This window comes from Lactuca virosa, chromosome 5, assembly GCF_052849685.1.
Source record: "Lactuca virosa cultivar CGN04683 chromosome 5, Lactuca_virosa_CGN04683_v6, whole genome shotgun sequence".
NCBI classification, from domain to species: domain Eukaryota; kingdom Viridiplantae; phylum Streptophyta; class Magnoliopsida; order Asterales; family Asteraceae; genus Lactuca; species Lactuca virosa.
The window spans coordinates 262189564-262261652 of NC_136430.1; the positions used below are offsets into that span (position 1 = coordinate 262189564).

A 72089-nucleotide genomic window follows, 5' to 3' on the forward strand; every position below is an offset into this window, starting at 1 on the left:
AGGGTTTTCAACCCATAGTTGACTATATGCACTGTATTGTATTAGGTTATGGGCTTCTTGAGTGAGGTTTGATTCAAATGGATGATTTTGATTAAGCATAGAGTATGATTTTCACTTAGAGTACATGCCTTACAATAGATGATGTTTACATGAGAATAGAATTTACTAGCTAAAAATGCTAGTTGTGACAAACTACGACTCCCTTTTTCATGTATAATAATATAATTGCTCTTTTAGAGAACTTATGATATGAGTTTCATGACACACAAACTATGCTACCAATAATTTGACTTGTGTGTTTTTGTGTAAACTATTTATATAAACTTATTATATAAATATCGAGTTGAAATCTTGTCTAGTAGCAATATATGATGTTAAACATAATATTCTCGGGTTTTAACCAATCAAAAGAGATGACTAAAAATATGACTATTTTTACTAGAAAACCTATTTTTAGCAAAGAGGGTTACCAAAGCTTGTAGTTTTGCAACTCATATGTTCTTGTTGCTACTTGTATCACATAAAGAGTTTTACTTTCGTACATAAACTTATATATATACACGATTTTCATGTAGATAAAATAGTGTTAACCATATCTTTCACATTCAAATGGTAAAGATGAAACCAACACATTTTCATAAGATAAACATGTTTGGACTTGTATTCCCCCCCTAAATGCATGAAAACTCGAAAATAAATGGGGGTATGAAGCTCACCTTGGTTGTTTTTGTGGAAGATTTGAAGTGTTGTGAAGAGTTTATGAGCCTAAACACTAAGATGCTCTTGATGAACTCCTTGAAGCTTCTAACACCCTAAGAAAGTTAACACACGAATCTTGTGTGTAAAGAGGATGAAATTTACATATTAAGGTGTAAAAACACTTGGAGTTGTTGAAACTACTTACCAAAAATATAAGGACCACTTAGATGTTGAAGCACCTAACTTGTTCTTGAGGAAATGTTGAAACTTGAAGCTGGAAGTGTAAAATGAATTTAGAAGAAGGAAAGAGTGAAGTTTGCTGGTGAACAAAATGGGGAGTGCTCTCTGGATGTGGTTTAAATGGGATGAATGGTCATGCATATATATTAGGTAATTGAGTGTGGTGCATGGTAGTTTGTTGGGTATATTGGTGTAAAGATGAATCCGTTTCCCCAAGCAAATCCTTATCGTAGCAAAATCTAATAGAAAACTCCCCTGGAACTACTTTTTGTGAATTACTTTATGAGTTTGCTGTCATAGGAAGGGGTTTGCGGTCAAGGCAAGACCGTGAACCCTTGGTACACCTCACATAATGAGGATTTCGGTCATATAGGGTCTAGAATGGAGTTTGCGGCCAAATTATAGCCCATTTATGGTGTTTACGGCCAAAGGTAACCCAATTAAAAGTGTTTTCGGGCAAGGGTGGCCCAAATGAAAGTGTTTTCGGCCAAGGGTGGCCCAAATGAAAGTGCTTTCGGTCTTGGATGGTTCTTATGGATATGTTTACGTTTCTAGTTAATAGGAAACTCAAATATGGTGGCCTTAGAATTTGAGTGTTCAAGGTTGTGAAAAAATTACAAATTCTTGTGTTAACACCATTTGATTCTTGTTTGATTGCATTTGATTACTTAAGGCTTATTGCAACTTGAGTTCCAAATGTATATTACAAAACCTCATTGTATCAAAGTTAAACATTGCATATACACTTATATACAAGACCTCTTTAGACTTGGTTTGACCCAAAATTGTCTAGTTGTGACACTTATCAACCTCTCTTGTCCAGAAACCCTAAAATCGACCCCTTTTATCATCTTGGTGTGTTTTTAACCTTGTGGAGTGCATTTTTGGTAGTTTGGTGCCTTGGAAAGAAGAAAACGAAGTTGGTGAAGGAGAGCTTTTCGAGTTGGGCTTGTAGATCCGAACTATCTCCATCATTTGGCACTCATTTGAGGTATAAAGCTCAGAACTTGCCTTATTAATGCTTAGATTTTCTTTGGTTGAGTTTTGGGTCTTTTTGGTCCCATAGATGAGATCTTGTGAGTCATTGTCATTTTTGGAGCTTAGAGTTGCTACTCTTGGTATTATTTCATTCCTAGAGTCATAAAGTTGCTATCTTTGAGGCTTTAAATCATCCATGCATGAGTATTGGTCATTTTTATGGAAGTAGATTGTCATATTTCGAGTTTGGGTTCATTTGGGGGCATACAAGCCAGCAAGTTGTCGGCTTTATGGTTTAAGACACTTCATATGACTTAGATCTGTTATTAGAACCTTTAGTCTTAAGGATTTAAGATCTTTTTAGAAGATTGGCTTAATGAGCGAGTACAACGGGCGTACAAGCTCGTACGCGCAGCGTACAAGCCATGCAGCCTGTACAAGCCTCGCGTACTCAATAGATTTGGGCTTGCGTCGTTTGGGCTACTTCCATGGACTTTGTGTCTTGGGCCTTAGTGGGCCATCTGAAATTGAACCTTTGGGTTAGAGAAGCGTTATTGGGCCTTAGGCTAGGGCCCATGTGAAGGGATTGGGCCCAATTGGAAATTAGGCCATGTGTTGGGCCTTGTTGGATTGTTTAACTTTTGGGCCATTGGAATGTGATTTAGGGCTTTATTCTTGGAACAAGTTATGTTTGGGGTAAAATAGTCTTTTTACCCCAAGTAGGGATTTTTGGTTATGGTGTAGGTCCATAATGTTAATTAGCTTTTATTTGGTAAATAATAGCTCGAAGAGCCGTGAGATTAGCAGTCAGGGATCACTTACTTCATTCAACTTTTCGAGGTGAGTCTTCCTCACTGGGTTTAGCGGGTCTAAGGCACCAAGGCCGAGCCTTGATGATTATTTTGATATACTTATTGTTAGTATGATACTTTTATGTACTTGTATATGTATGCTTATTAGGCGGGGCGCGTATTATGAGTATTGGCGGGGCCCGTTATGCGAGTGTGGGCTGGGCCCGTATCTCATTGGGCGGGGCCCGTATCTCTTTGGGCGGGGCCCGTTATATGATATGTTTGGTATGTGGTATCTTGGGGAACTCACTAATCTTTGTGCTTACTGATTTAGTTTGTGTTTCAGGTACTTCCGGTTTTAATGGGAAGGGCTCGAGTTGACTGCACCGCACACACCATGGAGATTCCGCATTTGATCTTTACTCTGATTTTGATATATTTGATACATTGATTTGTTGAGATATATGTATGACAATTGAAAATACTATTTTATCTAATATGAAACGAAAATTTTTGGGACCATATTTTTGGATGTTACATGGAAGAGACAGTTCTAATACTTAAGTAGATGCAAGTGAAGTCCCAATTTATCATGTACATGATCTGACATAGGAAGGATACTATTGATCCCTTCCACCGCCTTTGCTTTCAATAACTTCATACATGATGTCAGACTTCTTGAATTGAAAATGGGTGGTCGGAGATACACTTACCTTTGTGATGAAGGGTTTAAACTCAACAAACTAGATAGAATGCTCGTTTGCCCCAACTTTATGACCCACGTCCCTATTGCCTTTGTCACTGCTTTACCCCGTGAGTATTCTAATCACTCACCAATTATTCTACAAACCAATTTCGTTGATTTTGGACCCCCTCCTTTTCATTTCTATAACTCATGGCTGCTCCGGGATGGTATTGATCATGTGGTCTTCAATGCATGGTCTTCTTATGTTGGTAATGGACCAGCTGATAAACACCTTTTTGCAAAACTAAAGGATGACAAACTTGAATTAATTGAATGGAGAAGAATCGAGTTTGAAAAGAGCACAAAAACCTTCTTGATATCAAAACCCCGGTCAAATTTCTCGATGAAGAGGCTGAATCTAGAATCTTAACGAAGTCTGAAATAATCACGTTAAAAGATGGCAAGCAGAAATTATTGAACTCGAGAACCTCAACATGCTTGACCTGAAACAAAAATCCAAGGTGAAGTGACTAACTGATGGAGATGAGAACACCAGTTTCTATCATAAGTTTCTTAAGATAAAAAACAGGAAGAATACTATCCACGGCTTAATGGTGAATGGAGTTTGGGTCACGGATTGTGACACCATAAAATCTGAGGCTATTCGCTTCTTTGGTGACAAATTCAAGGAGCCACATGTTGTAATACCTCATTTTCACAACCAGAACGTCAGACGCCTATCCATTGATGACAACACCTTCTTAGAGAATGACTTTTCTCTCGAGAAGATTAAAGATGCTATTTGGGATTGTGGTGGAGAAAAATCCCCTGGCCCAGATGGATTTACTTTAAAGTTCATCAGAAGTTACTGGAGTCTAATGTAGGACGACATTATACATTGTGTGAAGTACTTTGAAACTAGCGGTCGCATTGCTCGTGGTTGTAGCTCTTCATTCATCATTCTAATTCCCAAGTTTTGGACCCTCTCACCCTCAATGACTACCTTCCTATCAGTATCATCCTGTCCCTCTATAAAATCATAGCCAAGGACCTTGCAAATCGTATTAAAAATGTTATTGGCACAGTGATTGACGAATCTCAAACTAGTTTCGTCGAAGGACGCAATATCCTTAATGGTCCCCTCATTGTCAACGAGATTTACACCTGGGCGAAAAAATCTAGGAAAAAAGCTTTTCTCTTCAAAGTTAAGTTTGATAAGTCATTCAATTCTGTTAACTGAAATTATGTGGATGGTGTGTTGGCTCAAATAGGGTTTGGAAATCGTTGGCGTTTCTGGATCAGAGGTTGCGTTGCTTCCTCTAGAGCCTCCGTCCTGATCAATGGTGCACCGACTAAGGAATTACCTACTTCTAAATGGGTCCGACAAGGAAACCCATTATCCCCCTTCCTTTTCATCCTTGTTTTGGAAGGTCTAAATGATGCTATGAATTCTGCATGTCAAGCCTCTCTCTTTTGCGGGTTACAACTTCCCAACAACGCCCCTCCTATTTTACATCTTTTCTACGCAGATGATGCAATCTTTATCAATGACTGGTCCATCACCAACTTTGAGAATTTGTGTAGAATTCTCTGATGCTTTCATGTTGCATCGGGTTTAAAGGTGATTTTTAACAAGTCTAGAGTTTTTGGAATTGGTGTGCCTGAGTCGGAAGTCTCCAACTGTGCTCATGTTTTAGACTGTATCAATGCCTCCTTACCCTTCACTTATTTAGGTGTTCCCGTTGGCACGAATATGGCCCTTAAACGTAACTGGAAACCTATCATCGATCGGTTCAAGGGTATACTTTCAAATTGGAAATCAAAATCTCTATCTTTCGGAGGCTGATTAACCCTTACCAAATCTGTCTTGGGAAGTATACCCTTATATTGGTTTTCCCTCTTTAAGGGTCCTGCTTCTATCCTTAATGAGTTGGAGAAAATTAGAAAAAGGTTTTTGTGGGGCGGTTGTGATGAGAAGAATAAAATAAGGTGGGTGAAATGGGAGGTGATTCTTGTTAATAAAGGTAATGAAGGCTTAGGTGTGGGATCCTAGAAAGCATAAATCTCGCCCTTCTTTTTAAATGGATATGGCGTCTTAAACTGAGAGTAACACCCTCTGGAAACATGTTATTTCTGGAATCTATAACCTTTTGAGGAAATCTGTTTCCCTTCTTGCTAAAAAGTCGATTCCGGGTGTTTGGGGTAATATTGTCAGATCCATCCCGGACCTTGAAAGTTTAGGTGTTAGCTTTGATCAAATTCTCTCATGTATTATTGGTACTGGGAATAATTGTCTCTTTTGGCTCGATGATTGGATGGGTGGGGGTACCCTCGCCACTCTATTCCCTCATTTGGCAAGTCTTGATTCCTTTAAATCTTGCCTTGTTACAGAGTGTATCTCCAGTGATGGTGTTAAATGGAGTTGGAAACGCCGCCCCAGGCTGTCGGAAGACCTCCAGGAGCTTGCCCAACTCCATGCTATTCTCGATAACTTTTCATTCACTAGCGCTGCAGACTCATGGAGATCTAATCTGGACGCCGACGATTTGTTTAATATTAACAATCTCAGGAGCATTATTGATTCTAAAATCAATTGTAGTGTGAGCAACCCGACTGTATGGTTTAAGTTGATCCACATCAAAGTTTCTAGTTTTATTTGGAGAGCTTGTATGGACCGCATCCCCACTGCCTTAACTCTTAATCATAGAGGAATTAACCTCGGTACCACTACCAGTCACTTTTGTCCCACTGGTACTGAGTCCAACGATCACCTCCTTGTGGGTTGTGGTTGTGTTTGTGAAGTTCTATTCTAAGTTTTCAAATGGCGTAATATCCCTTATCAAAACTTCGATTCGGTTTCTGAAGTTATCGAGTTTGCTACCAAATGGGGGCGGTGTCCAAATAAGAGAAAGATTTTGATTGCGATCATCTACGAGTCTCTTTGGTGTGTGTGGTTAGTAAGAAACGATAAACTTTTCAACAAAAAGTCACTTCTCCCACAATGACGACGGATTGTATAATCACATCGGTTTTCAATTGGGTTAGTAATAGGAGTATTTTTGGCGCTTGTAATTGGTCTAATTGAGTTTGTTGCCCGTTTAAAATCTTGTAAACCTTTTAATCTGTTTTCTTTTCCCGCTTTCTACTTTTAGGAAGGGCCTTTTGTGTTTATAGTAAAATCGTTGTTTCCAAAAAAAATTTAAACTTTTTGTTTTGTATTACAAATACTAAAATTGGAATAATAAATATGTTTTTATTGTTATTTTATACACTATTAGTTTCAAAGAAAACTTGAAGTTGAAGGGGATGCACTTCAGGAACAAGATACAATTATACGAAGTTAAAGCATATAAGGACGAAGGATCACAAAACTGAAGTCGAAATAAATTCTTTTTGAAAACTCATTGTGATAGATATATACACAAAAACACAACTAATTATATATATATATATATATATATATATATATATATATATATATATATATATATATATATATATATATATATATATATATATATATATATAAAAGACCACTATATTTTGTGAGACGGAGAAACGCAATCATAGCTACTCATTTTGTAGATAAAAAACCATTTTTAAAATGCAAAATAATTGAAAATTTTAGAAATTTTTTTAAATATTATTTTCGTCATTTTTTTTATCCAAAAAAAAAAATTAAAAAAATTACCGTTTTTTAAAAATATTTGTGAAATATTCTAGTACAATATTAGTATATTCTAGAAGAATATTAGAATATTTTACATATCTAACAAATCTAATAAAATCCTAAAATATTCTAACATTCTAAAAATCACATTAGAATATTTATAGTATAATATTCTATTAGAATATTTTACGTATTTTAAAGAAAACGATAAATTTTATTTATTATTTTATTTTATTTTTTTTAGGTAAATAAAATGACGAACATAATAATTAAAAAAAGAATTTTCGGATTTTTCCTTTTATTTTGCATTTTAAAATTATTTTTAGATTGCGTCTCACTCTTATATTATTTTTATGTTCACAAAAATCTTTATATTAATAGTTATCATTCAAAAAAGACCAAAATACGGGTTTTTAAGAGAAGCCGATGACTACAAATCCAATGTTGCTTACATTTTTTTAATACGACATTGATGTTAATCTTGATAAAAACGATTAGTTAAGGAGGAAAAAGCCAATCATATAATTTCATATGGAGAACATAATCGAACAAAAATAATCGAAATAAATATAGGTTTTGACATGTTTTACCATACAATCAAGAAAATGTAAGAAATATGTATTTCATATCATATTTTTAGCCGATCATTTCTCTTAAAAATTTACAAATTAATTTTATTTGAAATGTAAATAATAATGTAAATGTTTTTTGAACATAAAAATAATATAAGGGTTTTTCTATATATACATGTATAATTGGTTATTCTTTTCTGCATATATCCCCATTGAGAGGAAAATAATTTGACGTGCAAAAGATATTATTCTTGAAATTAAGTATAATATTAACATTTTCTTTCATAGAAAGAAAAAAATTAACCTTGTCTTGTCGTATAATGTCTTTTTAGAAATAAATATATTTTTTATAAATAAAATCTATTACCAATTACTATTTTTATTTTTGTAAATCATATTTCTAGGAGTATAGAGAAATTTTCAAAACTAACCAAAATACTAACCATAATTCCAAAAGATAGCCAAAATATTGAGAACTTAAAAAAACTAACCATCTAATTCGTAGACGCACTTTTACGGACTTGCCAGTCCCTCGGCGGGCTCATTCTCTATAAAAACCTAAAAAAAATCAAAGTTCAGATTGTAAGGTTCGAAATATGTTGTGAGATGTCGAAGTGCAGTTGTGCCTGATTAGTTTTAAAGTCTGTATTTTGTATTCGAATATATGTATTACATAAGAAACTGTTTAGAGTTTGAAGCTTATGTGTCTAGTCCTTATGTATTTTTTGTACGCTTCTGTTAGTCCCTATAAATAGGGGTAGGTATAGGAGTAAGGGTAACTTTGTGAACTCTTGTGAACTTTACTCTTTCATACTCTTGTACTCATTCAGAAGCAATAAAAGAGCCAAACACATTATATTTACATTTTGTGTTCGTAATTCATTTTGTACTCTGATTTAGTTGGTACAACAATGGCGAACTTTAACATGATTACTATGTCTGGTTTCTCTCATCTTTTCGGTTCTTCTACCAAAATACCGATGCTGATTCTGGAATATTACGAGTAATGGGCGGATAGGATGGAAGATTACCTCAATGATATTGACGATGATCTTTGGCATTGCATCACGAGTGGAAACTACAGTCCAGGAAGGCTTGAATAGATTGGAACGGCTCGTTCATCTGCTAAAGTTGCACTGCAAGCTAGCAAACAAAAGGCAAATGACAAAAGATGTATGCGTGAACTTCGCGGTGCTCTTCCACCGGTGGTTTACAATTATGTTCGAGGTTGCAAAACAACTAAAGAATTTTGGGATACCTTGAAAGAGAAGTATCAGGGAAGCGAGAAGAGGAAAAAGAGCTTGGTGAAGCAATGTCTACTTGAACTTAGGGAATTCAAGCAAAAAGACGGTGAAAATATCAAACATTATTATGATCGCTTGAATGAACTAATATTCAAGTGTAGTCGTTATGGAGTTAATCGTTCTACTCTCGAATTAAATTTGACATTTATGATGGGACTTCGAAAGAAATGGCGAAACATCAGCTTGATGATAAAGACCCAGCAGAGCTTTGATAACTACTCATTGGGAGATCTTTACAATGTTCTCAAAGCACATGAGAACTGATGGGTTTTGAGCATTACAACATTCCTATGGTGCACATGCAACCCTAATTGCTTTGGATCTAGATTTTTCTCAAGTTAGGTATGCATATCAATTATCCAAAGCAAGAACCCTAATCTAGCATAAAATTTTCGAATTTGATAAGCAAACTAGGGTTAGAAGAATACCTTTCTTGTTAGCTAGTAGTAACAAGTAATCCTTTCCTTGATCTTGACCTTCAAGAGCTTAGTGCCTCAACTGTTACACCTCTAATGGAGTCACAAACACCACAAGCAATGGATGAACAAGAGAGAGATAGAGAGGATGGAGGCTTCTTAAAATCGGCCAGGGCTTCTTCTAAGGAATAGGTGCCGATTTTAGGAGCCTTGGGGTTCCTTATATAGTTGAGCTGCTACTAGGGTTTCAACTGGAAACCCTAATTCTCTTGCTTAGGCCCTAAGCAGCATATGGACCTCCTTATGGCAATCCTTGGACGAAAACTCTATGGGCTTCCTATAGATTTTCGTCCATCCTATATACCAGTAGGATCCATTAGCCCAAACTACAACTATTACCGATTTATATAATCAGTCCCCATTCTTTTAATCAGTCCCTTTTGATCACCAAATTAATTCCAAATTAATCTCTGATCAATACTAGTTAAATAATATGATTTCTCAATTAATATATTATTCTTATAATATATTAATAAATCATTTATCAACCTCTTTCTCATAATTCATCATGTCAAGTTGCTATGGTGAATGCAACCCAAAAGGACCATGCTACTATCGGGTCTAGTACATACCAATTATAGTTATGGGCTTAGACACCTAATCCAATAGTCTCCCACTTGGATAAGTCTAATAACTATAACTGCAAGTATGAATTCAAAATCCGATTAGCAATCGTAACTCTCAAAAGTCGTAGTCGAACTCTGACCTAGTCAATGACGCGTCTTTTAGATAAGGGATCATATAATCCTCTGTTCTGCAAGATATCGTGTGGACAAAGACATGGAACATAATCATTCTCTATGTCCAAAAGTTTGTTTCCCGACTTCCGATTTGTATGGCATAGAACTTAATTGAAAACATCAATTCAGTCCTGACCGGGCCCGACACATAAGTTAATTTAGGCATACTTCCTAAATATAGAAGTAATTTAGGCATCTTCCCTAAAATAAGCTAGTGCTCGTGTCTATTTAGGCATACTTTCTAAATATTAAAGACACTCATCTCACAATCATCGCTTAACATTTATAAGTTGAAGTATAGAAATAAATCATTATTCCTAGTTCACTTAAACTAATGCTTTGATACCAACTGTGACATCCCCAAATTCACGATCCTTTTAAAAATTTTATTTATGCTTATTTGAAAATCATAGTATTCATTTTAAAGGATAATATTGCAGAATTTGTTCCCAGAAAACATGATAAATATATTATCAAAGCATTTCCAAAGAAATGTATTTTATTTATATTAAAACATTGGGATGTCATCATCAATACAAAAACATAAGCATAAACAGACCTTACATTCATTTACACTAATGGTTTATATCTCCTTTAATCTCTCAGTATAATATATCTTCATATCGATACCTATGATACAAATAAACTTAGTGGGTCAGGTTGGGACACCTGGTGAGTACATAGGGTCTTCAACCCACAATAATAAAGTTATTATGTTTCATCATCAAACAATTAACCCAATTACCCATCCCCATTATCTTCTTTATTCTTAAGTATATTCCCTAATAATCATATCTCCCTCAATATTTATACCTAAAGATTGTCCTAAGGAATAAGCACGAAGTCCATCGCTGCCAGGGTTTATATAACAGGCACTAAGTCCATAGCTGCCGATGTTATTTGTTAGGCACTAAGTCCATAGCTGCCAGGATTTATCTCTTTTTTTGACAGTATTATTTTAGGGAGTCCAACCACAATACATGTCAATAGGTTTTAAGAGTACATATGATGAACATATCGTTCACAACACCTACAGGTTACGAGCCTGCTAGTGTTCCACTGGACTGTCTAGAATAGTCTGTGGTTGTCATCTATACTCTGCTAGATGACTGGGCCATCGCTTGGTCATCGCTTCTCATCATCTTTCACCTCTCATCATCTATATCATCTTTCATCTCTCATCATTCATCTCATCTTTCATCTATCATCTCATCTCATCTTTCATCTACCCATCTTTACCCATCATAATTATAAGTATAAAATACGTATACAAAATAAAACATGTATAATTTGTTCATCCAACATAGCTATCAAGAACATATATAATATTCACACATAGCACGTAATTTATATTAAATACTTCATATCTATATGTAAGATGAAATTAACTGTGCACTCACTTGTTAAAGTGATGATTCCAAACTCGGACACCGCTTCGCTTCTAACAATTTTATTTTCCTTTGACGAAACCTAGTATCATTACCACTAGATTTTATTCTAATATTTATTGCGACTATTTACGAGCGCTATTGTTTTATAAGTGTTAAACAATACTTTTCAACCACGATGTACAGACAGGGGCCAGACATGAAACACCAGAGGGCAGGACCATTTTGACATTATAGTACTTCTGAAATCCAACAACCCCATGCGGCCCTTTCAAACTAGATTCCCCGTACCGCGAGTAGTTAAAATATATTATAATAACACTTTGTATATTATATTTTATAATATACATATTTTTTATAAGTTCATAATAACGATATTGAACTTCAACATAAGTTATACTTAAAGTAGGCTAATCATAACTTACTTACTCAGAGGTTTGGCTAGGAACCGGGCTCTGCGGGGGCAGAACTTCCGAGCTGAAAGCTCTTCTTCTCAGAGCCTTCTGGCGCTCCGGGACTCGCCTCTTAGCACTTGGGAAGTACTAGGGATTGGGAGGGGTTTAGAGAGAAGTTTGAGAGAGAAAGAATGGGAAAGGTGTGAGTTTTTGGGGTGATTTGCGACTCTATTTATAGGCTGGGTTCGGTTCAAACGCGGGGTGTTCCCTTGCTGAACGTTGAGCGTTCGTCGCCAGGTGTCATCATCTGGTGCCAAGTCGTGGTGAGGAAGCAGTGGCTCGAATCGTGCCACGTGTTACTCGCTGGTTACTCCAAAACTAATTATCTTCTAAAATACTTAACTTTTGCATACGAGCTCCGTTTTTGAAGTTCTTTATATCCATGTGTAGGTATCGAAGGGATCTACAACTTTTGTTTAGACTACGTTGGCTAATTTTGACTTTATTTTTAATGTTATATTTTAACTAGCTTAGACAGTTAAAGTCCGTTAAAAAATCATAAGTTTGTCATCCGACGTCCGTTTTTGACTGTATTTATATCGTTGAGCTCCTATTAATGAGATCTTCCATTCTCATTTAGGTTGTGTCGGCTAAAAATCAATCGATCTAAAATTCAATTTCCGGGCTGTGCATTGTTATGCCAAATCTTAAAAAAATCATAACTTCCTCTTACGAAGTCAGATTTGGATGTTCTTTTTATGCACGCTATTGGTTTAATGTATAATATGGCTTTCATATCATTAAGGCTAAAAATTAATTTATCAGAAATTCACTTTTTATGTTACGCGGTGCTGTGTCGGTTTTGTCGTAAAACTTCGACGGGTCATAACTTCTTCGTTATAACTTGGATTTCAGCGCTCTTTATATGTACAGAACCCTTGTGACATATAATATAACTTAGTTAAGATTATTTATTCTAAATAATCTTCTATCAAAAATTCATTTTTGACGCTCATTGTCTCTAAATTGACTAGCCCGAATCTGCGGGCGTTACATCAACATCAATAGACCAAACATATTGAGATTGATCTTCATTTTGTCCTTGACATGGTTGCTTCAGGTCAGGTTCGGCTGCTTCATGTTCCCTACAAGTCTCAATATGTGGATATATTTACGAAAAGTCTTACTTTGGTTTTTTTTCTTGAAATCCGGTCCAGCTTGAACGTTCGTGATTCTACCCCTGTTCAAACTACGGGGGTTTATTTTGTATACTCTTTGTATACAGATTGTTAGTCCATATGTGGCCCTTGGCCCATTGATGTATATTTGTATAAATACGTCTATTGAAGTAATAGAATGCATGAGATATTATCACAATAAAAAACATCGGGTGTCACACCCCCAAACCAGAACGACGGAAACGTCTGGGGGCGGATGGAGTGACTTCATGTATAGTATCATAACAATTGAATATAAATGAAACATAGCAACCCAAACATTCATACATTTAAATTTCAAGTTTACACTGTTTACAACACTTGTCCTGTTCAAAAGTTAAACACGAATAACAAAAGTAGAAATAACATGATGCAGCGACGCCAGGCCTCGATCGTGGTGAATACTTGTCTACTAGATCCCTGAGAATACAAGTCGTTTTGAAAAGCGTCAGCTAAAAAATTTGTGAGTTCATAAGCATATTTGTAGGTAAAACGTTGTAAAATCTTTGTTCATAGTACGTTGTGAAATCTTTGCTCATAATACGTTGTAAAACCTTTGTTCATAATACGTTGTAAAACTTTAGAAAATTTGATATTTTCTATAACAAGTAGTTTGTGAGTCTCGTTTCAAAACTGTGTATAGTTACATGCATGTTGTTCGTTATCCTTGGTTTGTATTAGCAAGAATGTGTTCCCAGAAAATCCTATATTTTCTGTTATGTGAAAAGTTGTGGTCTTAAAAACCCTAAGACCGAAGTTGTGAAATCAGTTTACAAAATAATCGAAACATAGTTCGAAATTTTATAAAGCTAGACGGGTATATATATTGTCCTTGTAAGGTAAGAATATATATATCGTTACAGAAAAATGCAGTATTTTTCTTAAAGTTGAACTGTAGTCTTAAACTCTAAGACCCTGATGGAAATGAATATCATTCAGAAAATAGTTTATAGTTTCATTTATTTCAATAAAACTAATGAAGTATAAGCTTCTCGTAAACCAAAAATCGTTTTGTTTATCCCTATGTGAGTCGTTATAACCATACTAATATGATTGATATGCCTGGCTTGCCGTTTTACGGGCGTCAGTTTTGTCGAAAGATATTTGTCACCCTAGACTGGCCTAGTCTAACTGTAGCGAACAGCTCAAGTGTGGGGTGTCAACCCCGTATAGATCTATACACAAACTCCCGCTCTCCCTCCAGGAGACTCTAATTATAACTAACAGGACTTACCACGTACGCTAGGTAGGTATGACTAAACGCGTCTCACAAGAGCCTCAACGGATTTACGTGAACTATGACTCCTTTTCTTGTAAAAACAGGATAGTTGTACTTTTAAATGATTAAAAATGTATTTGAGAACGTAGTTCGTGGTTTCCAAACTATATCGATTCTAGTTTAACTTGTTGGTTTGAAATGATTTATATACTCTTTTATATAAATGTATAGGTGTGTTTCCAGCATCAAAAATATGAAATCAAAATATATTACTTGGGTATTAAACCCACTAGTTTTGTAAATGACTATACTGTGTCAAAGCTTACTAGTAAAATTATCTTTCAATAAAGTTTACCAAAAGCCATGTAGTTTACAGATCTTAGCTTATCTTATGATTTTATAACATTGATCATGTTAGTTTTGCTGATAAATATATTCATATTACCATATTTATATCAAAACTAGAAAATACCATAACTTGTAGAAATAATAGTTTATCTTTAACATAAGGGTGAAAACTTATAGTTATTTGTGGAGTAAACAAAGTTTGACTTGTATCCCCCCCCTAAAACATATAAAAACTTGAAAATATGGGTGTATGAAGCTCACCTTGGTTTGATTTGGTGGATGATTTGAATAAACGTTGAGAAGTTTCCAAGTTCTAACACCTGAAGAGTTTGATAAACTCTTTGAACCTTAGAATATCCTAGGATTATTAACACATAATTTTATGTGTAAATATGATGAAATAAACAAAATCATATGTAGAATCACTAGCCAAAACGTGAAATACTTACAAGGATCTAGGGATAATACTTGAAGAATATTGAACTTGAAGATTCTAAGCTTGTTCTTGTGGAGGTATGAAATGTTTGTTAAGTGAAGTGAAGGAGTATGAAATAATCAGAGAGTAAAATGGGGGATTGGGGAGATCTAGTGAGGATGTTCTCGTTTAAATAAGGGAAGTAAGGTTGATGTGAAGTTGCCTTGAGGACTGCCACACCCCCAAACCGGAACATCGGAAACGTTCGGGGGCGGAGGAAGTCATGTACAGTATCACAACAATTGTATAATAGTAATCAAAGCAACAACAACCATTGTCTTAAAAGAATATTTTTACATTGTTTTCGAATCATATATATAACTAACTCCAAAAGTAAATGGCAAAATAAAGACTCGAAGGTACTATGCTCCATCTTCCTGAACCCGGTGTCTCTACCTGTCTACTAGTGTCCTGAGAATACAAGTAGGTTTGAAAGAGTATCAACATTAAGCTGGTGAGTTCATGAGCATTTTGTTTTAGAAAACGGTTCTATGTTCTTGAAAAAGTGCATTATGTTTCTCCAGAAAACCTTATAATTTCTGATGTAATGAATGTTAAGTCAAAAGATTCATACAAGTTCCTTCTGCGAGTATTTAGTGTATACAAATCATATACCATATAGATCGAATAATCAATCGATTGTGTGATTCTGCCCCAAGCCCACAACTAAACAAGGAACAGGAAATGAGGCGGAGGCCACACATTCCACTGGTTGTCGGATCCTCATGTATATAACCCTGAAGTATTCACTAGGTACTTACAAAGTTAATTGTATTGGTCCTTTGAAATCTATTGAGAGTGATCCTCAAGAAAATCCAATATTTTCTTAGTAAAAGTATGATAGTACCAATTCCTTCTATAACTACTTAGCTCATACTAGCTATGTATAAACCAATATCGAACAGACAGTTAATTGTGTGGATCTGCCCTAAGCCCACAACCAAACAAGGAACAGAGAATGAGGCGGAAACCATACATTCCATAGTCTGTCAGATATTCTTCATACATAACCCGAATGCATAAACTAAGGAATTATAGAATTAATAATGAATATTCGTTAGTTGAATGATAAACCGATCGTTTGTAAAGTACTGATGTTTATCTTGGAAAATCCTATATTTTCCCTAAGTGTAAGTTTGTTGTCTTAACTGTTTCAAAACTGAAAAGTACAAGTATTTTCCATACTTATGTTGTTTAAGCATTGTTCTGTTTGAAAACCCTCGCTACCACCAGTAATGTATAGTAGTTTTATTACTTAAAATAAGACTAGCCGAAAATGTATTGTTCTGTATACTGAAAGTGTTGTTAATACCCTCCTGTGATCACTTAGTACATACGAGTTATAGAAATCTAAATCGAACAGACAGTTGATTGGGTGATTCTTCCCTAAGCCCACAACCAAACAAGGAACAGGAAATGAGGCGGAAGTCACACATCCCACTGCATGTCGGATGTTAATTTCATATAACCCTGATGTATATACTAAGTAATCCCCTAGTTATTAACACTGCTGACTGATTGATAAGCATATTATTACGTGAATGAGTCGTTGTTTCCCCTGTGAGTTCTTATAACCATGCTAATGGACGATAAAAACTACGACATACTTCGGACTTCGTAAACTGAAATGACGTTTTTCACCCTCGGTTGACTGTACCTAATAGCCAGGGTGTGGGATTGTCAGTCCCGTATAGATCTATACACAAACTCACGCTCTCCCTCCAGGAGACTCTGGTTCCTAAGGAGTAGACTTCCCGGAAGTCGTGTCTCACAATGTAGTTCTCTCAACGAATCAACGAATAATATTATGAAAACCCTTTTCTGTTATTAACATGTATCTTTATGAAAATAGTACCTCTGTTCATGGTTCATATTTAGTAAGTTTTGTGTTCAAAGGTGTGTTAACGATAAGGAAGTATAATAACTAAATTATATTTTTAAACACCGATTACTTGTGCTTTTACTTGCATTCCCCCCCCCCCTCCTTAAAACATTAAGAAGCTTGGAAAAATATGGGGGGTATGAACTCACATTATTTTGGAGATTCGATTGAAGATATGATATAGGATGATAAGTTTCACGGGTGAAGTCCCGAAGCACAAACGAGTCCTAATTAACATATAATGATACATATAGTCATGAAATTAGTGAATCTAACCACCAAGGTGTTTAGAAAGCAACCTAGGATGAAAGAATAACTCATCAAAGGAGTGTTAGAAGCAATTTAGGAGGCTGAAAGGGAGTTCACGGCTGGGCTTGATGTGTTTACGGCCCTTGAAGGTTTGAAGGGTTCACGGCCCTTATGAAGGGTTTGAAGGGTTCACGGCCCTTATGAAGGGTTCACGGCCCAAAAGATGTGAAGAACACTTGGAGATCTTATTGATTGGTGAGTTTTTGAAGGCCTTTCGTGGTATACCAAAGAGATGTAAAAGAAAAGGAGTGTTTAAGGGAAGAAAAAGGGTGTTCTTGAGTATGATACTTGAGAGAGAATGGGGTGGTTCACGGGCAAGAAAGAAGAAATGAAGGATAAATGACCCAAATATATATATATATATATATATATATATATATATATATATATATATATATATATAGGGTAAGTTCACGGCCGTGAACCTCACTTGATGAGGTTTATGGCCTGAATGCAATACTCCTAACTCGTTTCCTTAGTGGTTCACTTCCTAACATACAACCCTGACTTATACTAGGCTTAGAAACCTATAAATTTGACCTTTGTTGCTGTGTTTGACTTTACAGGACAAAAATTTCGGGTTGTCACATCATCCCCTCGATAGAGGGAATTTCGTTCTGAAATTCGGATTTCCGAGTGGTTGGTTAAGGATAAGGAAAAGAGGTGGGTACTTTGGTTATATTTAATCCTTGCATTCTTTCAGTGAATCCAGATCCTCGCTGGGAGTTTCAGCGGATTTTCACTGTTGGATTCTGCTGTTCTGATCCGTGGAGAGTGTGTGGGTTTGACTTGCTTGCCTATGTTCATCCAACTGGTAGGATGTCCATTCGTAGTCCTGAGCAGCTTTTTTCCTGAATTTCATGGTAGGACTCATACCTGGTTCATCTATCATCGCCTTGCCTACACAAGTCGTATATAATTAAGATTGATAAGACGGTCGGATGGGTGGCTCTGCCCCAGGTCCACAACCAAACAAGGAACAGGAGATAGGGCGGAAACACACATCCTAAGTCCGTAGAATCTTAATTATATACCACCCTCGCGTATACACTAAACATTGATAGGCTAACCGTATCCGTCCCTAGCCTCTGTTCTTGAACTTGACTTGCTGCGCGAGTGGTTTTTCCAAAATGGTCTGCTGGGAAAACTTAGGGAAGGTTACGGAAGGATATCATACTCCTTGCATGAGTACTTCGGAGGTTTGAAGCGAGAGACAATTTCCGAGGTTCGTATCTAGTTTGTCGTTATGAATGACGAGAGTTTTGTTATTCGATCGGTTTAAGTCGAAGGGTCTCCTCGGTGACACATAGGTTTGGTATAGCGTGGACTCAGTTAGACTAGGCGGGATGACGTCGTCGAACCACGTGTTAAGTTAGTTCGGAAGGATTGTTTTGTTAGAACATTAGTGCATCTGTGTGTACGTTTCTAGTGCTTTCTGTGTTGACCTTGTTATTACTACTGCGAATGTTTTGTACTGCATTAAGTGTGTACTAACTGAAGGATTGTTCTGATGAATGATACTTGATATTATCACGAGTGATCATGAGACGATAATATCTTATATTCTTCAAACCTAGAGATATGAGTTGTTACTATGAGTTGGTTATACATTGATTGCATGAAAACGCATTGCTAACTCGATGTTATAAAGCGTGCCTTTGTGTATGATTCAACAAGTAGTAGAACAAGCCATATGAGTCGAAGTTTATCCATTCCTTTTACCTTCGGGATAAAAGCGATATCTGTGGGCCCCTCGATGATTTAGCGATGACACATGTGAGTGCTTGGCCAAGCCAGGACTGATTTGATTTGTTCAATCAGTCAGTCATCATAAATCGAAAATCGGCAAACAACAAATGGACAGAGAGAATGATTATAATCCATGTCTCAGTCCATATGATATCTAGAATGGAGGAATATATGATCCCTTATCTAATGGACAAGTCATTGACAAGGTCAGAGTTCGACAGCGGCTTTAAGAGCTACGATTGCCAGTTAGGTTTTGAAGTCATACTCAATAATAGTTTTAGACTTATCCAAGTGGGAGACTGTTGGATTAATGTCTAAGTCCATAACTATATTTGATATGTACTTGACCCGACCCGGCATGGTCCATTTGGGTTGCACTTCACCGGCACAATTTATATGGATAGTCTTTTGAGAATAGTATATTTATGATTTATATTAATATATTATAAGTTCTAATATATTAATATGGAATCATATTATTTAATTTTGATCAAGAATTAATTTAGAATTAATTAAGTGATAAAAAAGAACTAATTAAATATGGACTCTTATATATATGGAATGGGCCAAGTTCATTTAGGTTGGGCTAAGCTTTCATGGATGGTCCATGGAGCTTTTAACCCATGGATCCTATGTAAATGAAAGGTCATGGGTATTAGGGTTTACATGGATGTAACCCTAATCCTCCATAATATATAAAGGGGTCCTTGGCTCACAAAATTGGCACAAATGTGTGAAAATAAGAGTGGGCCGATTTTAGTGTGCATACATATTCTCTCAAGTTCTTCCAAGGTGTTTTGGTGATTTGTGATTCCATTTGAGGCTTCCACACTATTGGGGCTAAGCTCTTAAAGCTTGAAGACATCAAGCTACATCAAAAGGTATGTCATCTAACTAGAACTTTGTAGTATAGGTGCTTCATAATATGCTAGTTAGGATGAAACCTTGGAATAGTTAATATTTGCATGTATAATAGAGAAAACATAGATCCAAGGTTTATAGGGTTGCATGTACACCATAGGAGTGTTAGAATGCTCAAAACCCAATAGTTCCAGGGTGGACTCTCCTGCAGTGATCATCAGCACTCTTCCCTCTTCACCGGGCTTTCTGGCCAATGGACAATCTCTCCTATAGTGCCCCGTTTCGCCACATTCGTAGCAGGTCTGACTTACTTCCTCAAATGGGACATGAGATATTGGTCGTGTCGGCGCCTTACAGAAACGGATGGTGTGTCCCCTTCTAAAGCAGTTCTTGCAATACATCTTCCGACACCTTCCGGTATGATGAAAGTTCCACTTATTACATTTAGGGAGGGTTCCAGCATAACGACTGTCTGGTGCTAGAGTGGCTGGTGTCGTGGCAGCATAGGTCGCACACGTCTGTTGTCCATCGGAGGGCTCTTGTGTTGATTGTCTTTTCTTCCCGCCCTCGGATTTTTGTTTATCATCACCTCCTTTGGTTGACTCTGGAACAGGGTCCATTATGCCTTGGCGGATTCCATAGTCCACTAGTGTTCGAGCCAGACGTTTGGCACTGTCAAACGTAAGGGGTTTCGATGCTAACACATTTCCCTGGATTGGAGAAGGTAGTCGCCAAATGTATCTATCTACCTTCTTGCTCTCCGGAGCAACCATCCCAGGGCATAGTGCAGCTAAATCGTTGCATCTATCGGTGTAGGCTACAATGTATGAGCGTGCCATGGTAAGATTCCACAGCTCTTGCTCTAGTTTCTGTATTTCGCCCCTCGGGCAGTACTCTTCCAACATCATCTCTTTTAGATTGTCCCAGCCCATTGCGTTTGCCACTGGAAGAGTCAGTGACTTGACATGGCTATTCCACCAGGTAAGGGCTCTGTCGGAGAAGGTGCAGGCAGCAAACTTCACTTTGCTCCCTTCTGGGCACGCTTATAATTCAAAAATCGACTCTGCCTTCTCGAACCATCACATTAGGGCTATGACTCCCCCACTTCCATCGAAGGATTTGGGTCCACAAGTCATGAAGTCTTTGTACGAGCACTCCCTTGTGTGTCCGTGGTTAGAGCTGTTGGTACCACTACCCGACCCACCGGTACCACTTGCGTTGATGTGAGTCATGACAGTCGTCACTACGGCTGTTACTGCCTCCTGAAAGACAACCGGGTCATACTGAGGAGGTGGTGGCGGTGGTGCGTTGTTTTTGTTTTTGTTCGACTTCTTCGGTGGCATCTTTCTGCTATAAGGTTTAAAAGACGAAACGAGGGTAAGTCCTTAGTGGTTACAAGTCGAGTGTTATCTAATTCGAAGTTATATTAGTTCTGAGTGTTTCATGTTTCTGACTCTTGAAGCAATTCATAACAGAGGTCTATGCAAAAATAGACTTATGAATATTTGATAGTGACTACCCTCTTTGTGAAGTTCTGCGACTTGGTTTACTGTTACTAGTTGATATGATAAAGACAATAAGCCTGACACATAGTGTGAGCAGTGTAATCACTAACTCGCTAGATTTTATTAGTTAGTTAATTATTAGTGTGACGTATACGGTGCTCTACCACCTTGTGCGCCTCGTGAGGGGTATCCTATCCTAGTTATGATGGTCCTGAATTCAGCTGTGGGAATTTGTTGTCTCTGGACTTTCTTATGGTTTTCCTATTCTCAATAGACCATGCTTCGGGTTCTACCACTGATCTCCATCACTTCCAGATGGAAGATTTGACTCCTCGTATGATTCCTTCTCGGAATCCACTTTATGAATCCTCTCTTATTCCTCATTGACTCCTTTGTCGGTGGTTTGTGGTGGAGTGGCTATCTTTATCTAGGTTTTTCGTGCGAGAATGGGAATGTCTAAAGAATCTTTTGAGATTAAATAAAACATTTATTTTGAAGTTTTTGATGATCCAAACTGGGTCATCCTATAGTTAAGCAGTGCATGCAAGCTGTATATAACCAATATCAAATAGACCTTTGAATAGGTGATCCTACTCTAAAACCACAACCAAACAAGGAACAGGTAGTAGAGCGAAGATCACCAATTCTAAGTCTATAAGATCCCAATTATATATAACCCTGGAAGCATGCACTTCGCAACTATAGACCTGCCAGTAAAGGTCTTTTAGCTTTCATATAAGTCTGTTATAGTGCCTAAAATACTCCTATAGTATTTTATCTTTATGTTTTGTTCTAGGGATCTTTTGTATATAGAATTAGGTAAGTTTTAGACTCGTTGCAACACCACTATCACTCCCAAACACATGTTGGTCGTATCTCAAATAAATATAGTTGATCAGGTTATATTTATACCAGATATGATTACATAACTGCTTAGGTTTGACTGTAGTGTTCAACATCTAAATACTTTTGTTTGTTTTGTTCTTATTTGTTCTTATTGTGATACTTGTTCTTAGTATGTGTGCTTATTAGTATACTTCTCGTAAAATACTTATATTTTAAAAGTATACTTTTAGTCAGAGCACTTCGGCCCTATTGCATTTATAGTTGTATATCTTTTACTGGTTGATATACTGAGTTCACTATAAACAATGCTCTGATACCAATCTGTCACACCCCCAAACCGGAATGACGCAAACGTTCGGAGGTGGAGGACGTCATGTACAGTATCACAACAATTGTATAATAGTAATCAAAGTAACAACAACCATTGTATTAATAGAATATTGTTTACATTGTTTTCGAATCATATATATAACTGACTCTAAAAGTAAATGGCAAAATAAAGACTCGAAGCTACTATGCTCCATCTTCCTGAACCCGGTGTGTGTACCTGTCTACTAGTGTCCTGAGAATACAAGTAGGTTTGAAAGAGTATCAGAATTAAGCTGGTGATTTCATAAGCGTTTTGTTTTAGAAAACGGTTCTATGTTCTTGAAAAAGTGCATTATGTTTCTCCAGAAAACCTTATAACTTCTTATGTAATCAATGTTAAGTAAAAAGATTCATACCAGTTCCTTCTGCGAGTATTTAGTGTATACAAATCATATACCATACAGATCGAATAATCAATCGATTGTGTGGTTCTGCCCCAAGCCCACAACCAAACAAGGAACAAGAAATGAGGCGGAGGCCACACATTCCACTGGTTGCCGGATCCTCGTGTATATAACCCTGAAGCATTCACTAGGTACTTACAAAGTTAACTATATTGGTCCTTTGAAATCTATTGAGAGTGATCCTCAAGAAAATCTAATATTTTCTTAGTAAAAGTATGATAGTACCAATTCCGTCTATAACTACTTAGCTCATACTAGCTATGTATAAATCAATATCGAACAGACAGTTAATTGTGTGGATCTGCCCTAAGCCCACAACCAAACAAGGAACAGAGAATGAGGCGGAAACCATACATTCCATAGTCTATCACATATTCTTCATACATAACCCGAATGCATAAACTAAGGAATTATAGAATTAATAATGAATATTCGTTAGCTGAATGATAAACCGATCGTTTGTAAAGTACTGATGTTTATCTTGGAAAATCCTATATTTTCCCTAAGTGTAAGTTTGTTGTCTTAACTGTTTCAAAACTGAAAAGCACAAGTATCTTCCATACTTATGTTGTTTAAGCATTGTTCTGTTTGAAAACCCTCGCTACCACCAGTAATGTATAGTAGTTTTATTACTTAAAATAAGACTAGCCGAAAATGTATTGTTCTGTATACTGAAAGTGTTGTTAATACCCTCCCGTGATCACTTAGTACATACGAGTTATAGAAATCTAAATCGAACAGACAGTTGATTGGGTGATTCTTCCCTAAGCCCACAACCAAACAAGGAATAGGAAATGAGGCGGAAGTCACACATCCCACTGCATGTCGGATGTTAATTTCATATAACCCTGATGTATATACTAAGTAATCCCCTAGTTATTAACACTGCTGACTGATTGATAAGCATATTATTACGTGAATGAGTCGTTGTTTCCCCTGTGAGTTCTTATAACCATGCTAATGGACGATAAAAACTACAACGTACTTCGGACTTCGTAAACTGAAATGACGTTTGTCACCCTCGGTTGACTGTACCTAATAGCCAGGGTGTGGGATTGTCAGTCCCGTATAGATCTATACACAAACTCACGCTCTCCCTCCAGGAGACTCTGGTTCCTAAGGAGTAGACTTCCCGGAAGTCGTGTCTCACAATGTAGTTCTCTCAACGAATCAACGAATAATATTATGAAAACCCTTTTTTGTTATTAACATGTATCTTTATGAAAATAGTACCTCTGTTCATGGTTCATATTTAGTAAGTTTTGTGTTCAAAGGTGTGTTAACGATAAGGAAGTATAATAACTAAATTATATTTTTAAACACCGATTACTTGTGCTTTTACTTGCATTCCCCCCCCCCCCTAAAACATTAAGAAGCTTGGAAAAATATGGGGGGGGGGGGGTATGAACTCACATTATCTTGGAGATTCGATTGAAGATATGATATAGGATGATAAGTTTCACGGGTGAAGTCCCGAAGCACAAACGAGTCCTAATTAACATATAATGATACATATAGTCATGAAATTAGTGAATCTAACCACCAAGGTGTTTAGAAAGCAACCTAGGATGAAAGAATAACTCATCAAAGGAGTGTTAAAAGCAAGTTAGGAGGCTGAAAGGGAGTTCACGGCTGGGCTTGATGTGTTTACGGCCGTGAAGGGTTCACGGCCCTTTAAGGTTTGAAGGGTTCACGACCCTTATGAAGGGTTTGAAGGGTTCACGACCCTTATGAAGGGTTCACGACCCAAAAGATGTGAAGAACACTTGGAGATCTTGTTGATTGGTGAGTGTTTGAAGGCCTTTCGTGGTATACCAAAGAGATGTAAAAGAAAAGGAGTGTTTAAGGGAAGAAAAAGGGTGTTCTTGAGTATGATACTTGAGAGAGAATGGGGTGGTTCACGGCAAAGAAAGAAGAAATGAAGGATAAATGACCCATATATATATATATATATATATATATATATATATATATATATATATATATATATATATATATATATATATATATATATAGGGTGAGTTCACGACCTAAGGAGGGTTCACGACCGTGAACCTCACTTGATGAGGTTTATGGCCAGAATGCAATTCTCCTAACTTGTTTCCTTAGTGGTTCACTTCCTAACACACAACCCTGACTTATACTAGGCTTAGAAACCTATAAATTTGACATTTGGTTGCTGTGTTTGAATTTACAGGACAAAAATTTCGGGTTGTCACAAGGTCTGTTGGATAATTCATAAGGATCCGTGATTGCATGGGAAAATGGCAAAATACAGCTCATAAATCCGTAAACACTTTAAAATATCTAAGTGTTTACGCCCAAGATGCTCTTTGAAAGGTGTTTACGCCCCAAGATGCCCCCTAGGAAAGTGTTTACGCCCAACCATCACATCCCTAAGTAGTTTACGCCTCTAATGTGGTCCACCAAGGTGTTTACGCCCTAAGATACTTCCTAGCATGGTGTTTATGCCCAAGATGCTTCCATTTGATGTGTTTACGCCCAAGGAGGTCCATTAAGGGGTGTTTACGCCCTAGGATCCTTCCTAGGGTGGTGTTCATGGCCATTCATGGCCCAAATGAAGGGGTTCACGGCCAAACATGGCCCAATGAAAAGGGTTTATGGTCTTAGATGGTATCCTTAAGTGTATTTATGTTTTGGATGATTTTTATAAATGTGTATATGTTTCTAATGCTTAGAAAGCTCAAAATGATGGCCTTAAAGTTCAAGCATTCAAGGTTGCAACATAACACAAGCTCTTATATCTATATCATGTGATTCTTAATCAAAACCATTTGTCTAGTTTTTACCTTGATAAACTTGTTTACCTTCAGGAGATTACATTGTATGTGGCTTCCAAAGTGTACACTTTCATATACATGCACTTGTGCTCTAATGGTTTTCATTTGCATAGGGTTGCAATTTAGACATTGCTTGATCAAAATATTTCTGGTTGTCAAATCGGACTTCGCCCCAGGTCGTTTTTTTTTTTAATTTTTATTTACAATAGGAGGCGACAAGGACTAAACTTGTCATACAGTGGAAAATATTGTGGCTAAATTTTGAAGACCACAAACTTTTATAATAAGAGACCAAAAATATAAGAATAAAAAAGTTTAGTGGCAAATGTCTAAAACACAGAACTTTACTATTCCCTAAAGTGTGCACATGTCAATTTCCAGGTTTTGACATTTATCATTTTGTGGTATTTTTGAAATAAATAATATCCATATGTCAATTTTTAGGTTTTTTTTTTTAATTTTTATAATTAAAAAGCCATATAATACATATTGTTATATAAGTAAGTATTAAATGTAATAAATATGATCTTAAGTTGCAATAAATATGTTTTTTCCTTCCTTATTTTAAAATTTAATTTTAAAAAATACTTAATGTTTACATTTTGATATTTAATTTTTTTTATTAACCAATACGCTACAGGTCTCACACCTAGTAAGATAATAAACAAAAAAGAGTTTGGAAAATGATGGAAGCAAAAAAAGAAGAACAAAAATGATATTTGAGACTGAGTTAAAGATGTTTTAAAACCGAACCGTATACTCCACATGCCAAAAATCGTAAAGAGCTTCTAGATCAGTAACCGACACCACCACTAGGGTCCTTGGTGTACTCCCGAAAAGAGAAAAATATTGAGCACCACTGTAAGCCACCACACGAAAAATACCATTGGTTGTAACTATAAACTATTTTCAAATTGTTCAAGTATTTTTGTCAACGGTCTTGGTAAAAAAGAACAATATAAACTTCCATCCAATATTTGTGAGTTCAAGAATTTAATATTAATAATAGTATGTTTATATCATTTTGTCATTTATTTGTTTATTCTTTCTTATTTTTGCAGTTAAAGTATTCAGTCCTTGTTAGACTTTTCTGAATTGATACCCTCTGCTCCTTTGCCCCTTTATTTATTTTATCTGAGAAAGTCAAACAAATCTCCACCGTCCGATTAACTTCCCATCTCTTTGACTTCACTTTCCCAAACCCCTCTTTTATAACCCCCGTCCCCATCCCCAATTTCTTCAATCTCTCTCTCTCTCTCGGAAGCATTTCTTCTACAACAATGGCGGTGGATTTAGTTGGAATTCAGACCGTTGAACACCTCAATCGCATCTTCCAGCTGCAGAATCACGACTACGCTGCCTCTTCTAGTTTCAAACAAGCTGTCTCCGCCTTGAAACGCAGCGGACACGCTCGCTTCCGCCGCGGACCTTCATCTTCTGATCCGCAGGCGCCTTCAATTTCTTCGCAACCTGAAGAAAAGCTGCCGATAGAGCCTCCGACGCGGGATTCAACGGCGTCTGAGAAGTTTGATCTGAAAAGATCTGGTACGGATACCACGTCGTCGTTTCTGTCGATAACTTCTTCTTTTGCTGGGGGAAGTCTGGAAGGAAGCGTTTCCGATGGTAAACAGCTGTCTTCTTTAGGGATAGTAGCACCGACACTGTCGTTCTCATCGAGGAAACCGCCGCTTCCATCATCTCACCGGAAAAGACCCAGCACCGACAGGCCATCGGGTTCCTTACAAGGATCTGGAAGAGAGAACAACTCGGTTTCTCGCTCCGGTTGCCATTGTTGCAAGAGAAGGTATGAACAAACTACACGATTCACCTTCGCAAAAAAACACATTTCACTTATTTTTTTCATCGATTAACGTTTTTCCCTTTCTGATTGTGCAGGAAAACCGGATCAAAACGAGAAGTCAGAAGGATTCCAATAATTGGATCAAAGGTAGAAAGTATACCAGCTGATGATTACTCTTGGAAGAAATACGGTGAGAAGAAGATCGAGGGATTACCCTTTCCAAGGTAATAAATCGGAAAAATATCTCCATTTAATGCAATCTTCCACAAATATCGTAGATATTGATCTCGATTTTGATGAATTTCCAGAGTTTATTACAAGTGCAACACAGTAAAAGGATGTCCAGCAAGGAAACGAATAGAGTTATCTCTCACCGATTCAAAGATGCTTCTCGTAACATACGACAGAGAACACCGTCACCATCACACTCCGACGCCGGTACCGGCGAGTTTTTCCGGCTTAAAGATTCAGTGAAGATTTGCGAGCTCAATTGGCACCTTATCACTTCGCACAATTCCTAAGCGTTTCCCCATCAATTCATTGAATGAATTCCAGCTGCATAAAAAAATCTCCGGTGAAACACCATGGAAATGTTCATCATCGTTGATGCAAGGTAATTTTGATTTCAATGGGGGAAGCTGCTGCTACCTGTATTTCGTATGAGGATGTTAAATATGGAGGGTGTGATTTGTAAATTACGTAAAGTAGAAGGCACTGAAGTGTAAAGAAAAAGGGTAAAGAGGCCTTGATCTTAAATGCGATTTTGTTGAAATTATTTTGATTCTTCTTTTGTCTTTTATTCAATTATTCCCCCAAAAACAAATTAAAAAGTCAAATGAATTTGAGGTATTTGAGTACGTACACTCTCTTTATTTGAAAATAAATTATTATTAGATAAATTATGTCAAAATATTTAATAATTCGATGGCATTTTAAAGAATAAAAATAGTAATAAACGACTATTAATTTGTAAAAGTCTTAGGGTTTAATAAAAAGAATATCATGTAAGTCTTTGATTTTATATTAAACTCAAAAAACATTTATACACAATTTTGTCGGACTTCTGATCAATAAACAGGTTAAGTGATATACCATCTTGTTAATCGATGATGTTACGTTATTCGAATTTTATATATAAATAATTGAAATTTATATAGTTTTGAGTAAAATTACAGTTTTTGTCCTTGTGGTTTACACCTTTTTATAGGTTTAAGACTAGTTTAGAAAAATTGCTGACAATAGTCTTCTTGGTTGTAAAATGCTACATGGTTGGTCCATTTCAATGGATCTCCATTAAATGTAACCAAAGTACCCTCAAACCAATTTTCTTTAAAAAAAAAAAAAAACTATAAATTAAAGAGGCTAAATTTGTAATTTACTCATTCATATCCAAATTAAGAATACCGATAAACTAAAGGAGCTAAATTTGTAATTTACTCATTCATATCCAAATTTTTTGTAATTTATTCATTACGACTCCTCTTTCCTCCATTTCGACAACCATTTATTAGATGTAAAACAAAATCTTTAGAAAGGTATAAAACTATAGGGACTAAAACTTTAATTTACTCTATAATTTTGAAAGAAAGAAAGAAGGAAGGAAATTGATTAGGTTAGGTTATTCTTTTGATGTGACTTTTGCAACCACTTGTGACGTATTCATCATGTGCAAATTAAAGGGGATGCCTTTGACTTTCAGAAGCAAGTGGATGTTAAAGTGGTTGCCAGGTACCTCCTTTATAATCCATCCATACTCTGCTTTCAAGTTTCAATCTTTAAATACCTTTAAGTTTTAACTCATTTTTTTCCTTTTCCTTTTCCCTTTACTTATATCATATATTATTATTTGTTAGAAACTATGTGTGGTATTTAATTGAGCAAGAAATTGAGATTCAGATGTTCGAAAGGGTTATCGTGTATCAACAAGAAGAAAACGTGCTCTCTTCTACAGAACTGCTAGAAAACAAATAACCTATAGCTAAATAGGACAAAATAATGAAATAACCTCTAACTATCGATAAATACAAAGTGAACCTGAAGATACAAAAGTAGCCTAAATATATACTCCCCCCGCCCCCCTAAAACTCAAGTAGGGAAAGTATTATCCAACTTGAGTTTGGAAACTAAGAACTAAAGACAACTAGGCAAATGTACATTGGTGAAAATGTTGATAGTCAATCTCAATATGTTTTTCATATTTGCGAAAACCACCATTGTGGGCAATTTGAATAGCATTATCGTTGTCACACCTGTTTTTGATAAACCATATTAAAGGTGTTAGAAGGGTATTTGATCATTTTTATGAATGTTATGAGTTTTCAATGTTTTGGGCTTGAGAATTTGGTTGATAAATGTTGTTACAATCTCTTAGAGTTGAGTTAAACTTTTAAAAGTTGAGTTATTTGTGACCACAGGTAAAATTGAAAAGTTAATGAAGAGTTGGATCTCTACAATTACACGACGCGTTTAAGCCGACCATACAAGTAGAGTACTTAAAGACTTAAGTCAATGTTCTTATTTCATCTCCCACACATACGTTCCAGAGAGTAGAGGAGGAAGGTTTCAGCCGATCTTGGGCTCAAGTTGGAGCTAGCTACAAGGAGAAATCAAGAAAGTACAACATATCTATTAAATTAAAGGTATCCTCATCTCTCTTGCTAGCTTAAATATAGATTCTCTTTGCTGATGGATTTTTAATACTAAGTTTGAATTATTTGTAAAAAGGTGATATAAATTTTGGGTAACTCAAAACCATGATGCATAATATAAATCCATGTAAAGCAAGTGCATCCATTATTATATATAACAAAGTACCCAACACCCTGCATAAAAGGATGGGGTGCATGAAACATCCATGGTATGGGCTAAAATATGTAATACATTTGATATATTTTTTCCTAAATATTAGACTTCATTGTGGATAAAATGTTCCATAATACCAACTTAAATGTTTTAGAGTGTTAAGTTTTAGTTATAGGATTGTGTACAATCATTATCAAAACATAAGTCAACATGTGAAACCATTACATAAACATAGCCTTCTAACTCTTTGCTCTCATCTATCACTCTTTCATGAACATCTAATCTGAATACTTGTAAAAATATATAAGTTAGAATTGAGAAGCCTAATGAGTATTACCAACATTCAAGATTTATATATCCAAGTGATTTGACACATCTCTTGGAAAATATGAACCACCAAAATATTTTAAAAACACCATCATAAAGTTTAAGAAAACTAACATGTGGGGATGGGAAGTATTTAAGATTAACATTGCCATACATCATTTAAGACTTTCCCGTGGCAATATAAAGTCTAAACCTCACCATTTTCATTGTTAAATGGGAAATTGTCCATGAATTGAAAGCATGGATCTAAACAATACACATGTGATGTAGACCATTGTAACTAGGATAACGTGCCTATTACACGAGATCCACATATGAGGTACCTAGCCTCATATGCAAGTGAGGCATGTCTAGAATACCATCACATCACCATAGATTTTTCATTGTTGTTTTGGTACCTAAGGTCACCACTTGTCATACAAGTCATTATCCCATCCTAAGAAGAAAAAAAAAGAATGTATCAAATGACAATCAACAATCTATTGCATATTTCCAACTCAAGCATTCCACGAAGGCCTCTAAATGCAAACAATAGATCATATAGAAACAATTTCACATTTGGTTCTCAATGTAAGTTTCAAGGACATACAACTGATACGTGTTACAAGCTACATGATTATTATCCTAGTGACAAACCAGTGACAAAATCAAATATGATAGTTGATGTTGCAATAGACAAAGGAATCAAGAACTATAACACAAGTAAGGATTTGACTGGATAGCATTTTTTAAGGCTTTTTGCAAGCTCAATGTCAAATAGTAATGCCCTTTCTTTCAGATCATATGATGTTTGTCAATCCAAATACGAAAACAATTTCAAGTAAATGCTACTCCATATCGGTTAACAATGACATATGCTCATAGCTTTTGGATTATTGATTCATGTGATACACAACACATATGCCATGATATTAAAAAAATTCTTTAATGAGAAACATGTTAAAAAAATATACAATAAAGTTGCCCAATAAGATGGCCTTACATGTTCATATGATTGGAGATGTTAAAATGATCATTATTAACTCTTAGAAACATGTTATATGTTCCCAAATTTGATATGCATCTTATTTTAGTAAGTGATATAAAAAAGAAACAACTTGTGATTCATTTTACTTGTAATCTTCATTTGATTATTGACACCCAACACACGAAGACGATTGGCAATGCTAACAAAAATCAAAATCTATATGTTCTAAGTTGTATGACAACTTCGAAATTTCCCATAAAAAGAGTGAATGTTTTTTCTTTGGATTTATGGCACAAGACATTAGGACATCCTTCAAATAAGATATTGATCTCCATAAAGGAACAATTAGACTTTAAAGTTTCTAGTTGTTGTTCTTCTTTTCCATTTTTTGTTTGTCCTTTAACAAAAAAAGCAATTACCATTTCATCTTATGAAAAATTTCCATGATCAGATTTGTACATTAATACATTGTGACATTTGGGGTCCTTACCATGTTTTAACAATTGATGGTTTCATTCTTTTGTTACCATTATTGATAGAGGTGGCAAATACGTGTGGATATTTTTACTTAAGAACAAGTTATACCATAGTTTGACAACATGGTTTTAAATCAGTTCAACAAGAAGATAAAAAAAATTATGATATGATAATGCAAAAGAGCTTGAATATAAGGATTTCTTTGCTCATAAGGGAGTTTTGCATCAAAAATATTATATTCAGCGACCACAACAAAACGACGGTATTGAAAGGAAGCATCAACATCTTCTTAACGTGGCTATATCTATTCTTTTTCCAATCAAGACCTTATATATCATTTTTGGATTATTGTGTTCTTACAACCACATATCTCATCAATCGTATTCCTTTCAAGATCATTCAAAATCAATCGTCATATGAAAAGCTCTTCGGTAAGGCTCAAAATTATTCCATCTCACTTACTTTTGGTTGTTTGGTAAATTTTTCTACATGGAAATCACACTTACCAAAGTATTTTCCTTAATCTAAGGCATGCATTTTTCTTAGTGTGACATCCCCATTTTCAAGGCCATAAAAGACCGATTTATTTATGCTTATTAAATCAGAGTATCCTTTTTTTAAAATGTTTACTTTGCGGAATTTGTCCCAAAAGTATGATAATAATATTATCAATACATTTCCAAGAAATGTATTTTCTTTATAAAATTCGGTATGTCATCATCAATACAAGAAATATGAGCATAAACGGAGACTTACAACATCTATTTACACTAATACTCTATATCTCCTTTGAATCTTGTAACACCAAGAATCTAGAAGATCAATTGTGGAATAAATCCCCTTTTCTAAGGACCAACTCGTCGAGTTGATGGTGGGCAACTCGACGTGTTGGAGGCTTTTGGGTCACACATTTTTCTGGACCAACTCGACAAGTTGGTGAAGGAAACTCGACGAGTTGGTTAAGGAAACTCGACGAGTTGGACACTGATTGAGAAACCCTAATTTTAGGGTTTTGTACCCTATTTAAACACCTTAAGTCCCAGGTGTTGGCCTCATTCCCAGCCTCTATAGCCCCTAATCCTAATCTCGAAGCCCTAGAGCCTCCTTGAGTGTTGTGAGCTTATTTTGGGTGTTTTTTGGTGTCTTTGAAGCTCATTGAAGGAAGAGAAGCTTGGTTCAAGGTGGTGGTTCAAGTAAGAGCTTTCAGATATTGATTCTCTGCTCCATTTCCAGCACATTTCGGGTATAAAGTTCTAACCTTGCTTAATATTTGCTTAGATCTCTTCTTGGGTTAGATTGTATGCTTTTAGCCATGGATGGGTGGTTGATGGGGAACTAGAAGTCCCAAGTGTTTATTCTTTCAGATCTATGATCTTCATGAGCTCTTTGGCATAAAGGTGCCAACTTTATGGGTTAAGGGCTTCATGCTTACATTAATTCTTTCATTTAGCCCTTTTTGAGCTTTGAGCTCCTTTTAGTCATGCTTAAGCATAAAAATGGAAACTTTACGTGGCCATCTAGCCTTATAGAGTCAGATCTGCATTTTTGGGGTATTGTCTTTGATGATTAAGTGCGTAATGGTTAAGCCCTTACTCTTTCAAGTCTAGGGTTTGGGTTTGGACCCTTTTAAGTGGTTCCTAGGGGTAAATTTGGAAACTTTACCCTTCTTGATCTCATATTGGTTGAGATCTGAGTTGTGGAGTCATTGGAGTCGATAATGTTGACTTAATGTATTAAGATGTGGGTTTCTGGCAAACTCGACGAGTTTATGGATAAACTCGGCGAGTTGGCTCGGCTTTTCCCGACTTCACAGATTGTTAGATGAACTCGACGATTTGAAGGATAAACTCGGCGAGTTTGGTCAACTCAGGCTGTTGACTTTGACTTTTGAGCTTAGCCTTAGACCAAGTTATTCTAAGGGGGTATTTGAAGTAATCAGTTTTGTAATCAAGAAAATTATGGGCTTAGGATAAGATCCATATGGGATTGGGCCAATTTGGGAAATTGGGACATTAGTGGGCCTTTGTGGATCTTTTTGGTTTTGGGCCTCAGTTTTGGTTCATGTTGGGGTTAGGGGTAAAATGGTAATTTTACCCCAAGTATGGTTAGTGGGCCTTAGGATGGATTCCAATTGCTAATTGGGTGTTATTTTGATCTGATAGTTCGGAGGTGTCGTCAGGGCAGCAACTAGGGAATTCTTTCAGTGAGTTTCTGCATTCGAGGTGAGTCTCCTCACTGTTCTATGGGTCGAAGGCACCAATGCCGGCCCATTTGGTTTGTGTATTGTAGGAAGACCAGGGGTGGCCCTTGGCAATCTGTATGCAAGACCAGAGTCTGAACTCTGGCAGTTAATTGATTGGTAATGGTAGAATTGTATGCTATTTGTCTTTGTGATGCTTGCATGGAAGACCAGGAGGTGGCCCATGGCGCTTGTCTGTAAGACCCGGGGTTGTGGCCCCTGGCCTGGCAAGGAAGACCACGAGGCGGCTCGTGGCCTAATGGCAAGACAATAATTGGCATATAACACTCCTATTGATTATGTTATGTGTGATATGTATGGCTCATGATTTTGTATGTTATGTAAGGCTCGTTTGATATGTATGGTATGTGGTATTTGGGGAACTCCCTAGGATTTGTGCTCACAGTTTGTGGTTTATGGTTTCAGGTACTTCCGTTTCGAAAGGAAAGGGCCCGGCTTGATCCCAACGCATACACCCGTGTTTTCCGCAATGTGTGATCTTTGGGAATGAACTATGATAATTGTCTTATTTGAAATACTTTTAAATGTTTGGATAAAGTTACAATGGTGTTTTGATTATAATAAAAACGAAATTTTTATCCTTGATTTTGGGGTGTTTCAAGTTGGTGTCAGAGCCTTGGTTTGAGGGATTCGGGCAGACTCTTGGGTGTGCCTGAACTCAAACTGAGGGTTTGGTGAAATTTTTGTAAAATAAACATTTAACTAAAAAGGAATTTATAATCTAGAAAGGGGTGTGATGCGTGCAATCGGCCGAGCTCAAGTAAGTGGTTCCCAGAATACCCATACATGATTATTATGATATATGATATGATTATGAGAATTGCATGCTAGAGTATGGCTAAGGATCTGCTCAGTAATATATAATAGGAGAGATTCCTTTTTATGCCTGATTGTATGAGCTTTAGAATTACATGCTAGTATAGATTCCTAATAAGAGGATAGAATGGCTTGATTAGAGTATGTTGGTTAGTTTTTACGTTATCCGAATGCTTCTTGCTTTGTGCTTTGTGGGACTCTTAGTGTTGTGAATTGAATGCTAAGTGAATATGCTAAGTCACATGTAGCACAAGTTAAATAATCTGATAGTGATGGATCTGACCCTATTGCGTAGCTCTTGTCTGAGTTCAACCGTTCTAGGGTTGAGTCTCTTACTCGAAGGATATCTGATCTCTGTTGCATGTGACTATATTCATGAGGGAGCTAGTTGACATTTATGAGAGTCCTTCAGCAGCTAAGGACGGGGTGAGGTCAGGAACCTAGGAAAGCCTAGGATATGCATTAGTGGGTTTAGTGGTGTGGTTTAGTGGGTTTTAGTGCATTGGTTGAGGAAGTGACTTAGAGGATTCGGGAGGATTGCTAAAGAAAGTATGGATAGGTGTGGAAGGTAGTATTGGGCCCATACTACTGAAAGCATAGGATCCATACTCGAATCAGTGAGAGTCTTGGAGAATCTAAGAAGCTGATGGGAGAAGAATTCTTGGGTATGTTTTGATTGTTGGCTTGTTGTATTTCAGTTTGGAGATGAGCACTCCGGGAGGTGGTTCAGGTTCTGGTTCTGGTTTGGGTTTCGGCTCAGGTGCGGGTATTGAGCCGATTAGCGAGCAGTTGCGGGAGTTCATCTTGTCGGATATTTCTTGCAGTATTTCAGAGATATTGGATGAGCGCTTGGGCACGTTCCGTGCGGAGTTTATGGCTATCATTAGAGCTCGCGCTCTTTCTTTCCAGGAGTTCCGTTCCTGTGGAGCTCCTGCATTCCATGGGGAAAGGGACCCCATTGTCAGTAGGATGTGGTTAGCGGATATGGCTAACGCGTTCAGGACGAGTTTCTACCCCGATGAGGTGAAGGTCAGATATGCTTCCTGCCTGTTGAAGGACAGGGCACGGGATTGGTGGGAAGAGGTCGGTAGTGAGTTGGGTGATGATGTTGTTGATGCTATGACATGGGATGATTTCTTGACTAGGTTTGAGCTGAGTTTGCTCCGACGATTGAGGTGCAGCAGCTGACGCAAGAGTTTCTTGATCTCCGCCACACTACTGAGACTGTGGCAGTCGTCGAGTCACATAGATGCACTCGACGAGTCAACATGGACTGTTGACTTCTGTTGACTTTAGGGTTTGGTCAAGGCAGGGATTATGGGGACCATGGAGGGGTAAAATGGTCTTTTACCCATTCCAAGAGTTGAGAGAGAAAATAACTTAGCTTATTTAGAGTCATGATTTAAGTGTTAATTAGAGATAATTATCCTATATGTTATGTGGAGGCTAGTTCGAGATTCGTGTACGAGGTTATTTGCTTGCTTGCTTGCTTACGAGGTGAGTCTTCTCATTATACTTACCTAGAGAGGTAACTTTTGTGTGACCGGAGGGTCTTATGTGCTTATATTGTGTATTGTGATATCCTGCATTATGTCTTTGTGATTTATGTTGTGTATTATTCTGAGCTTACTGAGTTAGGACCAGAGGGTCCACCCGAGTTGTGGGACCAGAGGGTCTCACTAAGCTTCGTGCTTACCGTGTTATGTGTTATGTGTTTCAGGTACTTCTCAGGATCACGGGAAGGTACCGGCTTGATTGTACACACACGAGTTGGAGATATGTTTTGGAGGATCCTGGATTGTGTTTTAAACAATTTATAAACATGTGTTTTGATAACTTGATATTTTGGGGGGTTTTTGTGATTGTGTTAACGAGATCAATTTGATTTTAAAAATGAAAATTTTGTTTGGAAATTTTACGGTGTTACACAGACTGTTCTTAGCCTTGTGGTGTCTCGCAAATGGCACATTCATCAGTTAGATGTCAAAAATGTTGTTTTGCACGGTTAACTACATGAAATAGTTTACATGCATCAGCCTCCGGGATTTCGGGATCCGACTCATCTGGATTATGTCTGTCATCTGCAGAAGTCACTTTACAGACTCAAACAAGCTCCTAGAGCTTGGTTTCAATGTTTTGCAACTTATGTCACTCACATTGGTTTCACTCACAATCGTTGCGACTCATATTTGTTTATTTTTCGCAGGGGTTTAGAGGCAACTTATTTACTTTTATATGTTGATGATATCATTCTAACAGCATCTTCTGCAGAGCTTCTTCAGCGTACCATTTCCTTTCTAGCCGTAGAGTTTGCCATGAAGGACTTAGGTGATCTTTCTTATTTCTTGGGTATTGCAGCAACACTGGACAAAAAAGGCATTTTTCTATCCCAACGCAAATATCCATTGGAACTTCTTGATCAGGCAAATATGTCTAATTGCAAACCTGGCAGAACACTGGCAGACACGTAGTCAAAGCTTGACAGTGACGAGTTTAGCAGGCGGCTTACAGTACCTTTACTTTCACTTGCCTGAATCTATCTTTTGCGGTTCAGCAGATATGCCTCTTCATGCATGACCCATGGGAACCACATATGAATGCTTTAAAGCGTGTGCTACGTTATGTTAGCGGTACCCTAGATTACGGGCTTCAGATTCATCCATCCCATACTATCGGCCTCATCGCATACTCTGATGCTGATTGGAGAGGGGGGGGGGATGTCCCTCCACACGTCGTTCCACGAGTGGATATTGTGTTTTCCTGGGTGACGACCTCCTATCCTGTTCATCCAAACGCCAACAAACTGCCTCATGCTCTAGCGCCGAAGCAGAATACCAAGGAGTTGCCAATGCCGTAGCCGAAACATGTTGGCTTCGCAACCTTCTATGTGAGCTTCACTCCCAAGTCACCAAAGCAACCATTGTCTATTGTGATAACATAAGTGCGGTTTACATGTCCTCAAATCCTATTCGACATCAACACACAAAACATATTGAAATTGAATATCACTTTGTACGAGACAAGGTTGCCACTGGTTCTGTTCGTGTCCTCCATGTTCCCTCCGTACTTCAGTATGCCGACATCTTCACCAAGGGACTTCCGACCACATTATTTAATGATTTCAGATCCAGTTTGATTGTCTGCTTAAGACCTCCCACTCAAATTGCGAGGGCGTATTAGCGTACCATGTACGAATGTATGTATTTGTTATGTAATTCATATGTTTGTATTTTAGTATATGCCCAAAACTCTAGTTTGTATTATTTATCCCATATTGTACTCATATTCTATATTAATGAATTCCAAGGCCAAAAGGCAATCCATGGGAAAGTAACGCGCTTTCATATGCTTGTACCTTTTAAACCATGTAAAACATTATGGAGTTAAAACGGATTAATCAAGTTAGGGTTTTAGATTGGGAAAGATCTAGCCATCAAAATGAATAAAATTGGAAACTTTATCCATTAAGTTAATGGAAAGATTCAGATCAGAAGATCTAAGCCTTGGTTTGAAGAGATTAGGTGCTTAATAAGAAAATGGACTCTACTGCAAGAATCACGACGCGGCCAAGGGAAGGTTCTTGCTACACGTTTTATCTGATGTCACAACTATTTTGTCTTTTAGTGACCGTGACACGGCCTGGGTAAGGGTCGCGACACGTAGTCTTTGACCATTAACTTTTTTAACCAGTTTGACATGTGGTCAAACTTGGTGAGTTTAAGCTATAGGCCGAGGTTTGAACTTTGTTTTGTTATCTAGGTGGTTTGTGAGACTAATTCTTGTGTGTTTTAGTGTCTAGCTGTGTTTCATCAGTATTCAGTTCAGGTGAGTTATCTCACTATACTATGTGTTCCAGTATATATCCTTTGTATGATAGGATGTAGATGTCATGTGATATGATGATTAGGCAATTGGGCTAGTATAGTATTTTTCCTGTTGATTATTTGATTGATTGATCGTATGGTATGTCGACATATTATGTTTTAGGAGTTGATAATGGATCAACACTAGAGCCGAGAGCCTAGAATACTCGTGTATTTGGTTAGACGTGCACTAAAGTCGTTAACCAATGTTGATGACTATACATGTGTTAGATTTGTAGTTGTCGTTGAAGGCTAGATGAGCACTACAACCGTTAGTCGCCGTTGATCAGGTTGATTGGCACTAGAGTCGAGAGCCTTTGTCTGTATGTATTGTATGTGTATTGTGGTATGTGGTATTTTGGGAAACTCACTAAGCTTTGTGTTTATAGTTGTGGATTAAATATTTTCACATACTTTTGTTGTTAGATTGAAGATCCCAGCTTGACTGTACATCACACGCATCGCTGTTAATTTCATGGTTTAGACTTCCGTTGTTTTATAATGATTCTGATACTTTTTATAATATAGATTGATGATGTCAAAATAATTCGTTACCTTGTTCTTTTATGATAAATGGTTTTAAAAATTCTCATGACGTCTTTTTGAAAATGAAATTTTTTGTTTGAATTTGACGTTACAATAATTCCTAGTCCAACCTTGAAAATGTATCTCATAATGACAATGTTCTAGTTTGCGATCCTAATATCAATCCTTCAAGTGAAGTTAATCCTCTTCATTCATCGGTCGTCACAAGCCCATCAGCCTCCTTACATAAGAGATTATCAATTTAACATGGTTACATATATATACACAATGTGAATATCCCTAGAATCAATGCATTTCATATGATATTTTTTTCTAATCAACACAAAGCTATTATGATTGCTATTTAAGTTAATTTTGAACCTCAACACTACAATCATGCTTCTCAATTCAAAGAATGGTGTGAAGCCTTGATTTTAAGCTTAATGTCATCATTGCTAATAAGGCATGGTCTACTATTTAATTGACTGGAAATAAGAACCAACTATATGTTGTTGGGTTTATAAAATCTAGTACATAAGCAATGACATAGTTGAACGCCATAAAGCCCGTTGGTTTCCATAGGATTCAGTCAACAAGAGGACATTGGTTTTTTTATACCTACTCGTTGATAGAAAGTTGGTCATCGTTAAAATGTTACTTTTGATATCCACTACAAAATCTTGGAATTTCATTTAATCAGACATTAACAACACCTTTTTAAGTGGTGATCTACATTAAGAAGTACCTATGGACATTCCATAAGGCTATATTGTTCAGGGGAAACCTAAATGTTCTAAAACCACAACATTTTTTTTCCACAAATCCATTTATGGATAATAACAAGCATCCCGACAATGGTTTGAAAAGTTTTCAAGTTTCATGCTATAATGTGGTTTTCATCTATCTAAACTTGATTATTCACCTTTCATAAAGGGCAAGGTGATAGGATTTATTAGCATATGTTGATAAAATCATCATCACAAGGTCTTCATTTGTTTAAATACAAGATCTTAAAGCAAATCTTAGTCAACAATTTAAGCTTAAAGATCTTGGTTCGTTGGATACTTCTTGGGTCTTGAAGACTTGAAATTGATAAGTCCAGCAAGGCATTTTTGTCTCACAATGCAACTATGCTTTACAGTTAGTAAAGATGATGGATTATTAGCCGCAAAGCCAACCAACACTCCAATGGATCCTCGACAAACTCTAAGCACCAACCATGGTGAAATACTTGACTCAATATAGGCATATTGTTGAACGATTGTTACGCCTTAAAGTTACACGACATGATATGTCTTTTATTGTAGAACGGTTATCGCAATTCATGTCTTATCCACATGATCTACACTTGAATGTTGCTTGTTATTTTCTTTGATATCTCAAGCAATGTCCATGCCAAGGATTTTTGTTTTCAACTAATTCTTCTTTTCAACCGAAGGCGTTTTTGGATTTTGATTAAACTCGTTGATCAATTACATGTTTTTGTATCTTCTTGGGTGAATCGTTAGTTTCATGGCGTTCTAAAAAGCAACCTAAGGTATCAAGGTCATCAGCCTTTCAATATCGTGATATAGTAGCTACGACATGTGAATTAATTTGGCTTAACAACTACTCAAGGACTTTGATATTCATCAAAATGATGCAACTTTGCAAATTGCTTCCATTTCCTCGTTTCATGAGCATACAAAATACATAGAGATCGATTGCCAGTTTATAAGAGAGAAGGTCTTTGATTAAATTGTGATAAGATTTGCATTACAACTAGGTGACATGTTCACGAAACCGATACCATCATCCAAGTTTACACCTTTTGTGTCTAGGATGACATTGAAGAACATCTATTCTTCAACACCATCTTGAGGGAGAATATTAGAGAATAATGGCATTTTTGTCATTTCATCTATGTTTGTTTAGTTAGTTAATTTGTTAGTCTTAGTAAGTTGCAAAACTTTCGTGAGCCTTGTTGCACATATTGTAATTATAGCTTTCATGTCAATGTAAGAACTAAGAAGCTCATTCCATTCCATTTTTATTAATTTCATGCTTACTCCTTAAAAACTACCAATGCAAAAATCAAATTACTCATAGTGAACCTTAAGAAAAGTTATTAAGCGGTGAAGATAGATTAACAAAACTCTATTAAAGAACCTATTGCCATCACCTAACTCTCCACTCTCCATATATAAACACAAGATTAATAATCAATGAGAATGCAAGCATTAATCTCCATAACCTATTAGTATCCAATATGTCTCTTCTCTATATAAGTTTGCATATAACACAACTAAATACTCATTGCAACAATAACTCAACCCCTCAATATTTTTCATGTATAAAACATACGTCAATTGCAACCGAGCAATCTTAGGCTCCATCCACTATATCAGATTTGCATCTCACATGATACTTTTGGAAGAATAACTTAAAAAATTGTTACATTTGAATACAAACAACACTTGTTCATTAAATAGTTAACTTGTTCGAGCAACTAGTGTAGCATAAATGAGTTCATTCCAAGCATCAGGGACACCAGGAAGACACCAATGGCTACAATCTTCCTTTTTAGTCGACACTTTTTTCAAACCACTTACATTCTTTCCATAAACCGAAGGATGCCCATCCTTCCGGAAGTTTGTCAACCTTGTAACATTCAAAAGTACAACTGGAAATCGCATTCCTTGAATCACTTCCTCAATTATTTCCATTTTTGGTGGATATGTTTCGATAATTCTTCCATTTTTTATCGGTTGGGTTTCTCCATGGCATGTTCCACCTGAATCCCATTCTCCACCTCTGTTTTCATCAAGAAAAGATGGTGATTTTTTTGTGGATAAGATACAAGATTAATTACACAAGGATTAAATTATAATAAACAAATAAATAAAAGTATGTTGCTCTAACAAGAAAAATCTAGGAAAACAAAACAATACCTGAAATGTGCAGATGAGTAGCCTCGATAAAACACCAATTTTTCTTTATTCATATTCTTATCAATCCATTTTCCCCATGTCTTCATTGATCTCCTAAAAGCTTCCACAGCATCAAACTTTGGATAAAGATACTCCCCCTCTTTAAAATAATTTTTCCTACATCATCAACAACCGTTTTACTAATTAACATACCTTCATATACAATCTTTTTTACATAAAGATCCAAGATTTCATCAAAGAAATAGATGCTTTAGAGTTTAGATGCAAGAAATAGTTCTTCCTATATTTAAAATAAAAAATATCTACTCATTGACATACATACCCTCTACTAGTTTTTCCATGAACCCACCAATGTCCAGTATTGAATACTAAAATGTCAGCACGTTTCCATCTTGCAGATGATTTATCAATTACATCCATTGACAATGTGGGATTTGAGTTTCCTTGTCCATTTTTACGAATTCCTTCCCTTACAAGAAAATGAGAGCGCACAAACTCCACTGTACAGTTATAATCCTGTTACGAGGGTAAAACGGTCATTTACTCACTTCATTTCATTTAGTCCAAATAGAATGGATCTTTGGTGATATTTCTTTTTGAGTTAATGGGGAGAGACAGAGTAAGGTCCCGTTTGATAGTTTCTTTCTGGGAAAGTGCTGTATGGTAAAGTGTTGTCTGGGAAAACTTTCTGACTGGGAAAGAAACCATGTTGTTTGATTGTACATCTGATTGACTGTGTTGAATGATGAAAAATGACCCGGTTTATATCCGATACCGGTGTGATGGATGAGATTTTTTAAAATAAATTATGATGGTTGTGGTGTTGTCCAAAAAAAAAGAATTAATCCAATAAAAATGAATTAAAAAAATTAACTAAAAGAAATCAATAATCCAATAAGGTAGTATTTATTAATATATAAATATTATATATTATAAATAATATTTATGAATATATAATAATCCAATAAAAAGAATTAATCCAAAAAAGAATTATTTAAAAGAAATTAATAATCCAATAAAATAATATTTATTAATACATAAATATTATATATTAAAATAATATTTCTTAATATAAAATAATACATTAAAAAGGTAATAATTCAATAAAAAAATAAATTTAAAAAAAGTTATTTAAAAAAATTAATAATCCAAAAAAGAAAGAAAGATGCGGGGTTTGGTGCATAATTGTCTTTCCAGCCCATTCAGCCAGAAATATATGATTTGGGGGCTTTCTGGGAAAGACATATCTTACCGGGAAAGACCCATTTTTTGTGCAAATCAAACAGTCTTTCCGGTCCATTCAGCCAGAAAGATCTGTCTGGACCTGGAAAGATTCGTATCAAACGGGGCCTAAGAGTTCATTGGGTCCAAAAAATTAAGGACCTTAGACAAAAGGGTAAAATGGTCATTTGCTCATGTTCAGTTAAGTCCAAACAAAAGGGATGTCTTTAAAATGGAATGCATGGAGGAAAATGGTATAAAAGAATAACATCCCCTAACCTAATAGCACTTTTTGACCACTATAATGAACAAAATTATATAAATAATGTCCTCATTTTAAGGATATAATATTACCTCAAATTTGAAGACAAAATAGCCTCTTCCCTTTGTTATTTTGTGGCCATTAATTTCGTACATTTTGCTCTTATTTGGTAGGCTTTCATAGAGAAGGCAAAGGAGTGACTCGTATTGATTCCGATTCATGGAGTCTCCAACAAGCAATAATCTCCTCCCTCTTATTTTCACCAAGAAATCGGTTCCATTGAATCTAAATACATAATGAATCATAATTCTTTAGGGACAAAAGTAGATCCAGGATGAAAAAGATTCAAGGTTATAGATCATAAGGACATCAAATGTATCTTAACTACTAGGGTAAATCCAAGAAATAGCAACATAAGCTTATACATGGTAGAATTTAAGGAACAGATTATTACCATTTGATTTATATAACAGGAAATTAGTCGATCTCTGATCATTTTATATATGATCATACTTAGTAAAATCAAAAGCATTACGCTAATTACTACTAATGAATGCAAACAATCGTTGAAGAATTGAAGTACCAAACCTTGGAAGCTCACACGAATCAGGCTTCCATCGCCATTTCATATATTCTTCGTCGGATCTTCCATTAGCTTGACAATCAAACGCTTCATCAACAAAAGGGCAAGATCCAGGTTTATAAATTGGGTACTCTTCATCTCTCACCCATTTTCCAGAATGCATATTACAACTTTTCCCCCAATCTACACTCTTTTTAACCGATTCCGCAATTGCTTCATCTTCTTCATGAGCCTGGGTTTTCTCTACATTCTCAGAATCAGCGATACCAGTTTCACTTTCAGAAACCGATTCATCATTAACCAATTCCAAATCATTTGGCTTGCTTTGAAGAGGTGGGTTTTCGTCTGTAGACTCGGAGTCGATAAACCCAGTTTCATTTTTTGAAATTGAGTCGTCATTAACGAATTCTAGATCATTTGAGTTGGTTTGAAGAAATGGGGTTTTCTCTATAGGCTCAGAGTCAACATACCCAATTCCGGTTTTGGATTTGGAGTGGTCAATTTCAGGATCTGGAAGTGGGTTGTATCGATCTATTGCTGCGTATAAAGACAAATGGGGATCGAGAGTTCGTTTGCTGAAGAGGAAAATGGTTACGAGGACTACTATGAGTAAGAAGACTATCGGTAGTGTCTTGTGTGGGGTTCTAGTTAAGGTTGCCATTTTTGGGCTTGGTGGGCATGATATCTTCTTTAAATTCTTGTTTCTTTTTGGAGATATCACGAAAAGAAGATTGAATACTTGAAGTTTGAAGTAGATCTAATTTCACATTTCCCACCTACTATTGATTTTACTATTTTAGGACTACTTTTAGTTTTAGTTGTTACAAAAATTTATAACACGTTCTTATTGTTATAATTATATATATTTTTTATTATAGTAGGATATTTTTGAAAACCTATTCAATTATAACATTATCTTTTATCAACCAAATCAAAAACAAATTTCTATAATTGGCTAAAAATATTCAAATTAAAATGAACGATAAAAAAAGATAAAAACATAATGTCTTAATAATTTTTTTTAAATATAATAAATAACGGAAATATTTTCGGTTGAACCAACTAAATCGGCCAAAACTAATTTAGTTACATTTGTCCGATCAGTTTAGTTAATATATAAAACACACAACCAATTATATTTAAATGTCAATGTGAGACAAGCTCACTTCCTAGAGGCTTAGCCTCTTAGATCGGAGGTTTCGGGTTTTAATCCGGACATAGGTGAATTTTACTAACTTGGGAGATACTAACTTCTAACCACTAATCAGTCGTTCAAAAAAAATATATTTAAATTTCAAATTAAGAATAAAAGTATTTTCAGAAATTGGGAAACAAGGAATAAAGTATTCAAACCTTGTGCATTTAAGTTTTATCATATAATTATGAAAGTTGAAAAAAAAATTAAATGAGGCAAAGAACTTACATGCATTAGACAAATTAAAAAATAGACGTTGGTTTCAAGGTTGTTAAAAAGTATTCCCATGGACTAAAACTTAAAAAGGTTGTTTTTCTCATATTAAGTTGTGAACCTATGCAATTAGGGTGATATTACCCATGTGTGATATTACCCCTGTTTTGTGGGGTTTGGGGAGGAGGGCGTAATGTGTAAATTTTCTATTAGGTAGTGATCAATTTTGTAAATGTTTTTAGACACATGGAGTGTTTCTGTAAAACAATGCACATGAATCTTTTCTATAAATTATAGAGATAGTTTTTGTAAATTATTTTCTACATAAGGACCAAATCTATCAACATACGAAAATCTTCAACAAATAAATCGTTTCTGTAAAATAAATATGCACATGGATCTTTTTTATAAATTATAGGAAAAATGTTTGTAATTTATTTTCTGCATATGGATTACGAAACAAACGAAAGTGTTGTGGCCAAAGTGAACATTCCACACAAAGGACCAAAGATGCCAATATCATAAACTCATGTGGCAGAAATCAAAATGACATAAACTATATTGTTCATTTCTCGGTTCAAATTATATATATATATATATATATATATATATATATATATATATATATATATATATATATAATTTGTGGGGACCAAAGTTGACGAGAGTCTAGAGACCAAACCTATAAAGATGGCAATATGCGAAAGTTGAAAGAGTGGAAATTGTGTTTGTTCAAATTTGAAGGGGTAAAACTACTCAAATAACCCTTACAAATAGTCTTACATAAACTTCTTACACGAGTTAATTACAATACCTTTAGAAAAAGTTGCATTAACATCATCACATTGTCATACAAAAATGGAATTTTGGAGCATCTTCAAACTACTTGATAAATAAACACCATACTAGATAGCGAATACTCTACTTCTAATTTGTGGATCCACAACTACTTCATACTCATTCATTATACGTCTCACTTTGTCTAACAATCCTAAACTCCATTGTTGTTTACATGATAATGAGTTAACACCAACTTATACTTTTTTTTGAAAGAGCGACACCAACTTATACTTGACTTGACGCGATTACACTAATCTTCAAATTAATTTGTTTGTGGGTTTTTGGCTCATTTTAGATTGTGAAACGCAACACATATAATAAACAAACCCCAATCTAAATGAACAAACCTAAAATAGAAATCCATACATATCTATTAATCTATATTTTGTAACCCCCAAAGCTCTTGGGGCGGGAGAGATGGTGGTTGGAGCGGAGATGAGACAATAAATTAGACGGTGATTGTACTGATCGGTGTTATTGTTGTTAATTGATGAAGCTTTAGAGATATATTTGTTTAAAAGGTAAATACAACTTTTAAATTGGCATTTTCCAACTTTGAATACTCATTTTCTTACATATATAGTTGAATAAAGCGATAACCGGGTGTTTTTTTTTTTTTTTTTTGAAAATATCAAAAAAAAAAAAAAAAAAAAAGAAATTGCATTAGCAAGTCTTAGAGGCTTAAAGCCACAAATGCAACATTAAGGTGGTGTTTGTTTTTTGTCTGCAGATCTGCGTGACCTCTTCTGTCTGCGCCGCGCAGACCACGCGCAGACATTAGCCTTCGCAGACTGTTTGTTTTTTTGAAGACTGCAGACCTAAAAATGTCTGCGCGCCCTCTTCTTGGCGCAGATGTGGACCAGAGTCTTCTAACATCTTCAGACATCTTCTAGCCTAAAAAAACACATATATCTATATTTTTTTAAGCTTTTTTTTTTAATTTATATTTTTTCCAACTTTATTAATGATAAAAAAATTGAAAAAAAAAATTACAAAACTTAAAAAAAAAAAACGTTCGACGATACAAACATGATATTTTTGACAAATTTATAAATAAAGATTTATTACAATAATAGTCGTTGAAGTTGTTTATATAAATACGAAAAAAAAATCATAATATATTCTTATATTTTTTTGCTAAATTTTGTAGAACATTATTTAATACACTATCGTCAATTTCTCGAGAAAATATTTATGCTACGTTTTTAATGAATTTAATTGAAAAAATCGAAGTTTATTTCCATCCATTTATGTATCAAATTCTTTTATCCTTAATTATAATGTTTAGTTATAATTTTGCAACCAAAGTTGTTAGTTTTTATCAAATATATACGTTAATTCATACCATTTTTATTTTTATTTTTTATACAATAATATATAAAAGTTGATATAGATTTTTTAATTATTTATAATAAAATCATAAAAATATTAAAAAAACACTTTGAAGTTTAAAAAAATCAGTTTATTTAGATTTCAGTTTATTTTAGTAGCCCGCAGATGTTAAAAAAACAAACAGTCTTTTTTTTTTCAGACTGCAGACGTTTGGTCCACATTTTCTACTGCAGAGATCTACAGATGTTGTCCGCAGACTGCATACATTTTGCCTCAGAAATTACATTAGAACGGGCTCTTACAAGTCTCGATCCCTTTTAGTATATAAATTATATAAATTTCGACTTTAAGCCTCTCAACTAAAAAAATAAATAAATAAATAAATAACAATAATAATAATAAAAATTAAGGACATTGTAAAACATAATGACAGAGTTTTCACGTTATCCCAAAGTAATTTGGCCTATGCGCACACATCATACGCATTATGTTTCCTTAATATATGAACTGCTACAATAATATTGTTTTATTTCTTGTGAAAATTGTGACAACTTTTATTGAAGTATTCCAGTTAACAACATCAGAAAACTCCAAGATGATTCGCCATTCGCCACATAAATTTTTGTATTCTCCGACGATTGGATTTGACTTCGATCATCTCCAAGTTGTCATTACTCACTTGACTTTCACTTTCTTGTCTCTTCCTCAATCTCTTCTCAGGGGAAACAAAAGTCAAGTTTATATCTACAGGAGAAAACGCTTTACTCACAACACCCACCATTTTTCTTTCTGCTAACAAAGCACTGAAGATCACAATTTCTGTAAAGATTGAATAGATAGAAATGCGTCAATTACTTGAAGGTATTTATCATGATACTGTTACTCTTTTCGGTTCATTTGCAGTTGTTTCATTGGGTTTTACAGTAATTTGTCTCTGGGACATTTATACAAACACATGGTCTGCATAGATACAGGAAAATTGTTTCTGATTCACTTTGCATTGTTGATGTCGCTTGTCAACGCAGCAATATCTCCAACATCATTATCCATTAATGAAGACAGTTCATCTACGAATCACCATCGATCAGCCTTGTTCTTTTTACTTGGAGGATTAATCTTTCTCCTAAGTTTGCTGATTCTTCTGTTTATTTTCTGGAAATATATCCAACAAGAACAACTTAGAAAGTCAGGGGAGCCTGAAAACAGCTGCAAAGGTTATAATTATCTTCCAAATCTTATTTTCTTTCATGTATTATTACTTTGTATACATCGTGTTGTCAACTACATGTATGCTGATAAAAGACTGTATTTTGTGGCTTCAAAAGATTATTACAGAGGGAATATAAAGACAATAAGCTATTTTAAATTCCAAGCATTAAAGAAGGCGACCAAGAACTTCCATGAGTGTAATTTTCTTGGAAAAGGTGGATTTGGGCCAGTCTATTTGGTATGTGTTTCTTGAATTCTTTATTACAAATTTGGATTTATTGACAAATATAGATACGATTGTATATGGTTTTTCTAGGGTAAACTACAAGATGGGAGACAAGTTGCTATAAAGAAACTATCTCTTGAAAAATCACAACAAGGAGATGAAGAGTTTCTTGCAGAAGTGAAAATGATCACTAGCATACAACACAAAAACCTTGTTCGCCTTCTTGGTTGTTGCTCTGAAGGATCTCAAAGGCTGCTTGTTTATGAATACATGAAGAACAAGAGTCTTGACCTCATTATTTATGGTATATGACATAATCACCTGTTCTTTCTTATATTTACTTAATTGGAACATGACGTAATCTAACATGTATATTTTGGAATTTGTGAAAAGGAAAAAGCGAAGAGTACCTCAACTGGAGCACACGATTGGAAATAATTTTGGGAATTGCTCGGGGATTACAATATCTACATGAGGATTCACACATGCGGATTGTGCATAGAGATATCAAAGCTAGCAACATTCTTCTTGATGCTAAATTTCATCCAAGAATTGGAGATTTTGGTCTTGCTAAGTTCTTCCCAGAGGAACAATCGTATCTTAGCACCACATTTGCTGGAACATTGTAAGGCCTTAATGGGAAAATTTAAAATAATAATAACATATATAGAGTTAATCGGATGTTGTGTCCCCATTAAGTAAAAAAAAAAAAACAATGGATAAGTTACTTGTGGTAGAAGATATCAAGCTATGTTGTTAACTTGTACCAAAAGATTTTTTTTATTGAGTTGTTTTTATGTTTGTTTGTGATTTTGTAGAGGATATACAGCTCCTGAATATGCCATTAAAGGAGAATTATCTGAAAAGGCTGACATTTATAGTTTTGGAGTGCTTTTACTTGAAATCATTAGCTGCAGGAAACATACCGATCTTACTTTACCATCAGAAATGCAATACCTTCCTGAATATGTAGGCCATTTACATTTCATTTACACTTCCACATGACATCACATCACATTACATAGTCATGACATGACATCACATTAGACTGAACATGACACATGACATGATATCATATTATATCACATACTTATGTCATGATTGAACTCAACATGACACGTAACAGTATGAAACACATGACATGACATCACATTACATAGTTATGATATGATTCGACTAAACATGACATATCACATCACATAGTCATGACATGATTGAACTAAACATGACACATAACACATGATAGTATGACATGTCATTACATAGTCATGACATGATTAGACTGAACATGACATATGACATATGACATATGACATATGACATATGATACATGATACATGATACATGTCACATGACATGACTTGACTTGACTGAACAAGCTTCTTAAGGTTTTTTTTTTTTTGCTAAATATTGTTTTGTTTTGTTGTGTGTTGTCTAATAGGCATGGAAGTTGTATGCGAGGTCAAAGATAGTTGACCTCATAGACCCAAGAATGAGGAACGGTGGTTTTGTGGAGAAATATGTAATGCAAACAATTCATGTGGCTTTATTATGCCTTCAGCCCCAAGCAAATGTAAGGCCATCCATGTCGGAGATTGTGGCTATTTTGACTTGGAAGGGCAAAATGGTCAAAGCACCAATAAAACCGGATTTCTTTGACGGGGGATGTCGAGTGAAGGATGAGAATGTATCTTGGGAAGCCATCTTAGATTATTACCCTTCTCCTCTCGAAAGCAAATCTTACAACCTCATACAACCTCCAAACTCTGGAGAGTTCACCGAAAGTAGATCATACAGCCTCATTCAACCTCCAAACTCTAGAGAATTTATAGTGAACTAAGCTCACACAATGTTTGGCTTATTTTAAATCAATTTTTTTTGTAAAAAAAAGGTTACTCGGAAAGCTCTTAAAAAAGATCCATTCGGATTTGGGATGGTCTTGACTTTTAAAGCATCTCCACCACCTAACAAAGCGACATGGAATCGGAATCGGCCTGAAAAACTAGCTACCAGTAAATAGAAAATGATGATTGGAGTAAAAAACTGGCTGAAAAACTAGTTAGGAAATGTAAAATGACATAAAAAAAAGACATATATAAGAATGATTCGATTTTATAAAACGAGTATGTAATACATTTTATTAAATTAAAGTACTAAATCAATCGTTCTTGATTATTTATATTTAAGGGAAAAAATTAAATCAGATTTGTAATATTATTATAAAAAATGGTTGTATATAGTAATCAATTGTTTATGTGCTTAGCGAATTTGTATAATTTTTGGAATATAATCAATAAAACAAACAAAATTATATTTTTATAGGTTAACTTCAAATATTTCATTTTATATATCATCAACAATAATGATAGTTGAGTAAATGAACGTTAACGTCTACACTTCTTAGATGTTTCCCTTTTCTTAAAAAAAAATTATTACAAGGAAAAGATTGATGAATATTAAAAAAATATAGTAAAATGATGAATAATTACTTTTATTTTTTAATGAGGATATATTTGAAAAAATTATAAAAAAAATTTCATTAGCTCTTTGGAATGTTAGCCTATTAATTATTTAAAAAGTTAGTTTATAAACTACTTTTGTCTTGCAAAACACAAAGAAAAAAAAAAAGACTAGCATATAAACTAGTTACGGATTGCCAAACATAGTCTTAGTGTATTTCACATACATCAACTCATCAAGCGATATTTTTTAGAAAGCGACCATATATATATATATATATATATATATATATATATATATATATATATATATATATAAAACTAGCAATGAGCTAGAAAATTATAAAAAGTTTAAAGGATTAGTTAGCCAACTAATCCAAGATAAAGAACATTTATGATTCCTGTTAGAAAACCATAAAAAAAAATTCTTTAATGGAGTCAATGATATCATTTTTCCGCATCTTCTTAGCTTGAAACACCATATTATTCTTGTATTTCCCAATGTACCAAATAGTAGTACAAAAATTGCATCCATATCATCTTTCTTTTTGGGATTGATAATAAGGTTATCCATTAAGGAAAACAGACCATGAACATATTCAAACTCCAATCGATCCAATTCCAACCAATGAAATATTTCATTTCAAGTTCTAGCTGTCACTTCACACTTAACAAAAAGATGTCCATGTTGCTCGACATGTAAATCACAAATTGGGCATAAAATCGAAGGGACATCAATCCTCTTATCCGCCAAATTAAAACGAGTAGGGAATCTATTCAATAAAACTCTCCACCGAAGAATATTTACCTTCCCAGGCACAAAACGATTCCACCTGATTTCTGGTTGCACAGAAGGAAGAATTATCTCATCAATCCATCTTCTAGTATCCCTAACCGTAAAAATCCCTTCGTTCTCAATCTCCCACAACCAAAAATTAGGTTTATCATTAAAAACAACTTCATGAAGACACTTCATCAAATTTGAAAATTGTTAAAACTCAACACCTCTTTGAATTTCATGACGCCAATCCCAATTATAGTTGCGATTACATCTTCTATCAGCAATAGATTAATCTTTATTAAGATCTAACTCAAACTACCTTGGAAATCTAGTAGCCATTATCTCACCATACCATCTATTTCCAAAATATAGTCAAAACATCATTCCCAACTTTCTTATACAACACATAATCTAAATCAATACCATGAGAACGAAGTTTAGAATAGGAAGCAAGAATATGAGCCCAAAGTATGACCCTCGAATAACCAACTCGATCAAGACCACCATTCTCAACATATAACTTCTTGACAACTTTAACGCAAAGCAAATTACTATTATGTAAAAATCTCTTATGCCATTTATGAAGAAGCGCAAAATTAAAAGCCACTAAACGTCCAATCTCAAGACCACCATTCTTTTTACCCGCAAGCACCATCTCCCATGAACCCACAACATTTTACGCTTTTTATCTGCTCCTCCCAAGAAAAAAATTTGCACGCATAGATTCCAACTTCTTAGCAACAACTGGCATAAGGAACAATGACATGAAATATACCTAACGATCCCAATACCGACTTTATCAACATCGATCTTCCACCAATAGATAGAGTAGCAGCCTTCCAGTTTGATAACATATAACCACCTTCCAAGCCACCACCCTAGACATATTTTGGCCTACGAGAAGTCCTAAATAAATGAAAAGTATAAGGAATTGAAATCAAACTCCTCTTGTCGAGTTATGTATATTCACGTAAATATATATGAGTACAAAATACAACAGACTTTCCTATGATAATGGATTACATGAATTTAAAACTAATCTACTCAATATCTAGTGGCTAGATTTTTCGTTTATACCCCCTTCAAGCGAGACGGTGGTAGACTAACGCATAGCTTGGCCCTGAAGTACTCAAATACAGATCTTGGGAGACTCTTTGTGAAAATGTCAGCTACTTGTTGAGTAGTGGGAATAAACTTAGTATGCAACTTTCCAGATTGCACCAATTCACGAAGACAGTGGTAGTCAAGATCTATATGTTTTGCTCTTTTGTGTGAAATAGGATTTTGACTTAGGAAGAGAGCACTTTTGTTGTCACAATAGAGACATGGCGTAGGAGAAATGGGAACCTGTAACTCGCTAAGCAAATGAGTAATCCATATAAGTTCAGAAGCAGTGTTCGTCATTGCTCTATATTCAGACTCACAGCTGGATCTAGCGACTGTTGGTTGCTTTTTAGCACTCCACGAGACAATGTTTCCTCCTAGAAAAATAGAGTAACCATACGTAGAACGCCGTGTCTCAAGACATCTAGCCAGTCTGCATCAGAGTAGGCAACAAGAGGAATATGGGAAGATCGTGTATAAGTAAGACCATAGGACAATGCACCCTTAACATACAGTGGGATCCGTTTAACTGCCTGAAAGTGATCTGTAGTAGGAGATTGTAAAAATTGACTCACATGATTCACAGCATAAGAGAGATCTGGGCGAGTTATAGTTAAGTACTGGAGTGCTCCAACAAGTGACTTGTATTGTTGACACGAAGATCATCAAGTTCATTATTCATGGCATGAACCCACTTAGGATGTTTAGATGTTGTCTTAAAACCTTTGGGATCATGATGAACAAGAAGAGTCATGTGTAACCTGCTAGAAGAAAGGGTAGCAAGATCAGCAAATAAGCGCTTTTTAACAATACCATTTTTACCTCGAGTGATCATTTGATGACTTTGTTGGGTTTTTGAGCATTCTAACACTCCTAAGTGTACATGCAACCCTAAATACCTTGGAACTATGTTTTCTCTATTATACATGCAAATATGAATATTCCAAGGTATTACCCTATCTAGCATACAATCCTTGATACTTGGGTAATATAACAAGTTAGAATACATACCTTTTAATGAAGCTTGAAGTCTTGAACTTTAAGAGCTTAGCCCCAATAGTGTGGAAGCCTCAAGTGGAATCACAAATCACCAAAACACCTTGGAAAACCTTTAGAGAATATGGATACTTGGCTCACACTTATGAAATCGGTTATTGCCCTCTTTAGTGTATCCACACTAGCCACTAGCCTAATTTCATGAACCATAAGACCCTTTATATAGTGTGGAGGATTAGGGTTAAACCCTAATACCCATGACCTTTCATTTCCTAGGATCCATGGGTTAAAGCTCCATGGACTATCCATGAAGACTTAGCCCAACCTAAATGAACTTGGCCCACTACACACATATATCTAAGAGTCCATATTTAATTAGTTCCTTTTGATCACTTAATTAATTATAAATTAATTCTTGATCAATACTAATTAAATAATATGATTATATATATTAATATATTAGAACTTATAATATATTAATATAAATCATAAATATACTATTCTCAAAAGACTATCCATATAAATTGTGTCGGTGAAGTGCAACCCAAATGGACCATGCCGGGTCGGGTCAAGTACATACCAAATATAGTTATGGACTTAGACATTAATCCAACAGTCTCCCACTTGGATAAGTCTAAAACTATTATTGAGTATGACTTCAAAAACCAACTGGCAATCGTAGCTCTTAAAGCCGTTGTCAAACTCTGATCCTGTCAACGAACTCTGACCTTTGTCAATGACTTGTCCATTAGATAAGGGATCATATATTCCTCCATTCTAGATATCATATGGACTGAGACATGGATTATAATCATTCTCTCTGTCCATTTGTTGTTTCCCGATTTCCGATTTATGATGACTGACTGATTGAACAAATCAAATCAGTCCTGGCTTGGCCAAGCACTCACATGTGTCATCATTAAATCATCGAGGGGCCCACATATATCGCTTTTATCCCGGAGGTAAAAGGAATGGATAAACTTCGACTCATATGGCTTGTTCTACTACTTGTTGAATCATACACAAAGGCACGTTTTATAACATCGATTTACCAATGCGGTTTCGTGCAATCAATGTACAACCAACTCATAGTAACAACTCATATCTCTAGGTTTGAAGAATATAAGATATTATCGTCTCATGATCACTCGTGATAAAATCCATGAAGTGATTCAAATGAGCGCGGGTTGAATCCAATACTCAGAACTTATGAGCACTCATGAGTGTTGTAGCATAACTTTGTTCACCAACTTGGACCTCTACAAGCCAACCCATGACAGTCTTGATTCATATCTACTTCCAACATATGACCGACTGTGGATGGTTTGAATAACTTAGTCATTCCGGAAGAATAACCTAGTTATTATGGAAGTCAAAACATGCAAAGTGAAACACAAGAATAAATGAATCAAATATGGTATCAAGCCCTATGAATATAAATAGACCACTTTTATTTATCACCATACTGATTACTCATTATTCATTGTTTTGGTTTTATCAACTTTATACATGAATTAAAAACACTAGTTGTCCCATGCTCCAAGCATGTACACTATGTTTTTCTAAACAATAGCTTTGCCATACACCAAATATGCACTCTATGTTTGTCTATGATCCTTTTCTTTGTGAACTAGATCAATTGAACATAATTTCAATGATTCTCTTTTCACACTCCCAAATCCTTGTCTTAAATGTAAGAATTCCAAATTCCTATCATTTATCAAAATCTGTTTAGATTTTTAAACTTATATGCACTGTTCCTCTTGTAATGATTATGCACAAAGCCACAAAGACTTGGCAACAATCATTACAGAGTATTCCAATGGAGAGCAATTCCATGGAAACGATGTTTCAAATTCAAAGCGCATTGCTTTGAACATGCTTCTTGCATTAAGTTTCTTTAACCTTACACAGATTGCTTCCACCTATGAAGACAACTCTATATTCCCATTTTGACTACCACTTCTGAACAAGAGTTGCCTCTTTTCAGACTATGCCAATATGGTCCTTCCAATATTAACAGTATACTTCCAACTGTCCTTGAGCAACCAATCTTTGGTAAACCTTAGATTGTCCTCGACAATTGCTTAATCACTTTAGTCATATCCAATTCTAGACATTTTCCTCCTTAATGCCCTAAGGCATTTGGAAAATTCAGAAAGAATAAATATTATAGCACATGAAATCGATCTTGTACCCAAAGTAAATGGGACACGATTCATGATGTTTCACATAAAGACATGGTTCTAGACCAATCTTTTGCCATAATAATTTTTTGTTTGCCATATTCTCAAAATTTGACTATGAAAAGGGATGTCGTAATCATAATCGAATTTTGAGAACACAATATATAGAATTTTCTTAAGTTGAACCAATCCAACATGAAATTCATATATATATTCTTGACTAAAGGTGATTAAAATCTCAATATAAGCTCTTTAGAATGATTATAAACTCAATCTAAGCTTTTTAGAATTGAAATGAAGTATAATTTCCTCTCCCTTAATTATAGCAAAACAACTTTTTCAACCCCTGCAACCTCACGCATTGAAACTTTTGTTTTCTATAATTAACATTGCTAACTTGCAATACTTATCATAATTATCATGCTCCCACTAACATGATGATTATTAGCATAACACTTATGCTCCCACTAGCTTTGACATGTATCCAGAAAACAGCTGGACCTCTAGAAGTCAATACTTTATTGACATTCTTACCAAAGTTCAGATTTCTGATACTAGATTGCTTTGATAAGACTTTATCAAAATCATACACCTTATCTTAGATAGATCACAGGTGCGTCTAAACAATTTCAGAACTATGAAAAGGGATGCCGTAATCATAGTCTCAATTGTTTATACCTTTTGCCATTTCTCATAAGTCAATGTTAGTGTGTCGGTTAACCACGCACGCTCCACTAACGACTTTGAGAACTGCAAATATCACAATTGCTATCTACTTAAAATCTACTTAGTGAAAGAATTTCCTCACCATCATTTTCATGAATCGGAGAGAAACCTTATGACACTTAGATTTTATGGTGTATGTGTTCTTATCCATGTGAATTTGTCAAACCATAATCACAAAACTAGGTTAATGACAAATCCTAACTCATATGGATTGAACTTGTGCAATCTTAACTTCTTGCCACCTGGCAGCTCAAGGGCCTTCCATTGCTTCCAAGTAGCTATGCAAACAATTGAGAACATGTAGAAATCAAATGTATAGCCAACTTAACTGGAATGGGCACAGAAATGTCAACACGATAGGTTATAAACCTCTAGTTGCGTGCTAGTGATGAAATACAGGTTTTATTCTTGATTACTTCTTGAAACCCTTTCAGGATCTTTTAGGCTCCCACTGTCTCCTTGACCTATAAGACTTTCTTGCCAAATATTCAAGAGATAGTGTGGATTATAATCAAGACAAACACTTAACACAATTGGCCTAAGTTGGTCTCTGTTTTATCCAAAACATCACAACTTACCAAATTCAAATGTACAAGAGTAGAAAACCTTTTACTCTTACATTTCACTAGTGTTAATAAACCTTCTTTAAGATATGTCACTCAAGTTACATTTGTGGTGGGCTTGATCAGTGCACAAGAATGTGTACTCGATCCCTTAGTCCTTTACTTTACTCACACATCCATGTGAACAAGTAATTAGTCTTAATTTTCCAATGCTTGAAAGTTCTCATTCATCATACCATACAACTTGCATGATTCCAAGTTTCTATCCAACTGAAACTTGGGTGATGAGAATCTTTCCTTATTTGGAAAATTTAGACACTACCACAAATGAAAGAATCAAATTCATATTTCCACTCTTGCTATTAATGGAATCATATAAGCAACAATTTTTTTTTTCATTTTCACAAATGTCATTGTAAGGATATTTTAAAATAAATAAAATCAAAATTTTTTTTCCTTTTATTTTAAAAACTTTGCGGAAAATTTATCCTTACAGTGCAAAAGCACATGAAAAACTTTGTTGTTATCTATTCCTAAGCAATATATCATAACTCCTAAGCAACAGCTCAAAATTCTGATCACAGAACCATGCGATCGAGATCCATCTTCGCGATCAGAATTAGCATATACTTCCTTTAAGTTTCTTCACTTTTCTTTGATTCTTAAAACATCAACATGTGACCCAGTCACATCATGTAACAAGAATCTCATAATAGAAACTTAACAGAGTTAGATAGTGGACTTTACCTGAACTTGACTTGATCAACCTTATGATCTTTCAGGTAAATAGGCCGCTTCGCAATCAATGCCCCTTCCTTTGGCAAGAGAAACATAGGGACTCTTTGGGAATGGTACATGGGACTATCACAGACTTAGCCTTTCTCTTTACCATTTGGTCAACCTAGTTGACTATGGTCAATCCCTTTACTTGGGAAGAGAAGGCTTTTCTAGATATCCGTTACCATTGTCAATGTCCATGGTAGTTTGGGAAGTTGATCTACTAATCAAATTTGCTCTCCCAGTGCTCCAAATTATTGCTGATTCAGCAGCACCAAGCAAATAGATAAGATCATTAAGGGTCATGTCATAGTCTGTTTCATAGTAGTCCCAAAGGAATTCACTATGTGACTTAGAAAGTGATTGAACCACCAACTTTCTCAAGAGTTTGACACCCAACTCTCCCGGCTTGTCAATATGTGACTTCATCTCCAAGATGCGATCACACATAGACCTTGCTTGCCAATAGGGCTTGAGTGACCTTGAACTTGTGGGTTAGGGAGAATAGTTGGAGGAGGTGGAGGAAGTGAAGTTCCAATAGATTTGGGAGGATCATAGATGTCTGAACCAGACATCTTTTGGGGAGATATTCAAGATAGTTGATCTAAAGTCCTTAATATAACACCCAATATGAAATATTAAGGCTAGGACCCAGCAAACTATTTTATAACTTGGAAGAGGGATGCCGTAATCCAAGCTATAAAATATTTGAAGGTAGGTGAATGACGATTCACCAATTTCCACCAAGATAAACGAAATGTATTATTAGGTTTTAATTGGTTTTGAAACTCCTAGATTCTTTTGAGATTCATTGAACTTTTCAAAGGCATGTTTCAATCTCGAGTGAGCCCTTCAGGTTTTGTGACTGGGATGCCGAGGATCACAAAACAAGGTGTGAATAACCATGCAAATATACTTGGTACCCTTAATATTTACCCCTCAATCGATGTGCCGGTTAACCACACACGCTCCACCGATACTATGATAAACATTAAGTTACCCTTTGCCTACCTTGTTAAATCAAGCTAGTGTGCCGGTTAACCACACATGCTCCACTAACTGACTTAAGCAAAGTGCAAAGTGTAGTTTCATGGGTTAGCACCAAATTCACATTTTCCTAAGTAACTAAGATTGGGTATTATTAGGAGTTTAGTTACTTACTATTTATCATTAATACTTTTAATGAAGGGAGAATTATAGTCCTTGTCCTACCCGTTCGACTAACGACCCTCCACCGGTCAAGGAAGCGGTGGGTGAGAGTTGACACCCATTAAACTGCCATTTTATAGGCAGTAACCTTATAGCCCCCTTATAGACCGGCTTCGTGAATGAGGCCTACTAATGGTAAGACGACTTTACTCTTATATATATATATATATATATATATATATATATATATATATATATATATATATATAAATATTATTAACTTATAATATTATAAAGTATAAGGGTTGAATTTTAACTTTTAAAATTCTAAGGGCTTAACTTGGAATTAAAGTATTCAGAAGTGAAAACTTTACAAATTCCAAAACTTGAGGGCAAGTTTTTGAAACTATTCAAAACTTTTCATTTCATAACTTATGAGTTTAATGGTTCATTAAAATGAAGACTCTTCATTTTTTATGTAACCTCTTATTCTTTAATAACACTTTTAAAGAAATGACTCTTAAACATCCATAACTTGAGGACAAGTTATGGAGTCATAATACTATTTAATGAAAAATACTCTTCATTTTTTTTTATGTAACCTATGACACTTTTATGAGTTTTAAGATTCATAAATGTGACCTTTTATGTAACTTGAGGACAAGTTACAAAAACACATTTTATGAACTACCTCTAGATTAATTATGATTGAAAACAACTAAAACACAATTTTTTTCCATTAATCTAAACTAACTCATAAATCAAGGAAACATAAAACTTTTGGTAATCCATAACTTATGGAGGTTTCAAAACACTTAAGATCACAACTTTAAAAAAAACTTTTGAGCTCCAAAATTTTATGACAAAATTTGTAACTCCTTAAAACATTTAGATCAAACTTTTAAAACTAATAAAATAATCATATCATTTTATCTTTTACTAAATTTGACCTAATTCAACTCATATAGCAAATGATTCAAATTTTACAAATAATTAGTTTTTCACAAAACAAGTAATTATCCTAAAATTTGACAAACTTCATGTTTTTTTTTCTTTTTTTTTTCAACTTTGAAAATCAAACATTTGCATGAATATAAAAGAAAACAACCCATGGCTCTGATACCACTGTTGGGTTTTTGAGCATTCTAACACTCCTAAGTGTACATGCAACCCTAAATACCTTGGAACTATGTTTTCTCTATTATACATGCAAATATGAATATTCCAAGGTATTACCCTATCTAGCATACAATCCTTGATACTTGGGTAATATAACAAGTTAGAATACATACCTTTTAATGAAGCTTGAAGTCTTGAACTTTAAGAGCTTAGCCCCAATAGTGTGGAAGCCTCAAGTGGAATCACAAATCACCAAAACACCTTGGAAAACCTTTAGAGAATATGGATACTTGGCTCACACTTATGAAATCGGTTATTGCCCTCTTTAGTGTATCCACACTAGCCACTAGCCTAATTTCATGAACCATAAGACCCTTTATATAGTGTGGAGGATTAGGGTTAAACCCTAATACCCATGACCTTTCATTTCCTAGGATCCATGGGTTAAAGCTCCATGGACTATCCATGAAGACTTAGCCCAACCTAAATGAACTTGGCCCACTACACACATATATCTAAGAGTCCATATTTAATTAGTTCCTTTTGATCACTTAATTAATTATAAATTAATTCTTGATCAATACTAATTAAATAATATGATTATATATATTAATATATTAGAACTTATAATATATTAATATAAATCATAAATATACTATTCTCAAAAGACTATCCATATAAATTGTGTCGGTGAAGTGCAACCCAAATGGACCATGCCGGGTCGGGTCAAGTACATACCAAATATAGTTATGGACTTAGACATTAATCCAACAGACTTGAGATTGGTTGAGCAGGTGGTGTTGGCAGAGGCGGAGTTGGCAGAGGCGAAGTTGGCGCGGGCTGTGGTGATGACGCATCATCAGATGAGTCATGAACTGCAAAATCCTCATTTACAGGAGAAGATAGAGGTGCATGGGGCTGATCATCAGGACATATAACACATGGAGATGATGGCAAAGGTGGACTTGGGACAACAACACGTGAAAGAGCATTTGTGGAGGAAACAGGTGTTGCGATGGGAGCTTCTTCAAATGAGGAAAGAAGAAGAGTAGCAAGATCAATTGGTTTAACATGTCCAGTGAATGGAAATGTGGCTTCATCAAACTTTGCATGTCGTGTGGTGTAGATTTGAAAAGTTGCTGCATCAAGACAACGATAACCTTTAAATTTGGTGTTGTACCCAATGAATACGCAAGGAGTGCTTCTTGGAGATAGTTTATTTGCTGCATAATTCCTTAAATAAGGAAACACCCGGCAGCCAAAAGTCCGAAAAATAGAAAATTTTGGTGAGATGTTGAACAACAGCTCAAACGGGGATTTATTGTTTAAGAGAGTTGTGGGTAATCAATTTATGATGTATACAGCTGAAGTAAAGGCGTCTACCCACAAAGAAGCTGGAGCATTTGCACTAAACAACATTGCTAATCCGGTTTCAGTAATATGTCGGTGTTTCCGCTCAGCACGACCATTTTGCTGAGGTGTGTAGGGACATGACACACGATGGTGGCTGCCATTTTCAGTAAGCACGGTAGTGACTTGATTATTTAAAAATTCTTTACCCCGTCTGATTGAAACACTTTGAGCTTGCGAGAAAATTGTGTTTGAACAAATGTAAGAAAAGTTTTAAGAACCATCGCGAAATCAGATTTTCTCTTTAATGGGTAGAACCACGTGAAACAGGAGAAGTCATCAACAAAGACAACATAGTAAACATATCTGTCAGTAGAAATGATGGGTATAGGTCCCCATAAATCACAGTGTACCATATCTAAAACATGCAAAGACCGTTTTTCATTAACATCAAATGGAAGTTTATGACTCTTAGAGAGTGCACAAGAAGAACAAGTACTTGGCTTGGGTAAAATAGACGTAACAGATAAATGCCCAAGTTTATTTAACAAAGAAATAGTAGAAAATGACACGTGTCCCAGTCGATTGTGCCAGAGTTCAGAGGATGCACGAAGCCTGGTGGAATTGAGTTGAGACACCAGAGCTTTGTGAGCTTGTTCCAACACGTATACGCCATCATCAACCCTGCCCTTGGCCAGCACCTCCTTGCTTTGACGCTTCTGAATTGTAAAGTTATTATCAGAAAATAAAACATCAACAGGTGAGTCTGCTGTGAGCTTACTAATGGAAACAAGATTCTTAGTAAGACGAGGAACAACAAGCACAACAGCTAAGTCAATGTTCTTTGTAATAGAAGCAGTGCCAATGCGAGAAATATTTAAAATATTACCGTTTCCAAACGCAACATGATCATTGCCTGTGTATGGGATAGAGGTGGTGAGGTTTGATGCAGAAGAGGTCATATGAGCAGATGCACCCGAGTCAACATACCAGTCCGGAGAAGAATCAGTGGTGCTGCACTTGGAGTGAAAAGCCTGTGCCAAATTGGCATCAATTGATGGACCACAACTTGCAAAAGTGGAGAGGTCAGGGAATTGACTGCCATAATGGCCATCTTTCCTGCAAAGTTGACAGTGAGGTGGTCTGCGACCATGTCCCCTGTCACCTGAATGACCACTTCGTCCTCCTCGATTTGAATTTCCACGGTCAGATGAGCCTGAAAAAGGGGATGGTTGAGCTTTGAAGGCAACTGCTGGTGGGGACGAACCATGAATAGATTTCAGAAATAGTTATTGTCCTTCGGCTTGAGAAAGAAGATCCCAAAATGTGGGTCTTGGCTTGACAGTTCGGTGAGCAGTAGAAAAGGTTTCAAAGGTAGAGCCCAGGCCACAAAGAAAAATAGTGATATGTGTCATCATCATCAACCGGATGCCCTATTGCTGCAAGTTGATCACACAAGGACTTAAACTTACGACCAAATTCAGAGATAGAGAGAGAACCTTTGTGGAGTTGACGCAGAGAATCACGAAGATTCTGCATCCTTTCAACAAAGTCGTGGATGTAGGCCGACTTGAGAGTAGTCCATATTTCACGAGATGTTTTGGAGCCAAGAACTTCTGCCATTGCTTCTTCAGTGAGAGAAGATTGCAAGATAAGAGATGCACGTTGATCAGCTTCAATCCATAAACTGTAAGCAGGATTGGCTGTGGATTTTTCTTCTACAGTTATGGTTGCTGGAGGAATCACAGAAGTACCAGGGACATGATCAAATAGTTTTGGTATTTCAATAAAGAGGTGATATGATTTTTCCACAATAAATAGTTTGTGGATGACAATTTGATTGTCAACATGTGGAGAATGGTGTTTAGGGAGAGAGATCCATCAGAGGAAGACGAAGCCATTGAGAAAAAGGATTAGAGCCGGCTATAGATTTAGAGAGGGGAAGAGATATGATCGATAGGCTGATACCATATAAGGAATTGAAATCAAACTCCTCTTGTCGAGTGATGTATATTCACGTAAATATATATGAGTACAAAATACAACAGACTTTTCTATGATAACGGATTACATGAATTTAAAACTAATCTACTCAATATCTAGTGGCTAGATTTTTCGTTTATAAAAAGCAATTTATCTGGTCGACACCCTACAACCAAATGAAAATCTACGACTTCCTCAAACAAAGTGCAAACCCCATAAATATTAGACTAATGCAAATTAATCATTATTCCTGAAACCAAGAAAAAAGAACAGTGAAGAACTCGAACAATGTTAGTAATATTCAACCAGATCAAATCACCAAGAATGATCACATCATCCGCATAAAAAAATATGTGAAATTCTCATATCTCCATTTAATTTACACATTATCGATCCGTTCAAGATGACAATTATTATATACAATTTATGGTTAATAGTCTAATTTGTTAAGAAAAAGGATCAATATAATAGTTACAGATTTTGTCCGGTATATTAAATGTAAAACTATATTTATAAAAATATGATTTTGTTTAGTATGTTATATTATATTTAGAAAATTTAAACTTTTAGGGTTAACAACATTTCATGCAACACATTTACATATTTTTATCAATTTAAAAGGTAAAAAATATTTATTTACAATCCTTTTTTCTATAAAATTATGCGACAAAATAGAATTTATTATCGATTTACTTATCCATAAATTGGTAAAATATTGATAATAAAATGACAGTATATATTGTCAAAAAAATAATTTTTTAAACAATTTATTTTGAACATTTAGTTTTATAAATACTACATTGGAGAAGTTGGAAAGGGGAGTAGAAAGAAGAAATTTTATAAATACTACATTTAATTTTAAACAGTTTAGATTGTAGGTTGAAGTATGCTTTTGTTTGCTATTATGTTAAGTAGTAATTGATAGGACTTAGGTAAAACAAATAAACTTAAAACCCTTAAGTTTTCATGCAACCTAAATAGGATCTATGTTTTCTCTATTGAACCTATAACTAAGAACATCACATAAGAAACCCTAAGAACCCTAGATAATTTTCAAAAAACACAAATTAAGGTTTAGGATTACATACCTTAATTGTTATTGTGGTAAATAACAATGATTCCTTCGTATAGATCTCTTGAAAGCAAGCACCACAAGTGTCGTGTCTCTAATGATTCACACCCAAGCTAGCAAGAAGATGACTTAAGAAAGAGGAGAGAGAGAGAGAGAGAGAGAGAGTAACAATATTCGTCCAAGCCTTTGGGAAGAGAGGAGTAGTCGCATTCAAGGGGATAGGGGGTCCTTATATAGTTGAAGATACTTTGGGCCAAAGATAGGGTTTAAGGGATAAACCCTAAATTCATTTGCTTGGTGACCAAGCAGCCCAATCTCCTTATCCAAGGGGCCTTGGACGAAATCTTCTAGGGCTTACCCTAGATGATTTTTTCCACCTCATTCCATGAGGTTCTAGAGCCTTCCTTCCTCAACTATCAATAAATAACCAAACAGTCCATGTACTTTTAATTAATCCAATTAATCCCAAAATTAATTCCAATTCATTTTTTATTAATATTAATTAAATAATATGATTTGTAATTAATATATTATTTTCATAACATATTAATAAACCATTTATTTAATTTATTATTCACATAATAAATTAATCTTTCTCTCTCTCTCTCTCTCTAAAAGTCATCATGTCTAATTGCTAGGTTTGAGTGCAACCTAAAAGGATTGTGCTGCTATCAATTCAAGTATATACCAATTTTAGTTATGGGCTTAGACACCTAATCCAACAGTAACTTGGTCTAAGTATTTAACATGTCTTTGGTTTATAGAAACAATTACTTATGCTATTGGTATTTTGGTTATGGTATGTTTGTAAACATGATATTGGTTAATGGTTTTGCACTCAGACAATCATATGTTAGATGCATTATGGATAATGGTTCATGGCATATTGGTTAATGGTATTTTGGTCTAATATGTTTGAACTAATACACTTTCAGTTTTGGTAATGCCAATTTGGAAACTGGTAGTTTGGTTATGGCATTGCACGTTAACAATGAAGTTTACATGTACATGCAATTAAATTGATAATTTGCTTTTTTTGCTATTACCAGTTCACATTAAAACATAGCATGAAGCTTACATTGCTTATCATAAACATTACATATCATAACTGTAACACTCGGTTTCGAATTGCTTCATTATTCGGGGATGTGGCCCGATCATCAGTTATCATAAGGCTTAGGGCTTTGGGGAAGAAAGGATTTGGCCTTTTGAATGCGGGTGTTATGGATTAAGTAATATGGGTGTTCGTTTGTGTTTCGAAGCCTAAGGGTATCATCGTAATTTGGCAGTTCGGTTCTTTATGGATTTTGGGTTTTATTCGGAAAGTTTTATGGCTAGGGTGAGCTGACAGAAGTGTAGGGCTCCTCGTCACCTTTCCGTGGATATAAAGTTCGTTGGAAACGGACCTAAGACGAGGAGGTTATGACCGTTTGAATTTATTGGCAGAAATGGTCCTTAGTTGAAAAGAATTACAAGATTGGTCTCATGCATGCATGGTCTGATGGCACGTGTCTGGGTGGGTACGCCCAACGTAAACTGGGGTACGCCCATCATAGTTGGCAGAGTGCCGAACCCTAAAAGTTAGGGTTTGTGCACTATTTAAGCATCCTTATAAGTTCAAGGCTCTCTCATTTCTCAACCTCCACTGATCTTAGAGCCTCATTTCGAACCCTAATCCCCTTGGTGGTTTATTCTTGAGCTTGGAAGTGACTTTGAAGGGTTCTTGGTGTTATTTCAAGGAAGTGAATCTTGGTGAGCATGCTTGGTGTGGCTTTGGGGTTGTAGATCCAGAACCTTCACTCTCTTGGGAAGCTTCAGGAGGTATAAAGTTCTTATCTTGATTCCTTTTTATTCTAGTTTGAGTTTAGGGCAAGATTAGAAGCTTTTATGGTGTATTAAGTTCTCAATGTGAGTTGGAGCCACTCTAGGAGCTTGGAGTGATAGATATTGCCCCTTCTGATGTTGTTAGTTCATAAAAAGGCCATCTTGATTGTGGATATTGGATCATGCATGAGTTTGAGCCCTTATTGTGAGACTTGATGGACATAATCGGATTTTGGGTCCCATTAAGTCATTCAAACAAGTAAAGTTGCCAACTTTACGAGTTAAGGACTTAATTCGTAAAACATAGATTTCCCCCAAAAGCTTTTTGCTTTTTTACTTGAAAAAAGTAACACAACAAGAAAAACAGCCAACTCAAACAAAGTAACCATTTTATTTCCGCATCATCAATCTTGCTTCAAGATTGTTTCTTCCACACAACAACCCCAAAATCAAAACAGTTGACCTAGGGCACATGGGAGGGTCGAACCATCCAAAAAATTTGCATGTTCCTCCAAACTTTGAGCAGGACCAGAAGCGACGACCATGTTTCAGATCAACCCAAGATGTCAACAGTACCGCCGGCTTTCCACAATGGCATATCACCATCATTTTTTTTCCGAGATCTTGAGAGGGGAAGAATGGAAGAAATGGAATGAGAAGTAGAAAGAAACAAAGGTGGGGTCCAATTATATACTCTGATGCACAACTAACTGAAAAGCCAAAAATACTCCTGCTCTAACGGTACAAAAGTGATGGAGTTAAAGTCAGGACCAATCGCGTAATAAATTAAAATCATAAGGACCAATCGCGTGACGTTTTCCATAATTATGGTCAAAGTGCAACATTTTATAAACCACATTAACCAATTATGAAATCTTGTCTAGAGTTTTATATCGATTTACTTATCCATAAATTGGTAAAATATTTATGTGTTAGTTTGCTTAATAATGAAAATGAAAAACCCAACGGTTCTTTCTCCCTGTGTGTGGTGTGTGTTTGTATGGGTACATTTCGAGCTTCCGTTGGTGCCAAGCACGCATGGCGATTCACCATTTCCTTCAACACCCCATTTTTCTCGCTTTCTCAGAAATTTTCTCTCTCTAGACTCCGAATCCTCTCTCTCATCTTCAATTTTGCTCTGTTTCTCGCGTTTGCAGAAGCCAGCTCATGTTTTATTCAGATTTTCGCCCGTTTGGATTGGATTCACACGTTCAGGGTAATCGGTAATGTAGTAATTCATCCGAATATATTTGTGCTTTTTCCGATTTTGCTTTTGCATTGTGTTAGTTTTTCATTTTCATGATATGTTCCAAGAATTTGTGTAATATATACGTGACATTTATCATAATTTGCGTTGGTTTCCTATCAATTTCGGTATCGTAAGTTTGTTATGCAATTATGTGATCATTTTCACCTTGATTGACACAAACTTTGAAGATCTCCTGAAAATTTCGGAAGCTTTTCCTGAATTCTCCATTTTCATACAAACTATGGTTGTTATTTACATAAACTCCGTTATACCTATAAACAAAGTATTCACAAGAATACAGTTTCAAAGTCTAATGCATATTTATGTGGATTTCAGGTATTCTATCTCAATATTTAGGTTTTGGTGATAAACACCCAAACTGACTGTAGCATAAAGCAGCAATCATGGCTGTTTCTATGAGAGAAGTGGATCCAGCCTTTCAAGGAGCTGGACAAAAAGCGTATCCTTTCTCTTCAACATATTTGAACTATGAACTTATTACATACTTCAAATATAGTTAATTTTCTTCCAATTTAATTGAATATTGGGAGTTTCAATACGTACATAGATTACATGCTTTCAGAGTGCGGTTTTTTTTCTTTATAAATGTTAATCTTTACATCTTCACTTACAATTAGAGGAATTGAGGTATGGAAGATTGAGAATTCTAAGCCAGTGGCTATCCCGGAGGCTTCTTATGGTAAATTTTTTACAGGGGATTCCTATATTATTTTGAAGGTGTGTTCTCTAATCTCAAGAACAGTTTCATATCTACTTCTTTGATTTTTTTAAATCTAATTTTATATTGTTATTTTATTTTATTCTTGGAGTACTATTTGTTATTTAGGTAAAAGTCTCCTTAACAGGAGACGTATGTATTGCAGAAATATATATATGAAACAATATTACAAAGTTACAAGAGGGCCCCTAAAGTATAGAAAATATACAAAACAGCTATAACTAACACTCCCCCTCAGTTTGAGCATGGGGTTTACAAATGTTTAAATTGTTCCGAAAATATAAAAATAACTGAGTAGGAAGACCCTTTGTAAATATATCTGCAAACTGGTGTGCTGAAGGCACGTGCAACACACACACATGTCCGATAGCAACACGTTCCCTAACAAAATGTAAATCTATTTCTACATGCTTGGTGCGTTGATGTTGTACTGGGTTAGAAGATAAATACATGGCACTCACATTATCGCAGAACACAACCGTAGCTTTAGATAATGGGCAAGACAACTCAAGGAGAAGATTGCGAAGCCAAGAGGCTTCAGCAACCACATTAGCCACCCCACGGTACTCAGCTTCAGCTGAGGAGCGAGAGACAACATGTTGTCGTTTGGAGGACCAAGAAACGAGATTGTTACCAAGATAAACACAGAAACCAGAAGTAGACCGACGAGTATGAGGACATCCGGCCCAATCGGCATCAGAGTAAGACACCAAGCAATCAGTAGATGAAGGCTGGAGAAAGAGACCATGAGACAACGTACCTTGAAGGTAACGAAGGATACGTTTCAGAGCAAGGAGGTGAGGTTCACGGGGATCATGCATGAAAAGACAGATTTGCTGAACAACATAGGCTATATCAGGACGAGTGAACGTGAGATACTGAAGTGCTCCAACAAGGCTCCGATAGAGAGTTGGATCCGAGACAGGAGTACCATCAGAGGAAAGTTTGGATTTGGTGTCTGAAGGGGTGCTGGTCGGGTTGCAGTTGGACATGTCAGCACGAGAGAGAATATCCCTAGCAAAGGAGGACTGAGAGAGAAACAAGCCCTTGGAAGATCGAGTAGCAGAGATCCCGAGGAAAAAGGAGAGAGAGCCTAAGTCAGACATTGGAAACTCAGAGGAAAGACGAGTGATGATACGAGAGATAAGAGCAGAAGAAGATGCAGTCAAAATAATATCATCAACATAAAGAAGAAGGTAGATCTGATCAGATCCTGAATGATAGGTGAAGAATGAAGAGTCAGAGCGACTGCTGATAAAACTAATGGAGGTGATGAAGACGGAAAAACGCTGGTACCAGGCTCGAGGAGCCTGTTTAAGACCATAAAGTGCTTTTCTTAAGCGACACACGTGATGCGGAAGAGAATGATGAACATAGCCAGGTGGTTGCTTCATATAAACTTCCTCAGATAAGTCACCATGAAGGAAGGCATTTTTAACATCGAGTTGGTGAATAGGCCAGTGTTTTGAGACAGCAATACTGAGAACAGTACGGATGGTTGCAGGTTTGACAACGGGGCTAAAAGTGTCATCAAAGTCGAGACCATGAAGTTGAGAGAATCCTTGTGCAACAAGGCGACCTTTGTAACGATCAAGATGACCTTTACTGTCAAACTTGTGACGATATAGCCAACGACAACCAACAATGTTAGTATGAGGGGGAGGAGGAACAAGATCCCAAGTGTGGTTGGCAATGAGAGCAGACATCTCAGAGTCCATGGCAGATTTCCAGTTCGGGTCACAAAGGGCCTGGGCAGTGGACCGAGGTATGGGAGATATGTCGGAAGTAGCCGAGAGATTGAAGATTTGTTTAGGTCTGAGAGAACCAGTATGCGAACGAGTAACCATGGGGTGAGTAGGAGGGGGTTGAGAAGAGGAAGGGTCAGGGGTGGGGGAGGTATCACCAACTAAGCCACTACTGCTAGGAGAGTCGGAGGTGGACGGAGTCACAGAGGGTGATTCAGGGACAGACAGAGAGGGATCGGTGGCGGGAAGGTCTTCTGAAATGAAATGATCATAGTCAGATTCATCAGGCTTAGTGTGAAAATCCGTAAAAGGGAAGTGATCTTCATCAAAGATGACATGACGAGAGATAAGGACACGTTGGGTGATGAGATCAAGGCAGCGATGACCATGATGATCGGGGAGGGACCAAGATAAATACAGGCAGAAGAGCGAGGAGATAGTTTATGTTGGAACGTGGAGGAAAGATTTGGATAACAAAGACATCCAAAAACACAG

At 35.8% G+C, this 72089-nt stretch overlaps 4 protein-coding genes and 1 long non-coding RNA gene across 5 annotated transcripts in view; 4 read left to right on the plus strand and 1 right to left on the minus strand.

Annotated features, from left to right (window-relative positions):
* The first annotated feature begins 27152 nt into the window (after positions 1 to 27152).
* On the plus strand, positions 27153 to 28507 carry LOC145117653 (putative WRKY transcription factor 11). Its single transcript, XM_079053957.1, has 3 exons — positions 27153 to 27727; positions 27820 to 27948; positions 28033 to 28507. Exons 1-3 carry the CDS (start codon positions 27204 to 27206, stop codon positions 28196 to 28198), a joined length of 819 nt encoding a protein of 272 aa, XP_078910083.1. The 5' UTR covers positions 27153 to 27203; the 3' UTR covers positions 28199 to 28507.
* A 674-nt stretch (positions 28508 to 29181) lies between these two features.
* Positions 29182 to 37444, plus strand: LOC145117661 (uncharacterized). Its single transcript, XR_013712737.1, has 3 exons — positions 29182 to 29452; positions 30139 to 30363; positions 37094 to 37444. It is a non-coding gene; the product is annotated as an uncharacterized LOC145117661 (long non-coding RNA).
* A 4511-nt stretch (positions 37445 to 41955) lies between these two features.
* On the minus strand, positions 41956 to 45519 carry TBL5 (TRICHOME BIREFRINGENCE-LIKE 5). The gene is made up of 5 exons (XM_079053632.1): positions 44763 to 45519; positions 44267 to 44459; positions 43014 to 43207; positions 42692 to 42847; positions 41956 to 42554 (listed from the first exon to the last, which is right to left on the minus strand). The coding sequence occupies exons 1-5, from the start codon at positions 45416 to 45418 to the stop codon at positions 42233 to 42235; spliced, it is 1521 nt and encodes a 506-aa protein (XP_078909758.1). The 5' UTR covers positions 45419 to 45519; the 3' UTR covers positions 41956 to 42232.
* Positions 45520 to 49088: 3569 nt separating this feature from the next.
* LOC145115897 (cold-responsive protein kinase 1-like) lies at positions 49089 to 51855 on the plus strand. The gene is made up of 7 exons (XM_079052255.1): positions 49089 to 49198; positions 49363 to 49551; positions 49663 to 49784; positions 49863 to 50076; positions 50166 to 50397; positions 50591 to 50741; positions 51214 to 51855. Exons 1-7 carry the CDS (start codon positions 49180 to 49182, stop codon positions 51610 to 51612), a joined length of 1326 nt encoding a protein of 441 aa, XP_078908381.1. The 5' UTR covers positions 49089 to 49179; the 3' UTR covers positions 51613 to 51855.
* A 17061-nt stretch (positions 51856 to 68916) lies between these two features.
* LOC145115356 (villin-5-like) overlaps positions 68917 to 72089 on the plus strand; it is a 12016-nt gene continuing 8843 nt past the window's right edge. The window contains 3 exon segments of the mRNA XM_079051631.1: positions 68917 to 69084; positions 69447 to 69570; positions 69749 to 69848. Coding sequence (XP_078907757.1) covers positions 69515 to 69570; positions 69749 to 69848 — 156 coding nt within the window. The 5' untranslated portion in view covers positions 68917 to 69084; positions 69447 to 69514.

Excerpts from the sequence above, each read along its gene's own strand:
- LOC145117653 (XM_079053957.1), top strand. The coding sequence starts at position 27,204 with ATGGCGGTGGATTTAGTTGGAATTCAGACCGTTGAACACCTCAATCGC. Across the intron at positions 27,728-27,819 it reads TGCCATTGTTGCAAGAGAAG|GAAAACCGGATCAAAACGAG; the intron begins GTATGAACAAAC and ends CTGATTGTGCAG. Across the intron at positions 27,949-28,032 it reads GAGGGATTACCCTTTCCAAG|AGTTTATTACAAGTGCAACA; the intron begins GTAATAAATCGG and ends ATGAATTTCCAG.
- TBL5 (XM_079053632.1), bottom strand. The coding sequence starts at position 45,418 with ATGGCAACCTTAACTAGAACCCCACACAAGACACTACCGATAGTCTTC. Across the intron at positions 43,208-44,266 it reads ATTTTGTCTTCAAATTTGAG|GATTATAACTGTACAGTGGA; the intron begins GTAATATTATAT and ends CCCTCGTAACAG. Across the intron at positions 42,848-43,013 it reads CATGGAAAAACTAGTAGAGG|GAAAAATTATTTTAAAGAGG; the intron begins GTATGTATGTCA and ends TTGATGATGTAG.
- LOC145115897 (XM_079052255.1), top strand. Across the intron at positions 49,552-49,662 it reads GCCTGAAAACAGCTGCAAAG|ATTATTACAGAGGGAATATA; the intron begins GTTATAATTATC and ends TGGCTTCAAAAG. Across the intron at positions 50,077-50,165 it reads TCTTGACCTCATTATTTATG|GAAAAAGCGAAGAGTACCTC; the intron begins GTATATGACATA and ends ATTTGTGAAAAG.